The sequence below is a fragment of the Peromyscus eremicus genome, chromosome 12, assembly GCF_949786415.1.
Source record: "Peromyscus eremicus chromosome 12, PerEre_H2_v1, whole genome shotgun sequence".
Lineage (NCBI taxonomy): Eukaryota > Metazoa > Chordata > Mammalia > Rodentia > Cricetidae > Peromyscus > Peromyscus eremicus.
The window spans coordinates 22393559-22465647 of NC_081428.1; the positions used below are offsets into that span (position 1 = coordinate 22393559).

The 72089-nt window shown below is 35.7% G+C and overlaps 1 long non-coding RNA gene across 1 annotated transcript; it reads right to left on the reverse strand.

Moving 5' to 3' along the window:
• Positions 1-19358: 19358 nt before the first annotated feature.
• Positions 19359-28110, reverse strand: LOC131922962 (uncharacterized). The gene is made up of 3 exons (XR_009382446.1): positions 27984-28110; positions 20701-20885; positions 19359-19880 (listed from the first exon to the last, which is right to left on the reverse strand). It is a non-coding gene; the product is annotated as an uncharacterized LOC131922962 (long non-coding RNA).
• Positions 28111-72089: the final 43979 nt, after the last annotated feature.

Below are 72089 nucleotides of genomic sequence, written 5' to 3' on the forward strand. Positions count from 1 at the left end.
AATACTATGTAACTTGACTGAATAACAGTAGTAGAAGGTTTTCCCTTAGGCCCAAAATGTCTTATTACAGGTTCTTGGCTGCACTAATAGTCCCAAGTATGGGTTTCATCTTTGTGGAGAACTTAAATCCAATCAGAACATGGTCAGTTACTCCCATAGTGTCCATGCCATTACTGCACCAGTGGACATGTCTTGTCAGATGAGTCATTATTGTAGCTTCTAGGTCTCACAGATAGGTATGTATGGTGATTACTTTTCTCTTTCAATAGCAAGCATAGTACCTCCTAATACTAGGAAAACTAGTACTAGAAAGTAGGAATGAAGTTTTCGACCTCACATTTGGTACGAATATTCCATATATCAGATAAACTTGAATTCAGCCAGTGTCCTGTCATGATTCAGAATTTTAAGTTCTGGAAATTGCTGGTGTTTTTGGAATTCGCCTGCCCATTCTTCTCGGCTTGTGGGTGGCTTCATCTCATTCATTAAATGCCAGTCTACCATTGAGAGGTTAGACTCTGTCAGCCTAATTACTCCTTCAGGAATAACTGTTTCAACTGCTGTTCTCTTGCGCACCGGAAGCCATCAGTCCACTGCCTGTTCTTCAGGTTCATAAGAGTTTGATATGCCCATGGTTTATGACTCAAATATGGGATATCTTCAGTAATACGTTCTTGTCTTCAAATCCTAGAGGATACTCTAGAGAACTAGCTATAGTTTATAATGTTTGGGGGTCTATGAAATCTCACTGGGAAACAACATCAAGTGAGACAAGCTTTTTATTTGTTAGCCTATGGTGTTTAGTATGGCATTGTTAACCTTGTTACAGGTAACTGCATTTTAACTCAAACACCCTGGCTTCAAGAGCTGAAGCTCTGGTATTCTTTAAATTAATTCCCTTTGGGAATCTTTGAGATTCATGGTGATTTATGATGTATTGATTTGTTATCCTTCTTAAGGAGAAGTAATGAGCATTGTCCAGTTTTCTAGTCCCCAGGTCAATTTTATTTTCAGTGTCAGTTCAACCCCTTACATAAAACATATTCACAGTTTGACTTGTTGAAAACATATTCACTGAAATGTCTTGTTGACTTATTTATTCATTGTTGTTTCAGCCCCTGTACTGTACCTGCCTGTGCTTAGGACGGCCTCTGAGCTAAGCCAAGGAAATGAGGAAGAGTGAGAATTCTCTCTTTCAGGGCTAGAAAGATGACTCACTCCTTAAGATTGCTTATTGCTCTTGCCAAATAGCCAAGTTCTGTTCAGATCACAGAGATGGCAACTGACTACCACCTGTAACTTTAGTTCCAAGGACTCTGATGCTGAAAATCAAATTGGCCTGGTCTCCAGTTTATTACATTTTTTTCTCTAAGTCATTTCATTCCCTTTATCTATCATCAGAAATAAATCCTTCCCTCTATATCTGGAGGAAAGTGCTAGAATTATCATTGAACACAATTCCTTTAATAATTTTATTGCTGCCTTTAAAAGAAATTACAGCATATTTCTTAGCATCGAGTAGAAGATTTTAAATATCTCATTCCACTTTGCTTCATGTCTGACAATGTGATGCCACATAGAAAGTAAGACAAGGCTTAAGAAGGTGTGTTAGTAGCTGCTAACCGGCACCCTCTCCATCTCTCAATGCTTTTTCATTTAGAACAGGGCAGCTCATCTTTCAAGAATTTTTGTTTGTTTGTTTTTTAACTTGTCAATTCAAGCAGAATATGTTGGTAAAGCCATAACATCATAACATCAATGAACTCCAAAACTTCTTTATCTTATGTTGGATTATCCACATTTAATCTCTTCCAACTTTAAAAGAGGAACTCTGCACTCATTTTGAAAGCCAAAGGCAATAATTTGTCTATTTTTTATCTTAATTTTTTCTTTTTAACAGGATTTTTGTAGTATCATGTTTAATTGATAGCTATTTTCCCCTCTAGCCATTTCTATTTTTTTCTATTTTATAATGCCAGTGTGTTCTGTCTTTCGCTGTCTCTGTATATCTAAGTAGCATAAAAGACCTGATATAGTTTGCAGTAGTCTTATTTGTGGAAACATGCTGTTTCTATTATTGTCTTTAACACACTGTCATGAAGGGCACAAACTCTGGAACCAAACTTTTGAGATTCAAGCCTCAGGTTTACCAGTTCCCCACTGTGTCATATAAGGAAAATAATTCAGTTGACTGTGGCCCTGCTTCTTCAGTGGTGGGTGTCACATGACAGCAGCTACTGAATTAGTAAATTTTACAGTTCTGGAGTAGGCTGCATGAAAATTCAGTTGACAATGACTTCTTAAATAGTTAGAATTTTTTTTCCCCACTCTTACATTAACACTGGCAGTTTTCTTTCATTTCTGGTTCATACTATTCACAGAAACCACCTAAAACAACTTGAATTCCTAGAGAAATGGTGGCCTCTGTCACATCTAAGCACTGAGTGGATGACAATATTGAGGCTTAAAACTACAAAGATAAAAAGATCAAAGATAGAATGTTTTTGAATGCATACCATGTCAAACAATAATATTAATGGATCCAATCCATGTGCTATTTCACTTCCGATTTGTCACCCCAGAATTCAATGGCAGAAAAACAGAATTTGATCTTTGGTTTGTTTTAGGGTGCTTAGCTTTGAAAAGTGATTAGGCGATATATTGCTTTCCAAAGTCCATGTGGTTCACTAAAAATAAAATTTAAGGTTTATTCTTATCTACATAGGACAAATACAGGTTCAACATAGGTATAATCATTATAAATATCGTAATAATGCAAGCCCATTGCCAGCTGAGTCATAACCTAAGTTTTAGTTTGAGAATTTTTTCATGTTTCTGCCAAAGTAATATACATTTTCTTTGAAATTATAAAAGTTTTCTTAAGATAAAGCTTATGAGTAATTACTAGCGAAACTGAAATCATTCTCCTAGAGCCTTAAGAATTATGCGTGCTGTCTTCAATATCCCTTTCATTAATGATCCTAACATGGTTAATTTTTTATATTCTAATTGTGTTCTGTTACAGCCTTAATTTTGCTCTAGTGAAATATATCCCTACAAAGTATCTTTCTACCTTCATAAATTGAAATTCATAATGGAAAGTGGTTTCAATTATCTAAGGCTAAGCTGAGCTTTCTTGTTGAGTATGTTTGGTATTTTCTAACTTATCCTATTATATTTCACAAAAATGTGCAGTTTTAGTATAAAACCTTTCTTTCAAATAAATAATTCTACAACTGACATAATAATGATATCTATGCAAATACTTAATCACATGGAATGTATATTAAATCTTTGGATTATGTCAGATTCAAATTATTATGAAACTAACACCTTCTTGTGTTATAAATATGATTTAAGCAATTTACAATTAGATAGAGGACAGTCTTTGTCTTTATTGAACTAGACTTCTTGCACTCAATCAAGTGGCCATGGCTTAATTCCCACATATGATTTTAGGGTAAGGACAGTAAATATTATGAACCATTGATTGTATTAAGAAGTCTAATAGTAAAATGATTCTAAGTTCACAATTCTATATTTACAAGAGTAGCCTATCTGAAAAGCTACAAATGGCATAAATCCGAATAGAATTTTGATAATAAATCTAAATAATTATTGGGTAACCACAATATTAATATTAGAATATTTGATTCAATGTAATTCTACAAATTTAATTAAGTCCAAGAAAAATGTTTGCATGCTCTCTGTCACAAAGTTGAACAAATGATTTAGTAAATTCTCTCCTATTTAATCCATGTGTTTCATCAATTCTATGTGTGATAATCACTGTAAGGGATATAAAATAGTCATTCCTAGTCTTTGACACCAGTAAATACATTGAGCTGTATGGGCAAATGAAACAATGTCTGTGTAGAAGATTTAGTTGCTAGTTAGCTGAAATGTGAAGGAAGCTGTGCTAGTAGGTACACTATAGTCAGAAAGGTGGGTGCTTAGAGCTGAGGGGATAGAAGAAAGATGGGGAGATGGAAATGACAGTCTGGAAGGGGGTCCTTCCATGATTGTTGAAATGAGAGAATCCAGTCATAAAGCAGAGACCACAGGAGACTTCTAAAATCTGAAGAAGATAATGAAATGGATAGTCTCTCTACAGTATCCAGAAGAGTTACAGCACTCTCACACCTTAATTTTAGACAACTTAGAAGGTTTTTTTTTTTGGAATTCTCATCTCCAAAATTATAAACAGGTCCGTTTAAGACTGACGTTGTGGCAACAGGAAATTAATGCATTACCTGGTCATATATCACGACCATCTTAGTGCTTGGCAGTAAAGGATGTCTATCACTTGATTTTAAGTTGCACAAAGTTTCGCACACTGTCTAGTTGTCTCTGCCGTATATTCCAACTATGCCAAAACCAAGCTACTGCTAAGGTTATAACTTCACTTTCAAGTACCAGTCCCTTGGGCCATGTGGTACTTCAATTCACAGTTGTGAAAATTAGCTACCTCATATTTAAGAAATCCAGTTCAGGAACACAGTCTAATTACCTAATTACTCTAGAGAATTATCAGAATGAAATACAGAGAGTATTCAGGTTAATTTTCAAAAATCAGATATTTTCTTCTTAATTTGGTTGTTACAGTTCAACTTAAATGTCTCTATTTCTTCATATTTTATTAATCACCTAACTTATTTTAAATAAAAATGACACTTAATAGGAAATTTTCTAGTTAACAAGGACTAAAATTAATTGTTCTTAAAATTAGATCTTTTTGTAAAGTCAGAAAACAAATTCATTTACTTCTCATTATGGTTAAACTTTCAAATAAATTTCCTTACATCTAAAGCACTATATTTAATTATTTCAAGGTGTTGCTAAGCTAGCTGCTTGAGTTCACTTCCAATAGTCCACGTAGGCCAGGTTAACCTTGAATGCTAGATTTTCCTGCTTCAGTCTCCTAGGTTCTGGGCTGATAGATATGCACCACTATGCCTGACCTAAAACCCTATCTTATTGGACCACCAAAGAAAGCATGATACTTTACTGTAAAACCTATGCATTTCCACTCACCTAATCTGCTGCCTTATGTGCGATGCACAATTTTCTTTTGGAAGTCATGGAATTTTGTGCAGGTGACTAAAGCTAGTGTTCTTCTGAATATGAAAATGAACCTGTACAAAAAGAGAAAGATAACACTGAGTCTATATTGAAATGTCTGAAGTTATCTTCAGATCATGTTTTCAAATGACAAATTACTCCAAACAACTTCTTTTCCTTGATCTGTGCTGCATTAATGAAGGACACTAATCAACAAGGCTGCCCATTATCTGTGATAACTCCTGTTACCCTTATGCTAGCATTGCTGCTATGGATTAAATAATGCATATTAAGAAAATTTGCTAACAGGACTGTATTCTCACCCTAATTTTTTAGCATAGGGTCGTATTACAGAGTTAACATTACTATCTGTACTGCCGAAACAGCAACATTATCCCGAGGGCACTTATTTTTTTCCTATCAAGGTTAATTTAAAGTGATTAGCATATGCAGTACAGATGTTGCTATGGGGATAAGAACCACACATCTTCTGTGATGGACATAATATGATTGCTACTGCAGTCCCACTAAAATTGGATTATTTGTTTTAATGTCATGAGGAACAAGTCACATGATAGAGATCAGTATCTCTTAAATAGCATCCCATATTCCTAAATCAATCATCTCTTCATGTCTTCAGAATGGTGTGCATATGAAAATCACTACTTTATTATCCACCTAGGTAAGTTTATCATGATGTATTTGGATGTTCAGAAGATTTCTTTTAATTTCCATTGATTTTTCCATTTCCCAGGAGGAAAGCAGCAGTAGTTAAATGGTGAGTGCTTATTCAAGTTTAATTCATTCATCAAACATTCATTGAGAGCTTGCTGTATGGGTCTGATATTTACTGTATGCTGACAAGATGAAATAGTATAGGAAATATTTCTTCTTTTTCTTCTTCCCTTCCTCCTTTTTTCCCTCCTCTTTCTCCTCCATCTTTTTGTTTTTCTAGGTGAATCTGGATACTCATGGCTTCCATAGATTCCAGGACTGTGTTGTAAAATGTTAGAGCAAAAACAAACAAACAGAAATTGATAGAATAAGGTGGCAGATTGCATCCCGAATCTAAGAATGAGAAAGAGAAGACTTGAAATAAGAAATGAGAACTCTGAATATCTAGCAGTGCACTGTAGAAGAGAGGCTCTTTCGTAAGTCCTGAAAAAGAACTAAATATTAAAATACTGAGTAATTGATGCAGAAATAAAACATCTCCGATCACTTCTATTGCTGGAAACATAAGGATCTGTAAAATTTGGTTGGGAATTCAAGGGGAAACTGGTGAAGGTGAAGATTAGCATGAGACAGGTACTATTTATTTACTTGTCACAAACAAGATTTTGGTGTTTATTTAGAATGAGAAATCATGTGTGAGGATGTCTAGTAAGGACACTAATAACAAAGGAACATGAAGAAAAAATATAATAAGCAATCAGAAAAAAAACTGTGTGGTCATAGAAGCCATTCTAAACAAGTCCCACCTGCCCTCAAATGCCCACTGTCAATTAATGGTGCAGATCATGGTGATGAATACATAATTCATATTTTGGCAAGACAAGTAACATTTTATGTGCTATACAATTACACAAGGGCACGTAGAGTGACATCCCAATCATTTCCGTCTTAATTGTCTGGTGCTTTTCATCTGTGTACCCGACTGCTGATCACTAACATCTCAAATAGCACTTGAGGAGAAGCTGGAGGAGAAATATCAGAAATAGCAATTCAACAATAAGGCTATTTCCTGGCAATTTATGTATAAAATATTTTGCAAGTTTTCATGCAATATAAATTTGCTCGATCTCTGGCAATTCACATTTGCTAAGCTGTGCCACAGTTTATGGTATGGGTATGCGACCTTTCCTCCACATTCTTTGGCTAGAACACCCATCATTTTTGATAGTCTTGGTTACAGTGAGAGAATTTCAGTGGGTATGGAACATTATAACCAACATTATAACCTGTTTGGATATAATTTTAGAGAGGCACAGCAATGCTATTCCCTGCAACATTTTTCTTGAGTTGCTCCCTTAAAGGAAGAAAATGATTGACTCTTCTCTGGAAATCTCTGCTTGTGGATAGAAATTTGAAATTAACGCACTCAGTGGTTTTTATAATGTGGCTATTTCGGCATGCTAAACAGAACAGAGAACATCTCTGGGTCTCTTAATAGTCCCCCAAGAAACACGTCCCTGGAGTTGATTCTCTGCGCATCAATTTTGCTGTATCACCATAAGAAACTGGCTGAACTGTATTAAAGATAGAGGACTCCTCTAGTGTCAGCCTATTTCATGCTCAAATGGATTCAAAAACTGGAATATTTTTCCTGGGTCTGTTGTCCCCCATCTTCTTCAAACTTCTGTTGCTTTTAGATGTCAGTTGTCTATCTGGCAAGTTTCAAGTTTCATAAGTTTTGCCCATGAAATCCCGTTAAAAACTTCAAGTTTCAGGTACATAAAATTCATTTCCTCTAATCATCTTTTTTGTACCCATCTTTCCCTCCTTATAGTTTAATAATATTCTCTTTAGAACACTAAGTAGTTAAAAATAGGATTTTTCAAATATGTAGTATAAATAAGGTAACAAACTGTTATAAAGTTCTTGAAGCAGCCTAATGGATCATTCCATGGCTCTTACTTACATTCATAAATATATTTCATTTAAATTGGAATATTATTGTATTTTACTTGGAAAACAAATGACTATATTTCTTTTCAAGGTGCCACTGCAGTGTCTCTGAACAGTGTTGCTCTTTCGAGTGTGGCACATTATCTTTCAAAAACTCATCCCCAGCATTAGAAAATAATACTTAAATTGTTAGCAAACACACTTCAGTGATAGCCTTTTAAGTATTTCCACTAGGCATGGAATAAATTAAAATTTGCATAGAGTCATTTATATTCAGGATGTGCTGGTTAGTACATACTCAGTAAGGACATTCACTGTGGCCTTTAAAATGGTTCTTAAAACAGTGCTACTATAGATGTGAACTGATTGACAAAGGGAGACATCTGTATCTATACTACTGAAAGATGCTAAGCTTTAACATATTTTTATATGATTAATCCACAACTAAGTATTCAAACCTCAAAGAGATAAAAAGAACATTAAATCTTTACAGACTTGGTATATTGAGGAATAAACATCTTGGCAACCAACCATTAAAATACAGTTTAGTAACTACTGTATTAATGAACCTTATTGTAAGCCATGTAGACTATGTGTCTCCTCTTTATGTGGACTCCAGACAACAAGGTATCTCAGACCAAAATGAAGTATATGACACTGTGAACATTTCAACCCTCTGAATGTATTTGCCCACTAACATTTGCTTAGTTATTATAATTATGTGAGAGTCAGATTGTGGTAGGCTTCTTCAGTCTCAGTTGCTAACATTGTACTTTGCTTGAAGGGCAACAGAAAATCCATAGAAACTGTTAGTAAGAACATATTTAACAAAGAGTGTTCTGGGCCAGAAGGAATGCAGTAGCTGTTAAGGGCACTTGCTGCTTTTGCAGAGGACCTGAATTCAGTTCCCAGAATCCACATTGTGGCTCGCAGCCGTGACTCCACTTTCACGGGAACCTGACTTCCTTTTCTGGCTTTTGCGGATACCAGATACACATTTAGTACACAGACATACATTAGGTAAATACTCATGTACATACAATGAAAATAAGTACATATTTTTTTTAAGACAGAAAAACAATTTTGGATCCTGTGAGCAGCAGGTCTGGTGGATAGAGTGCAATCAAGTAATGAGACAGAGAGTTAATGAGTTCAGTAGGGAGCCCTGGATATGAAAATGTCCAACACACGTTTACAATTCCAGGTCTGCAGAGAGAACATGGATAACAATACCGATTTGGGGCAACAGCACATCAATTTAATGACAGGGTGGAAACAAGTTTCAGGTTGTCACTAGAGACATGAGTAGAAAAAAGATTGCTGGAAAAAAAGTTAATTTTATGAACAGGCATTGGGAAAAAAGGTAAGGGACAAACAGGAAGATAGAACTTCCTAACACAATTTTATAGATGCTAGGGCTGGTGAGAGGCAAGGAAGGTGTGCACTTCATATGGATTTTACTTAGTAGAAAATTGTGGAGAGATTGGTAAGTTTAATATTTAGAAGGTCATTGTGAACCTGGAGTTTCATTGGAGTGTTAGGGCCAAAAGAAAGATAATTCTTAATAGATAGACCAGTATGTGACCTTCAGTGAATCAGTGTGACTTTCTCCTTATAGGCGCTGTGCGTCAGTATAAATGTTGAAAATATTTATCATCTCTATAATGACAGATTAAGTGAGAGTGGTTGAGTTAAATCTTGCTGATCTTTTTAAAGATCATTACAGACTTGCCGTTTTGGTTCACCTTAGCAATGAACTTTTGTCTAACTGGCATACATTAAAATACTTTATATTGTTAACATGAGTGTAAGAAAGAGGTACTGAAATGGGGACAAATATGTCTTTATTGTTAGTTAAAAAATTAAACACATCAAATAAAGTTTTAAACATGTATAAAAGAAAGACACATGTATTTCAAAATACTATATTTTTTTGATACTCTAATGGAATTACATCACATCACCCTTCCCTTTCTTCCTCCAAACCCTCTCATATACTTTCCCTTGTTCTCTTTGGAATTCATGGCCTCTTTTTCTTTCATTGTTGTTACATGTGTGTGTGTGTGTGTGTGTGTGTGTGTGTGTGTATGTGTGTGTGTGTATATGTGTGTGTGTTTTCCTAACTATATAAATACATACAATATATGTTACATATAATGTTACATATATTTTTTCATGGCTTACCATTTGGCATTGGATAATCAGTTGATGTGATCATCCCTATTTCTCCCACTCTCAGCATGTCTTGATTGCCTGTAGCTCTCTATCTAGAGGTGAGGCCTTATGAGGCATTTTACTGTGCCCAATATAACATATAGGAAAAACATGAACACACACACCTACGAATTTATTTTAGGATGGTTTGTAATTATACACACACATAAATCTACTCTAATGCCATTGCATGCAGAAATGGTTACCAAGGCATTTTTGATAGTCATATGATGAAGGGTTTTACCACTTAAAGCAGAACTTCTTTGAAAGAATTTGTTACATCATTAGGCATAGAGAAATAATTGAGAAAGTAAAATTTTATACAAGCATCTGCTGTTTTTAATACTTTAAAAGAAATTATATACACACAGCACCACAAGTATATGAAGAATATAGTAGCATCCCCAAATGTTGGTATGTGGACATAAAGTGTATAATGAGCCTTAAATGTTTTGTTGATAATTTCAGATACTTTTATGCATATATATATATACATATATATATATATATATATATATGTTGAATATATATATTCAATACCAATAAGAAAGATAGGAAGAGATAAGAAGAAAGGTATATGCTGCAGAGTGTATGCATTTATTTAAACAAAGAAATAGCCCCCCTGCTTACCGTTCCCTTCCCACTTCGCTGCCCTGCATTCCAGTGGGGTGGCTGAAAGCAGAAAGCACTGGGTAAACTTCTATGTTGCCTTGTCATCTTTCTCTGCTTTACCACATGCACCATTTTGCTTGAGCTCCATCATCCTATATTCATCTGAAATGAGGAGGACAACTGTGCAGGGAAATTTCTTCCATATGATGATAGGCTTTGAAGATTTAATTGATTGAATTTTATTTTAAAAGTGAAGAGGGGGGTGCCTTCATCTTATGGGTGTCTTCGCGTCAGAGAAGCACATTATTCCTAAGTGTCTGTTTCCTTTAGGTTAGTGACTTCCTTGAATTACAGTTCTATAATAAAGAACCAGGGTGAAATCTTATTTCTTAAAAAAGGCATGTGTCTGGCACCTTCCCAAGGCATGAGTACTTAAGGCATGATGAACTGTGAATTTGGAGTTGCTGCTTGCACACAACAAGCAGGTGTTTCAAATCTAATACTGTCACTAACAAAAGTGAACTATATTTAAAAGTGTGAAGTGTTTAGTTTATAGAAAAATCTTTACTCAAAATGAACAAATAATAAATCAAGGTCAGAACTGTTAAATTCTCTTAGAAAGAAAATCAACGTAATGAAGTGATAGGGAAAATACCTACTTTACTCTGGTTGCTATTCAATGAACATGCCAAGCAAGTAAGAGCATAAATTTCTGTTTGTTTTCTAATGAGAAAGAGAAAGAAAGAACATAGATTTGTGTGGTTGGTGAGGAAGGGAGGATCTGGGAGGAACTGGCAGAGGGAAGATTGTAATCAGAATGTATTATATGAAAAAAATCTATTTTCAATAAAGAATAAAATAAAACAATTATTTTTAAATTTAAAAAATGCCTATGACATTTCCAAAACACCTCCCAATAATATGTGTCCAAGCTTCATGAAATATCTAAGGTAATATTGTAAAGAATATCATGTAGAGGTTCCCCAATATGTCATGGAAGTTATGCCTCTTGTCTTACATTGCAAATAGTCATAAACAAGTATGACATTTATGTGATATTAATTGGTGAATTACTTCAAGTGCACTGTGGAGGTGAAACTGAGAAGTGGTTTAAACGTAGGGGCTGGAGAGATGGCTCAGCAGTTAAAAGCACATGCTGCTCTCACAGGGAACCAACTTTTGACTCCTAGCACCCAGGTCAGACAACTGGCTCTCAATTACCTTTGGCATCCCTTCCGAGACGTCAAATGCCCTCTTTTGGCTCAAACCCACACTCAGACAAACACACACATACACTTGAAAAGAACATATTGAGCAAATTAACCCAGATGCTAAAAGATAAAATTCACATGTTTTCTTTCATTGGAGGCGTCTAGATCCAAGTGTCTAGACGTGAGTACATATCCTCGAGTAACTGCAGAAAGCAAGAAAGTAAAATGGGGCTATTGTCAGGGTGGGGGGACAATATCAAGGAGAATAGTGTGTACAAGTGATCTGAACAGGAAAATGGAGAAAAGGGAGAAATTTGGTTAGGGAGGGAGAGGTAGATTAAATACAGAAGAAGAGAAGAGAGGGTTAAACAGCAGTAAGGGTGTCTGAAACACATAAGGAATCACATATTAATTATCAACTGAACTAAAAAAAAGACTACAATATATGTAATTTCATGTGTAATATATGTTTTACATGAAATGTTTCATTTGAGCTGACAAACTCCCTCCAAGAGTCAAAGACCTTCTAACAAAAACTATCCCTTTAGGCAAGAAAATCTCTCTTCTCAATTGATGGTCAGGGCTATCCAAGAGATTCCCAAAGCATACAGTCTATTGTTATTGTACGTGATTGCCTCCACAAGATGGAAGGAAAAGCTTTATTGCTGAAAACACCAGGCATTTCAGGGACAGGGCCCAGTGGCCCCTGAGGAAGAAATGACCTGAATGCCTCTTCTCGAAGGATTAGCTTTCATAGTACCAGAAGCTTTCAAGCAAGCTTCCAAAGAAAGAATACATCTAAGAGTCCTACCCAGTAATGACAACTATGAACCAACAACACAAGCATGGCATAACAACCCAAAGGGCTCAGTAGTGTCACTCATACCTAGGTGGTAACCAAAAGCTATCTAATTGGATTTAAAATATGCTCAACAAGAAGGCTATCATAACTGGTCTTGGAAGCCTAGGCAACTATTCATGTCTAGTGAGTCATGGATCTTGGAGAATTTACAATCTTCATTTTTACTAAACCAGTATAATACTCAACTATATTCCAAATATTTGGCCTTGTACACACAGATAAGTGTAGTCCTTACTCCTCATCAAGGAAACTTCTCTTTGGAACAAAGACCATTAGAGAAAATCACACCCAACCACAGCGCAGAATTGTGAAGCCCAGTCACGATGTATACATCTACAAAACACTATCGCACCAACGGCTCAAGTATCATTGTGGAAGAAGAGGTGGAATATGTTAAGGCGGAACTGGAAAACACCAAGAATCTTCAACCCTACCCAAAGAACTACAGGCGACTGAAGAATACTGAGAGTGAGAAATGACAGCGGGCCTCTGTTGTGGTTTCTAAAAAAGTAGTTTATTTGATATCTAAGAAAGAACTCCATGGCTTGTGGTCCTGAGGAGATATTATTGGTTATTATTTGGAATTCTGGTCACTTCTAATAGCAGCACATTTCAAAGTTATGATCCTACAGAAGAAATTCAGTTTATGTGTAATTCCTGTTTTAAGCATGAAGAAATTTTAGGTCAGTGTATGACCAACACTTTACTTTTTAAACAGAAAGAACTACATCCCTCGATCTTTCCTGTTGAGGCTTATATTTCTTGTCTTAAAAGATGAGGAATAAGCATATTTACAGTAGTATCTCATATTTGTAGACCTGCTTTTGTTTCCTATATCCATATTTATTTCTTTCTGATATTCATTTTACAGCTAGAAATGACAAGCCAAAAACCCTACAATTGTATTCTCTCAGCCTTAAGTTGTGTGTCTGAAACTGCTCAACGTGTATTGTACCACAAATATCATGTTCCCACTCTATGAAAAAAAATTGCCTTCTTTTCAAAATATTTGTAATACATTCATATTTTTCTATTGTTAGAGTTGATAGTCTTTTATACTTTAGAACATCTTTAATTAAGAATTTTTCTGCTTTATCTAACACAATGGTTCTCAACTTTCCTAATGCAGCAACCATTAAATACAGTTCTTCATGTTCTGGTGACCCTGAACCATAGAATTATTTTCATTGCTACTTTGCAAGTGTAATTTTGCTGCTCTTATGAATTATATTGTAAATATCTGTATTTCCCAATGGTCTTAGGAGACCCTTGTGAAAGGGTCATTCAACTCCCAAAGGGGTCTTGACCACAAGTTGAGAACCACTGATCTAACAAGATTCTAAAAATTAAAGTTATTAAAAATTTGTAGAAAATTTTAGTAATTTATATAATACCTCTGTTGATAAAGTTAATAATCTAGGGTTTTGTATCATTTTCAATTATTCAATACCATAATTCCAGTACTACTCAAAAAGTTAAGCATACTATTTAACCTCATTATATACCATCACTTGTTTAAACTATACCTCACTTAACTTGATTTCTATCACATGATTTTCCCATGGTATTTTTAATTTTAAAGTTGTCATAGCTACCATTTTTATAAAAATTAAATTTGTTTATTTTATTTTATGCATGTGGGTGTTTTGCCTGAATGGATGTATGACTACTCTGTGAGCCTTGGGCTTGGTGTCTGAGAATGTCCAAGGAGGCCACTGAACACCCTGGAAGGGAAGCCACAAGTGGTTATCAGCTACCACATAGATGCTGGGAGCTAAAACAGGTCCCCTGAAAGAATAGCTGTCCTAACTGTTGAGCTATCTCTCCAGTCCCATTTTTCTCTTATTGTAAGGAAAGCATATCTCCAACTTTGCTTCGGAACTGTGAACTTCCAGTGAGACCTAAGACTCCCTTACTTAAAATGATTAGACAAGGTTATTTGCGTTTGTGATGATATGTAAATACTATGTATTCAATCAAAGCTGTACTTTACATTTTTGCCCATTCTTCTCCTGGAATTATGATCAGTGCACTGTACAGATGCTGTATACAGTAGCAGAATGTCACAGATATCATTCACAGAGTCATACAAATAGAGTAATAAACAGACACTCTTTAAACCAGTGTGTGGCTATGTTATTCTATTTGGCAGGTATGTGTTTTAAATGATTCTTTGAGTTATAATATTTCCACTGTGCAATGATTCTTCAGAACATAACTGCTTCATAAACTGAAAACTCTCTCTGCATAGAATCTCTCCTACTCCTTGGTGTTCACTAGCTTGTTGCTATTTTGGTGAAATCTGTTGCTACTCCTACATGAAATTTATTTTTAAAACATTTCCGGCTTAGTTATATGGTTTATTTTATACCCATTCCTGATTTTCACATAAACTGCTAGAGTCTCTTTTATTGATCTACTAGTTTATTACAAAAGGATTCAATGAGTCACTAACCTCAAAGAGGTTGTTACTTTGATGATTAGGAAGTAAACAACTATTTTGACTAACTTCTGTTGAAGTCGATAAAACTTCCTACTAAAATACAGAAACTGAACCATCTTTCCCTTCTCTGAAGTTTAAGATACATATAGAATATAAAACCAAGAAAGATCAATTCTTTTTTTTATGATGGTTAGTATCCTTTGCTACATAAATTAGTGGTATATATTTGGCTAGCCAAGTTTAAAGATCCATGTGAACTGAAATTGTTGAATTGGTAATAGTTTCCCACATATTTATCCTTTTTTCTAAAACACTTCAATGATTTCATCATAATTTCAGAATGTAAGAATCACAATTTCTTTAAAGAAGCATGAAATCCTCAAGTACTATTTTGAGGGCTTTAAATCTTTTAAGTTATAAGTAATATATTTTGCCTTTACTTTGGGAACACATGTCATAATGAAGTTTTAAGCTCTTTCACTATATGGAAATATCAACTTTGAAGTATTTTAATGCTATAGTATCACACTAATTCATTAGAATAATGATGTATCTTCATTAAAGCCAAACTTGTATAAATTCATAAGCCCCTTTCTTTCTTTTAAATAATTGTAGTACTTTATACAAAATAACAAAGTTAAATTTCTAGTATTGAACTGATAATTTTATTTTTCTCCAAAAATCTGTACTTTTCCTAATATAATAGGGAATGTATTGCACCATTTCCAATTATATTGGGTATGATAAAAATCACATTTCTTCACATCACACATTGACCACCTGCAAGATGACTCTAAGGCATACTAAAGCACTTTTAAAACATTAATAATCACGAATGCTGTACAGTTACATGTATATTTCCTGAGTAAATAAGTCAAAGCCCATTTATATGACTCAAGCTTATTTTCTATCAAGGATGTCAAGAATCTGCTTAGAGATTTACAAAGTAGAGCTTAAGAAAATTGGCTTATTTTATAGTCTTTCAAGCCCAGACTCTGGACAATTTACAAAAGAAAATTGTGCACAAAGCAATGACTTTGCTCTTAAAGATTACATTTCTAGGTGTGCATTCTCAATTCTTCTTTCTAAGCATCAAAAAGGTGACATTTACATGTAGATGTCCTTACACATTCTCAATTCCAAACTCTCTCTCTTCTATCACTCACTAATCCAGGTAGAAGGCCAAAAGGCCACTGGTAATGCTGCTTGACTATGCTGCATTATGCATACACTTTACTATACTTAGGAATGTTAGGCATCTGGAAATAGAGATCACGACAAATCCATACATTGCTTATATTATCTCATGAATTTTTTTTAATTAGTTTCTGTGTAACTCTTCTTGGAAACATGCATAGAAAATTCCATTTGTCCCAGATCAAGAAGTTAATCACAGACCAAAAAAGGAATCCCATCAGACTCCACGTGTGTAAAACGATAATCCTTGCAATTACTCACAGGAGCATGAACGGCTTCACAGAACTCTCTTCCCCAGCATGGGTAATGATTCACAAAAAGCCAGATCACTGTGTTCCCTCTTCAGCTGTCCTCTCTCTGAAGGAGTCTCCTTTCCTCCAGATAGTCTTTGCTTACTGCTTATTTTCTGGGGGTGAGAACCCATGAGTCCTAAGCTTCCTGAGCCTCTCCATCTCCTAAGTTTCTTAGGAGTTCCACGATGCTCCTGAGTCTCTTCGATCGCAACCGTGGACTGGCTCAATCTGAGACAGCAGCTCCACAAGTTAAGTCAATAACCATTGGGCTGCCACCAAATATTTTCTTCAAGTCCTGTTTTCCCCAACTCGTGATTCAAAAAACAACCGGATGACAGTACAAAGAGATGGGTTATATTCAGAGAATTCTCTAAATTCCTATTCTAGGAAGCTGAAACAAGTCACCTGTGCACGTGTGGCTCCTTAAATATTCTTTTGTGAAGCAGTGTAAATAATTCAGACTCCTGGTGCAGTGAGGATAGGCAGCTATTGTCTTTTCCCTATACTGACATAGACTTTTCGTTGTTTTTATGGATAGCTCGAAAATATGTTGTATCTTCATTTTATTTCCTCAATACAAAGTTATGGTCAACAAAGCATTACTGATACTGAACCCACATATCTTCCTTCAGTACTGAAGTCAAATTATTAACATATTGTTTTAAATGTATCAAAATATTCTGGACATTGTACCAAATCAACAGATGTTCTCTCACTGTTTTTCATTGATGGATATCATGGAAGTACTGTGTTTAAATACCTCACTTTATAAACCTTCAAGCCACATGCCTTAGATTATATACCTAAAAGAAAACAAAAATGTATATAAGGCACACCTGTTGAGTTCTACCATGAATTAGATAATATACATTCTTAAGTCTATTATAACACATCTACACTGAAAAAATAATTGGTTGAATCCTGCTATAAATGAATTCAGCTATTAGGGGTTGAAGAACAGTTGAAAGAAGAAAGCAGCCGCTTGCTGATTGCCTTAATGACAGTCAAACAGTAATGTTAATATCATAGATAATATTTTGCTTCCAGCTGTTACTACCTCAAACTCACATAACTTTTAAGAAGCATATCAGCTTCCTTTTTGCCATGACAGAATCAATCTGAAGGGAGAATGCTCTTCCTCTTTATTGTCATCATAAATAATTGATTATTGTTAAGTGCCTGTCAATGCAGAACTAGAAATATTAAAATTATGAGATAATATCTGATTATATTCTGTTGTGCCTCATCTAATGGTAGAATATGAATATGGAAACATTTGTGTGCAGAATAAGAGGCAAACACAGGAAGCATATCAGGCTAAAAGAACAGAGCATTTGTAACTGAGAAAATAACATTTATCAAGTTAATGATCATTCTTAAAGTTAATGCTTTGCTTTGGAAATGTCTTATATTTTACTTTTAAGCTATTATTTCTATTACTCTTTAATAGAATTCCTCTTATTTAAAAATAGAATGTTTGAATAAACCTTGCTATAAGAACCTGTATTTTTCTTCCTTGCTGTTCGTTCACTGGGCAGTATATTTTATTCAACTTTCATTTCCCTCTACTCTGCCTGACCTTTTCTGCAGCTTGGAATAATGCACACTCCTTTCAGGAAAATTGAAATAGAACTCTACGGGCATCTTCCTCTCATATCTCAATGACTAGTCAACATCTGTGATTGTTATTTGCTTCTACCAGTGTGAGCCTTTCGAGAGCTGATCACATCCTTTATCTGTGGAAACCAGCATTTTTTCTGTTTGGAAACTGTAGTCACATCACAGTGGAGTTAGCATTTCTAGTACCAGAGTCTCTGCTTCTTTCTTTTGCTTGGAAAACATTTTTAACTTTTCTGAGAGTTGTTTTATCTCTAAAGTTACCATAATTTCCTCCTCACTGGAGTCTCAGAAAAATTAAAGACAGGTATTAAGCACTTCCTGTCCTACTTGGCTAACTGCAGGTACTGAATAATTAATACTCATCAAGGATATTATTAGAATTTATAAATGAATGTACTTTCTGCTCTTAGTCATAAGTACCTGAGAACTGGTCATTTCCCATACTTCCCCTTGATTGATATGAAAGTTTTTTCTCGGCCAGTCTCCATGTCTCTGCTTCCCCGTTCACTACCTTGCTCTGTCTTTCTCCCTCTCATCATTTCCTTTATTGTATCTTATCAAAATGGGTACAGTATAGACCATCACTTCATTAAGTCTCCTGCATTAGCTCAGCGGTCACTTTTCATTTAACTGCCTTCATTTTCTTAGGCAGTCCTCATTGATACATAAAACTCGCAGTCCCCAAACTAAGTTTTTAGCAGACTCTTCCTTCTTTCCTTCCTTCCTTCTTTCCTTCCTTCCTTCCTTCCTTCCTTCCTTCCTTCCTTCCTCCTTTCTTCCTTCCCTCCTTCTTTTTTCCCTTCCTTCTTTCTTTCCTTCTTTCTTTATTTTATGGACTACAATTTCCATTGTTAATGTTATCTGATGTGTAATAGCCAAACTAACATTGTTATCATTTGATTATAGCCTATACTAAAAGTGAGGTGTTTATCAAAATATGTGATTTTTTTTTTTACTTTGAAAAACTGTGAAGGACCTGATTATCTACAGTCAGCTTCCTCCTATCTTTTCCTAATTTTTTTAAATCCTCTTCATCTTGACTAGTTGTTTACTTTAAAAAACAAAACAAAACAAAACAAAACACCAAACCAGTATACTAAGAGTAAGGAGAAATTTAACATAACTTCAGGTACTTAATCTACCTTTCATTTGTCCAAAGACTATTATTAAACTTCACCAGTGTTGTGGAAGGCTTAGGGAAGATACAGTGGGTTAATTAGTTAATAAAGTGTCTTATTTATGTATCAAGAAACACAGTTCATACCTTGGTTCTGTCATCATATACTCTGCATATCATTTCTTTGTGGGTGAGAATTTCTCCAGTAATCTCTGTTAATAGTGCTGCTGAGTACATTGATAGGCTCCATGAAGGCAGTTAACTATGACTATTTCAAGAGCACTAATCATCTATATCTTTCCCATGTTAAGAAACTCAAAAGATCTGTTTGTTGTTTGGGAAAAGCCCTTAGAAAGTTTTTCTTAATTTGTTTTGAGAAGCAAATTGAGTTTTATCTTTTCTCTTTCTAAAAGTATTTTAAATGCTGGATTATATCATGATGAACTTATGTTGATATGGGGAAATTAAAGGATTGCATACTTATCTGCTTTTTAGTTGTCAGTTGTTGATCAGCTTTTCTGAATGTTGATAGAGAGGTTCCTGAAGACCCTGCATCAGTTACCTGGGGATGTGGGTTTGTTGACCACAGATCAATTTAAACATGTCAAGACAGGTGTTGTCCCTAAGAGACAGGATTATCAAGTTTTCCACATGACACAATATATGTTATCATAATGAGAAAGCAAATGTTCAATGTGTGCATTACTAATAGCTGACTTTTAAACAAAGTAATGGAAGTATGCACTAATAACCATAGTCTGCAAGACTGTGGCATCCAGTCTATAAGCAAGCAATTATCTGTTGTTTAAAATTAAATATGATAGAAAGTTATGCTACCATCTTAATAACATGGTCCTTTCATTTTCAGATAGATAATTTTGTCTTAGAAAAATCAGTTTTCTGGCTTTTGGGAACCTATTCCCCAAGCTGGGTCACCTGGCCCAGCATTGATGCAGGGGATGAGCTTGGTCCTGCCTTAACTTGGTGTGCCATGCTTTGTTGACACCCATGGGAGACCTGCTACTTTCTCAGTGGAGACAGAGAAGTGGATGAGGGAGTAGATAGGAGGTAGGGAGAGGGAACAGGATGAGAAGAAGAAAGTAGTTGGTATGTAAAAATAATTGAAAAAAATAATTAATAAAAAGAAAAAACAGTTTTTATTTGTCTTGAAAAAAATTCTTGCATGCTTTTATGGTTAGTGAAAATACACAGAATTGCAAAGAAAGAGCTACTTATTTGCTATGTACAGTTGGGTTTCCTTGTACATTTTTTATTATAGTAATTCACCACTTCTCTGTTAGCCTGCAATGACCCTGTGATAACATGTTATAATTTTACCAAGAAAGACAATCACAGGTCCAGAATTTTGCCCTCACATTCTTATTCAAATTATTCTTCAGTGTCCTGCATGTCAGTCAAAGAGCGAGAAGTTAATGGCTCACCTTCTCAGCACAGGGTTCATCTTTTCAGGCTTCCTGACACCATGACCTTGAAAAGTGTGACAAAATGGAGCATCCCTGGCCTGAACAACAAACTCAACTCCTAAGAACTCAGAGGTGGAAATGGAACAGATCCAGGTTTCATACTTTACATCTGCATAGAAGAAATGTATCTTCTACTGTGAGCCCTGTGTATTAAATCAACAGATCATAGAACAATGAAAATCCAAAAGGCAGAAACCCCATTTATGTTCACAGCACAAACGAATCCAACAGATCATTTTTCTCTCTTGCTATTTCTAAATAATGCAATATTCACATAAGACACGTGTAAGAACCAGATACAGTCCAGAGTGAATGCATATTTTATTATTTTGTTTATTTTGAGATTTGTAATATAATTAGATCATTTCCCCCATCTCCTTTCTCCCTCCAAACCTTTCTTTATATCTATCCTTTCTCTTTCAAATTCATGACCTTCCTTTTTCATTAATTGTTGTTATGCAAATAAATGCACATGTATATCTCATATATTCCTAAATACATTGATATAACCTGCTCAGTTTGTGTAAGGTTACTTATGTGTATGTTTTCATGGCTAACTATTTGTTATTGGATAACTACTCAGTATACCTAAGGCATCAGACATCATTGTAAATGGGGGCAGTAGGCAGAAAGACTGTAAGAACCAGAGAATCAGGGAACTTTTTGTGATATTGTGCTGTCTAGGAATGTCAGAAACTACAGTCATAAAGTCTCACCAATATGACTGACTAAACATAAGTGGAACAAGAAAAACAGGATAAATATTCTAAAGTGAATAGGGAATACCCATGAGACCTCAATCTTACACAAAGAACTGTAGACAACTAAGGAATGCAGACAGCAGGAGAAACAGTTTTCCCAGGGATGACTGTGTATTTTGGACATTAGCACAGCCATGTCAAGTATTTTAATTCTTCAAGATTAGGGTAATGGAAAGATCTTCCCCTGGTCTGAGTATAGATAAAAACAGCATGTGCAACAAGTACTGACCATTGATTCCTCATCCCTAAATCTGCTGAGATTTCTACCCTGCCTCCTCATTCATGCTATAAACAATAAATGCAACTGTGTGTCTCCCGATTACTGACATGTCTCCATCAGAAAAATTGGCTCATCCAACCTCAGATTTATAATGTTTGTATCGGTCTTTTGTAATCTGTTGATCACAGCCATGTTTTCAGGAACTACCTGATGGTATTTGGAATAAGAGCTATGACTCAGCGCAGTGGTACTTAGATTGGATCTCTGAGACTCAAAGAAAAGTTAATGAAATGGAATTGTGTCCTTTATTCAGACTGCTCATATTTATTTCACTCTTTCTTTCACATTTGCTTTGTTTAAACAAGAAGATGTCATATGCATTGGATGACTAAAAGATTTTTTATCAGTGTGAGAAATTTTGAAGAAGGAGATGAAGAGTAATGGTCTTTAGATAAGAAGCAAAAACTGAGGTGTTAATCATGTTCACTGGCTGGCTGAGATACCTCTTATCCATTTTCTCATACTGGAAACTGAGAAGAGTTTCATATTCTTCAGATGTATAAAGGTTTCTTGTTCCTCTACCACTTCGGTCATTATCTTTATACCAGTGAGATTTCAATCTTTATGCTTTAGAGTAGTGCTGAGGAAATTTTCACATAGGTCTCTGATCTGTTATTACACAAGCTAATCATATAATGTATTGAATAAGTTACTTTTAATACTTGTAGGATCACAGCCTCAATAGGAATATTTTAGTAATATATGAAAATATGTAAAACTATTTATAATAATATATGTATCAATATAGTATTGGACACACAAGCCATAGAATGATGAAGAAATGATACACATTTATGTATAGTGAAGGTAGCAAACAAAATTCCAAAAATCTTTGATTCCAGTAGTTTATTATTCAGTTTAAGGAAAGTTTCTATAGCATTAAGTGTACAGTAAATTAAAGCACAAACTGTAGCCTTGTGTATTCCACTGAAACTCACAAATACAAAGAAACCTTAAATGTTTCCTATATTGGAAGCAAAATATGAAACCTTAACAACTATCTCTCCTGGACCTTTGCCTTTGATAAACTAAGTTTCAAATTCTAATCTACTTCAAGGTTCTCTAATCTGTGAAGCATAACTCACAGGATGAAATGGGAGAATTTTATTTTGTTCTGAAATTTTTATTAGTGATAAATATTAAAATAATCCTTTTAATTATATTCCTACTGCTGATCTACTTTTACCTCTCCTTCAGGGCATCAAGAGTTTGGTTGTCAAAAACTCTGGTAGAATCTTCTCTGCTTTCGAGATATGCTGAGATTAATTCCTGTATTGCTTTTTAGAAGACTCTGGAAAGACCATTTCTGTGTCCTGTTTCTCTGCTGTTATCAGATCAGTAAGAACATGTGATTGACATCTATGCAGGTCACTGAGGTCATTGTCACTTTGCACAGACACATTGGGAGTAAAATTTAAGCTTCTAAGACCATGTTGGCTTTCTCTGTCCACGACGATTCTACTTAAATACAGAAACGAATGCCAGTCCCTCCCACGAGGAAGTTCTTCAAGCCCAAGTTTGCAGTAACAAGTGTAGAATCAGTGGTAAGACCAATGATAACGTTCGCAGGGTTCATATAGTACAAAAACGGATACCAATGGTACTTTCAGAGGAGTGATTCTCAACCTTCCTAACACCATGACCCTTTAAGACAGTTCACATTGTGGTGACCCCCAGCCATAAAATTATTTCATTTCTACTTCATAACTTTAATTTTTGTATCTGATATGTGCCTCCGAAAGGGGTCACAACCCACAGGTTAAGAGCTACTCTTCTAGAGGAAATGGCCAAAACATCTACCTTATTGTAGCTTGCTCAGGAATCCTTCTGATTTTACCCGAAGAAAGTGAGTTCTTCTTAACACTAAGGTTCAATAAACAGAGTTTCTAAAATTAGCAGCACTTGAGCTGTAACAGGGGCAGAGAGAGAAGCAGAATGAAGCACAGTGGGGAGTCCTTATTGTGAGTAGCCCACAGTGCTTCTCAGTTCCAATGCCTGCTGCCTATGCTGGGGGTCTCCTTAGGCTCCAGAGTACCTTCGTCCTGAATCAGTGCTTGTAATCTCTGTCCCAGACATTCCATTGCTCAAAACACTTTATTTTGAGAAACTCACTTTGACAGAAGTAGCATTTAATAAAGAATTTAGAACTGGTTTTAAAATCCATATAAGGTGTTGACACCATAGGCTTTACTTATAACCGGTTATTGTAGGCATTAGTGTGCAAACATCTCAACTGTCATCCAGGTGTGACTCCATGAAAGGGAAGGGAGAAAACAAGGGATGAGAAACAAGGTGTACCCCAGCTCTTGAAGAATCTTTCAAAGTCCTTCACTATGGCTGCAGGGATTCCTCAGTAGGAATTAAGTCAGGAAGGTACTAAAATGCAAATACCTGAAAACAAATTTATTAAACCATTTCTATCTTTATCCATTCTATGGGAAAGAACTAAATTGGCTTCCTTTAGGAGAATATATTAGACTAATTTGTTTTAACACCAACTCAGCGGGGAAACTAAAATAAAGCTGGTACAAGCAAAAAAAAAAAAAAAAACAGCCATGGCTGTGAGACAAGAAGCCAGTGAGGTGAGGATGAAGTCTAATATCATGGAAAAAAAAAGAAGAAAGTCGCAGCGCAATTAGCACACTGCTTCTATTTCCAGAAAGCCCACTGCTTGTGATTTTGTAGGAAATATGTATCCAGCATGTTGCTTTGCTGATAAGAATGCCTCCCGTTGATGACATTTTAACTCACTCAATATTTCCCTTGGCCAGCTGTTCTTTCCAAAGTCATCTCAGGCCTAGCCCATGCTTCATGTACCCAATTTGGGCGATACACCTTGTTTTTTCTTTATGTGTTAAGTATCACTAGTAGTTAGCTTAAGTTATTTTCTTCATATAGGAATTGAAACTGTGAATTCAGGATTGTGTTTGATGTCATCACCAACAAGTTCTCAGAAGGGAAAGATTTGTTATGGTCCAAACATGAAAATTATGCTTGTGTACTTTAGGCTAGAGTTATAGGTTATCAAAACTGTCATAATAAAAATGTTTTAAAGATATTCAGACAACAGGAATATTTTTATATTATTAAACTAGTAAAGTTGTGATTTCTAAAGTCTAAACTGGCCACTTACATGGGCATCTATTCCTCTGTTTTTCTAATTTTATTTTTTTATGGTTTACTCAATTTTATTTTATGTATATAAGAATTTTTGCATTCATGTATGTATATGCACCACACACAGGCCAAAAGAAGGCATCATATTTCCCAGAACTAGAGTTACAGATGGTCATAGGCTGCCTTGTGGATGCTGGGGACCAAACCTGGGTCCCCTGAGAGAAAATCAAGTACTCCTAATCACGGATCTGTCTCTCCCCATCAGCCCTTTTTCCTGCACCCCAGCTTCATGTGTGTGTGTGTATGTGTGTCTGTCTGTCTGTCTGACGGTGTGCAAGTGCCACAGCATGTCTGTAGAGGTCAGGGTTCGACTTCCAGTATCGGTCTACACCTTTACCTTCTTTGTCATTGGTTAAGCCAACCTGCCTGCCTCATGAGTCTCTAAGGATTCTCCAGGGCCTGCCCTTCCATCCTGTCAAAGGAACTCTGGGCTGGTGGATCTACCCTACCATTTGTTTGAGAGCTCTAAGAGATCTGAATTCCAGCCCTTCCCCCACTGCTCCATCTCTCCAGTCCTTTCTTATCTTCTTATGTATCAGTTTTAAGAATTGTAACTCATCCATAAGGATGCTTTTATGGCACTTAGTAGCATTTCTGTCACGTCACCAACCAAATGCAGTATCAGAATGGAGCCAGGAATGTTTCTGAAACCTATTTGGTTTATTGTAAATTATTTTACGATCAGCTATCCAAGTATTACAAATAATTTATTTTTGTTTTGTCATCTTTTACATGGTACATTTTGCAGTGTACCGTGATAGTCAGACCCTTCCTATTCTAAAGTGTATGAAAAGAGGACAACATATACCAGAATTGATGAGGGGAACCTGCAAAGAAGTAAGCTGCCGTCATCATATAAAGAAGTGTGATCATCTCTGTGATTATCAAGAATTCACATTGGTTGTTTCTTTTGATGTATATAAGTTTAGGTATCAATTGCTCAGTCAATTACCAAATGTATAAAATTTCATTTATAATGACCCTTTTGAGGATGTATTATTCTTGCCCAACTTAAAAAAAAAAACCACTTATTTATTTATTTTGCATACTGACAGCAGGTTTCCATCCCTCCTATCCCTGAGCTCAGTCTAATATTTGACTGTGGGTCTCTGCAATCTGTTTCCAATAGTTGCTGCACGAAGACTCTCTGAGGACTATTGGGTTAGACACCAATCTATGAGTATAGCAGAATATCATTAGGCATCATTACATTGACATTTTTTTCTCTAGTCCTGTTTGGTTCTATCCAAGGTCTCGGGGCCATTTAGCCTGAGTCCTGGTACTCCAGGCAGTGTCAGGGATGGGTTCATTCTCATGGTATGGGTCCAGCCAGGCTGAATCAGTCATTGGTTGGCCACTCCCACAATCTCTGCCACCTGTACCCCAGCACATCCCATAGGCAGGATAGACTCAATAGACTATAGGTTGAAGGTTATATGGCTGGGTTGGTGTCCTAATCCCTTCACTGGTGGTCTTGCCTGGTCATAAGAAAGGGCCAAGTCAGGCTACATATTCCCTGTTGCTAGGAGTCTTAGCTGGGGTCATCCTTGTAGATTCCTGTGAGTTTCCCTTGCACCAGGTTTCTACCTGACTCCCTTTCCATTGTTCTGTTTCAGTACTTTTCCCCCATCCCCACCCAATCTCTCATGTTTCCTTCCCCACCTGTCCCCAGTCCACCCATGAAATCTCTTCTATTTCCCCTTCCTAGGGAAATCAGAGTGTTTTCCTTGAGCCCTCCTTGTTACCTAGCCTCTCTGGGTCTGTGGATTGCACATGGTTATCCTTTACTTTAAGGCTAATATCCACTTTTAAGTGAGTATGTATCATGTTTGCTTTTTTGGTCTGGCTTGTCTTACTCTGGATGATTTATTCTAGTTCCATCCATTTGCCCTAGAATTTCATGATGTTATTATAGCTGATTAATAAATACTCCATTGTGTAAATGGTCCACATTTTCTTTATCCGTTCTTCAGTTGAGGGAAATCTAGGTTGTTTCAAGGTTCTGGCTATTATGAATAAAGCTGCTATGAACATAGTTGAGCAAAGGTGTGATTGAGCATCCTTTGTGTATATGCCCAAGAGTGGTATAACTGGACCCTGTGGTAGAACAATTTCTAATTTTCTGAGAAACTGCCATATTGATTTCCAAAGTGGCTGTACAAGTTTGCACTCCTACCAGCAGTGGAGGAGTATTTCCTTGCTCCAAATCCTCTTCAGAATGAGCTGTCACTTGTGGGTTTGATATATCCATTCTGATATGTGTAAGATGGAATCTCAGAGTCGTTTTAATTCGCATTTCCCTGATGGCTAAGGATGTTAAACATTCCTTAAAGTAAGTCTTGGCCATTTGAGATTCCTTTGCTGAGAATTCTCTGTTTAGATCTGTACCTCATTTTTTAATTGGATTATTTGTTTGATTTTTTATGTCTAGTTTTTAAATATATTTTGGAGATCAGACCTCTGTCAGGTGTAGGGTTGGTGAAGATCTTTTTCCATTCTATCAGGCTCAGTGTATCTGGGTTCATGTTGAGGTTTTTGATCCAACCGGACTTGAGTTTGTGCAGGGTGACAGATAGGCTCTATTTGCACTCTTTCACATGTCAACATCCAGTTAGAGCAGCACCATTTGTTGAAGGTGTATTCCCTTTTCCATTGTCTAATTTTGGTCTCTTTGTTAAAAATCAGGTGTCTAATGGTGTCTGGGTTTACGTCGGGTTCTTTGATCTGATTCCATTGATCCACCTGTCTGATTTTGCCCAACTTTTTAAGGGAAGAGAGAAACAAATATCCTTTTGTCCCACATAGGGCAGGGAATGGCAGAACAAATAAAAGATCTATCCCTGCCCAGCTTGATGAACCAATGAGATAGTTTAGGTGATTTATAGTAATAAGTAAGTTTGCTGCAGTACCTGGGTCCAACCTGAATCATGGGAAACTCACAGACAGTGATACCACTGAAGTCTCACTAGATGCTCTATGAGAAGCTGCGCTACTGAAGGGTCCCACCTTTGTCAAGCGCTTACCTCTTATGTAACCTCCAGAAGAGCAAGGGTCCATGAGCACCTCAGGAAGAGCCGTGAAAACCTTATGTGCCTTAAGAGTCTCCTTGATCCCTCCACAAAGGAGTGGTAATATGCCTGAACATCTATTTCATAAGGGTGGGTCCTCACAGCTGCTCTGATGCCAAATGTCAAGGCCTGTGTCCAATCTGGAGGAAATAGCCACACAATATCAGTTGCTCAGATCTGCATGACAGACAGGATTTCTGACTTCATAAACTCAACGTAACTATTACCATGCATAGGAAACGGTTTGGACACATGCCTTAGCATCCTGAACATTATAAACACTTGAGGGGACTGCTCTGGGGGGCAGGGTTCAGAGTTTTCAGGGTCTAGTATAATAACAGGCAGCACACATTAGAATTTAGGTAAGGTCCCCAGGGGTCCTGGATGAGCACTTGGGAGTTAAGAATATTCATGTTTAGTCAAAGATCGCTATTCCCAAAAACAGGAAACATATGCCAATGTGACTTTTTGTCAGTGGAGGGCTGTGAGTTGGGTAAGTTTAACACAAGGGATAATTGTATGGATGAGAATTAACAATGCAGTTTTCAGTGGTTTGGGATTTTGGAAGGAAGGAAAAGTGGATAGTATATATTTACTAATTTTAATGTAATTGTCTGTAAAATGTGAACGTTCTATAAATACTTACATTTCAGGAACAGTTCAATGTGGGTTGGTTTTGTTTTTTGCTGCTTTATGATCCTTGAATCGGACCTGAGATGTAGGAACCATTATATCTTAGTAAAATATGTAGCTCGAAAGTGGAAGCATTCTTTAAATCCCAGGTTTATTTTTAAGTAACTTTCACTTGTCCTTACAGTTCTCTGCTCTAGGGAACCCATCATGTAGCTATATTCATTTATATTAATTATGAACCAAAGAGAGAGTTAAGACTCTACTCCACAAACCCTCCATCAGTGTCAGCTCCCTGAAGGTTAGGGTCAGCTACTGGAAGCTCCTGGGTTCTGTAATTCACAGCTGCTTTCCCCCATCCCCCAGTACAATTCTGAGTGTGCCTTCAGGGCAAATAAACCACATATTTGAGAAATACAGTTTGAGTCTAGGCTTTCACAAATTCTTAATACATCTCAAGCATATATGAAAAAGAGAATAAGCCTTTTGAAATAACCTATTTGGGATATATTTGAGTAACTGCATGCATAAATGAAATGGAACATTTGACAGTCAAAGATGACTTTTGTCTGTCTAGAGCCCTTTAATCTCATGAATGTATTAAAAGTGAACAAAGGGCCAGATAAAGCCTTTAACAAAGCCCATTGTTTTAAAAAATTAATTCATTGATTTGTAAGTAATATTTTTGAGTAAATTTTACTTCCAATCTTGTACATAAACATCAACTTTTCATGTTCCTAGGCTTTGGTAGGGCTCCCTCTACTGTTCAAATGAGAACATGTTTCTCAAAACGATCCAGGGAATCTGGTTGAAAAACAGCCGATCAGATGGCTAAAGATTCGTATAGTTAATCTGTGCAAACACATATGTATGTACATATTTACATTAGTATTTTCAGCCAGAAATTTGAATTACCTACTGTTTCTACTTAAATCTCTTTGTGTAGATTTGTAGCATAATTTTAATAAAGCTCTCCGTTGTACATTATGTGGGTAAATAAAGATTTGTTTCAAACCTTCACTTCTCTTTAGATTTTACCAATAATTATCTGTTAATTCCCTTACTAGTCTGGGTATGACAAAAATACACCATGCACAATATGAGAAAAATCACTCTGAAACTTTATAGGATGGAAATTAAAGAAGGCTCTAAATATCATGTGTTCCATGTTTGCTTAAATGATGGGAAATTACATAAATTCTTTTCATCTTTAGAATGCCTAAAGACTCACACATCCTGTGTGAGTAAAACAAATGTTAAATATTATCCAGTATTATGGAAAAGAGACCAAGAAATACTCACACTACTTCAAATTCAAGAAGTGTAACACTCTAAAGGCAGATTTGTATTTTGTAGGTCACCGCTGGCCGTTATGAGAAAAATATTCCTTAACAGAAATAATATAGGGGACAGGTCACTTGCTGTTTCCAGAGGACCTGATCAGGTACACACACAGGTACACACACACACACACACACACACACACACACACACACACACAAATAAAAAAGAAAAAAATCTTTAAATTAATTAGGAAAATGTGAGTTTCATTTATTGTGTATAAATTTTCTATTTTGGTTTGCTTAAAATAATGTTTATAACTTTCCTTAGTGTGTTCAAACCACCAATACTAAACTGTGGAAAGTGAAAATATATTGACAATGAAATTTATTACAATGGAAATACCGTGAGACTTTGGAATTTGGGTGTCAAGCTATTGAGTAAAAGTGAAGTAATTAATCCAATGAGATAGAATCACTGAAGTATAACTCCCTAATTGAGATCATTATTAATTCTGTAATTAAAAACACAAAATTCAATAAGTTAATGCTTAGTTGTTGAGTATACATAGCTAATTTTTTTCTAGTTATTCCCAAATCAATATTAAGAAATATCATTAGTTAAGAAAGAAAGTATAGGTTTTTTTTCAAGACCTTCCCACAAACATACTTACAGATATTAAAATTCCTGGTTGTTCAAGGCTTATAAAAATGGCATCGTGGCCTATATAGCTTACACATACTACCGATATGCTTACAGTTTAATATGATTAAGAAATATGTGGTACCTTTTAAGTATATTTTTATTTTTCCAGAAATATTTTGTGATGCATGATTAATGGAATCCATACAGACAACATTTTTAGCTTATTTTTCAGTTTAAAAACAGAAAAATGACCGGAAGGTTGATGTTTTTAAAACATTAGTGAACTTATTTTATGTAGTCTAAAGACTTTTCTGACCCAGATATGAAGGTAGATATATTCAACAACACATTTATAGAAATACACTAAGAAGTGCTATAACTCCCTGAATATGATGGTTAATTGTAACTACCTTGTTATGGTGGTTAACTACCACCACGTAGTTGTGACTTTTAAGGATAACTCCCTGATTATTATGGTTAACTATAACTACCTGATTATGGTAGCTAACTATAACTACCTGGTTGTGATTCTTAACTTACTGGTCAACGTGATATAAGTAGAATCACTCGGGAAGAGAGTATCTGAGGAACTGACAACATTGGGTTGTTCTGCTTTCATGTCTGTGATAGTGTCTTAACTGAGTTAATAGATATGGAGTGGCTCTGCCTACTGTTGGTAGCACCATTCCCTAGGCAGAGTTTCCTGGGAAAATCCAGCTGAGCATAAACAAGTTTATACACATTCATTTTTCTGTGCTATTCACTGTGGATGTGATATGACTACTTGCTTCAAGTTCCTGCTACCATGATTTAACCTAGAATTACTAGCTAAAATAAATCCTTTTTCACCTAGTTGTTTTGTGCCAGGGCATTTTATCAGAATAGCAGAAATTAAACTAGAACACTGGACATATGACAGTGATGTTTGTTATATGTTTTTAATATGAGAAATGGAAAGAGTAATGTGTACTTTTCCCCACTTATGAATGTAAGTACAGCACTTACTACTGTTAGTTAACCTGTTGTTAATACTTTATCAATATAAACTTATTGTAAATAAAAGTGGAAAGTATTATCATTATTCCCAACTTATAGATAAGAATGTAAAACACAGTTTCTCTAAATTCATATACAGCTTTGCTGTGGGATGGTCTGTATGTCAAATGTGTTGCTCTGATTGGTCAATAAATAAAACACTGATTGGCCAGTAGCCAGGCAGGAAGTATAGGTGGGACTAACAGAGAGGAGAACTGAGAGAACAGGAAGCTGGGTGAGGGAGACACTGACAGCTGCCACCATGACAAGCAGCATGTGAAGATGCCGGTAAGCCACGAGCCAAGTGGCAAGGTATAGATTTATAGAAATGGATTAATTTAAGATGTAAGAACTAGATAGCTAGAAGCCTGAGCCATTAGGCCAAACAGTTTAAAATAATATAAGCGTCTATATGTTTATTTTATAAGTGGGCCGTCAGACTGTCGGAGCTTGACGGGACCCGGAGAGAAAACTCTCCAGCTACACAGTTAGGACTTAGGAAAACTCTCATGTAACTTTGGACACCATAGCTTCAGAGTATGTCTATTCCCTTTTAAAGTGTTTTTATGATCATTTGTCTCTGCTTATGCTCAGTAAAAAGTAAGTTATTTCATTTTGTTCCTCTCTTTCTCTCTCTCTCTCTCTCTCTCTCTCTCTCTCTCTCTCTCTCTCTCTCTCTCTCCCTTCCTCCTTTCCCTTTCTTTCTCCTAAACAAAAATGAATTTAGGTTTGAATATCTGCACTAAAAGCTTTTGGTTCTGTAATAAATGGACAAAATTAAAATTTATATTATTCTCTGTCCTGTATAATTTAGTCAAAATTGGCTGTCTTATACTATGTGTTTAAACCATACATGGACAATTAATCTGGCATCTACACTGGGATTCTTCTGCCTAAGTACTGCCTTCAAGCAAGTATCAACCTCTGCCAATTCTTGCAAAATTATGTTCCTATCTGTTCTATATTGCTAGTAACAAAGTACCACAAACTGGAAAATTTACAATTAAAAGAGTTTTTATTTCATCTTATTGTTCAAAGGTTTGGGCTTAGAATGTCCAGTATTGAAGATCTACAGCTAGAGATTGGGTTGAAGGTCCACAGCTAGAGATGGGGTTGAAGGGCCACAGCTAGAGATGGGGTTGAAGGGCCACAGCTAGAGATGGGGTTGAAGGGCCACAGCTGGTGATGTTTTGTTTTGTTTTGCTAGCTCTGCCAGATATTGTCATTCAGGGCACCAAGGACAAGAAACCAGAAGTACTGAAGAGACCTTGTATAATTGTTTTTATTGTTGTTGTTGTTTAAGAGTCATTTTACGTATTGCTGACAGGCCTGGATCCCTTCAGGTACCGGGTTGGCCTTGAGCTACGCCTTGTGCCAAACCACCCTTTCTTGGCAAGAGCATTATTCTCATGAATGGGTTAATCCGCTCATGACCAGATACATCTGGTCACTTCCTAAAGATCTGAGTTACTCCTATCTCTTTGTACCTCATATACAAAATTAAATTTCAACTGAAAGGAAAAACTATACTGAAACTATAGCAGATTTCATAGATGTGGTGATATTTTATTTGTGCTCTAATAAATAAAGATTGCCTGGAGATCAGAGGAAAAAGCCAGCCACTATAGTAAACATAGTCAGGCAATGGTAGCACATACCTTTAATCCTATCATTCAAGAGGCAGGGATCTGTCTTGATCTCCACGAGTTCAAAGCCACACTGGGAACAGAGCCAAGAGTGGTGACACACACCTTTAATCCCAGCACTAATTACAGAGGTCTGGAGGTCTGTACAGACAGACAGGAAGTGATAGAGCTGGGCAGGAAGAGGAAGTGATGTAGCTGGACAGAGAGCAAATGAGATAGCAGAACAGAAAGGCATATAGGCATGGGTATATAGGAAGTAGGTCTCTGGAGATTGAGGTGTCAGTAAGGTCAAGTTAGCTTGTGGCTTTTCTTATTCCTCTGATCTCTCAGATTTTCACCCCTATATCTGGCTCCAAATTTTTTATTTAATAAGACCTTTTAAGATTGGTCTATGTGTAGACTTTAGACAAGAAGAATCACAGATTAGTGCATAATCTCAAAATCATTACATATCGATAGCAAATCCATTCTAGTCCCTTAAAAGTATTAAAATCAGAGCTTTCATCCATACTTCCCCTGTTCATGACCTCTGTCCTGTCTATCCACAGAAGACACTAGTGTTGTCTTTTTATAATCCTAGAACTCTGTACTCAGCTATTATTCTGGGATGTTTATCATCTGCTGTCTGCTCTTCTTTTCTGTGCTTGCTAGCTTTAATTCTCAACTCAACATACTGTAGAATCATTTGAGAAGGGTGTATCAATAGAGAGATTTTGCAGATTGGATTGACCTATGTGTATTGCTTGCTAATTGATGCTGTAGGTTCTAGCCCACTGTGGGCAGCAGCATTTACTGGGTGTTCTTGGACAGTGTCAGAGAGCTAGATAAGCATGAGCTACAGGGAGCAATCAAGGAGCATTCCTCCATAGTTTCTATATCCAGTTCCTGCTTGAGTTCTGGTCCAGATTTCTCAGAGTGATGGGCTGTAAGCTGATATGAATCATTTTCTCACCTAAGCTTTCCGTCCTGGTGTTTATCACAGCAACAGAATGAAACAAACACACTTCCCCACACACACATCTTTTGATATCACTGTCTTTGTGTAGAAAAATCCAGCAACTCATGGTTTTTGTTAATAGTCAATTTATCTGGAACAGAATAAGTATGAATTAGCTGTTGTTTGGTTTTGTGTATGATATTAAATCAATAACTTTGAAACCACAAAATTGTAGCTTTGAATCTCAGTTCTTTTATGTGATTTGGCCAGAGACTAGAAATCTCAGTTTCTACTACAAATTAGAAGTAACAGTAGCTACTAAACAGAGTAGATCTACCAAATGAATTTAAAGTTACCAGGCAGTGCCCTTCCAAAGTTATACAGGAAGACCATCAAATGATCACCCTTAGGATCAACTCCTAGGGTTAGCTTGGGGAATTTTAACTTTAATGTACCATTTATCAATTGGAACTACAATGCAAAGTTGGATGTTCGGTGTTAGAAGATTGGCAAGTAATAAATGTGTTCTGCCCATTAGTAAAATAAATGTCAAGTCTTATCCTGTGGTGTTTAGGACATTTTATGACTATTTTTCGCAACATTGGTCCAGAGGATTTCTGCCATGATTTGAAATTCAGCAGCTTATTTTATCCTACTCTGAACCAGAAATCTAACTAATGACTTATTAATTTATGTACCTTTAAAGCTTAGAAAATTGCCATATATGTTTACAAGATACCTCTTTGTGATTTTGTCTTTATATGTTTCAAGAAGTAGCTGAGTAAATGTTCAAATCCCTCTTTCTTGGGCACTGTTTTTGCAATGACCTACCTCACTGGAAATATCCCTTTTATATCCTTTGATCACATCCTTTGATCCTCTTGTTACCATTCCAGCTACTCTACTTGCCCTAGTTTAAATGTTTTTCCCTTCAGGAAGTCTTAGCTAATTTGACAAATCAGCAGTGACTGAAAGTGACTGTGCTCCCAGAGCGTTTTCTTTGTCACAGAAATTAATCATGGTTATTTGTGTATATATCTTAACTCCCCTGATGAAACTGAATGTATTTGAGTGTAGAGACCTGTTCATCATTTAATACACACTATTCCCTGTTCTGGGCTTTACCCAAGCTGATATAAAGCAATGCATATTAGAATCAGGCATGAAAAGCTATGAAATAAACCTATTCAAACATTTATTTGGAGTAAATTACTGAAGTTGGGAGGATAGACATAACAAAATTAAGTAAACACAAGTAAAACGTAAAAAAAAAATAGAAAAATAAAGACTCCTTAATACTTTGTGTTCACATAAGCTTATAAAACTCTAGTGAATCATATTCAAAATGATGAGATGATTAGTACAAAAGGCAAAATGATTCTGGACATCAGTTTTGCGAAGCACACAGCTAATAATTTCACAAAACTCAATAATGAGAGCAAATATCAGCTTTTATCACCTAAAATAGTATATCCTTTCTAGATCCAAGCTTTGGTACAATATAAAGAAATACTCTTAATATCAACTGCACATAGCAAATTTATACCTAAATGTAATATATGATAAACCACAATCCTTCTATGTGTGATTTTTCTTCTGTTGGTAAAAGGAGAGCATGACTTCATCCCATGAGAGAGGCACAGTGCATGTGCTAAATCTCCTTGAGCTCTAGATAAGAATGTGTGATATACACCTGTGTGATAGAGAATGTGACTTATCTGATATTAATATGAATCAAGATCCATGGGGAATCTGATTGCCAATGCAGATTCTAATTTATTATGTCTAGATTACACCCATGATTTGGCATTCCTTATGAGCTCACAGGTGCTGGTCTACAGACCATAATTTTAAGGAACAATAAAACTATTTTACAGCGTTCCTAAGGAAGCCAAGGTAGAACCTGCCTGCAGTTCCAACTGCTCTAAGGACTAGAGCAGAAAGATTTTTGGAACTCAGAAGTAAGAAGGCTAGCCGGGCGTTGGTGGCACACGCCTTTAATCCCAGTACTCGGGAGGCAGAGCCAGGAGGATCTCTGTGAGTTCGAGGCCAGCCTGGGCTACCAAGCGAGTTCCAGGAAAGGCACAAAGCTACACAGAGAAACCCTCAAAAGCAAACAAACCAAAACCTAACACAGTAATACTTAATTTACATTTTAATGTTTTCTTCTACCTAATCTTTAGAAATGATCCATACCTTCAATTTCAGCACTTAGTGGCAGCGACAGGCAGATCCCTCTGAGTTTTGAGGTTAGACTAGTATACAAGATAATTCTGAGACAACTGGGACTACACAGAGTAAAACTGTCTCAATATAAAACAGAATGAAACACATGCAGAGATCCCCAACCATGCACCCAGCAGATCTCCGGGAATCCAGTCCAAGAGAAGGAAGAGGGATTACATGAGCAAAGAAGGTCAAGATCATGATGGTGAAATCTACAGAGAAAACTGAACCAAGCTCATGGGAACTCACGAACTTTAGAAGGACGGCCGTGGAACCTGCACAGGACCGGACTAGACCCTCTGCATAAGGGACTGTTTGAGGGGACCCTGGCATGAGCTGGCATTCTTGATCCCATTACCTACGGTTGGACACCTTGCTCACCCCTGATAAAGCAGGGAGGGGCTTGGCCCTGCCCACATCTGAATGTATCAGGCTTAGCTGTCCACCTCCCCCCCCCACACACACACACACGTTGGAGACGTTTTCTTGTTGGAGGAGTGGATGAGAGGGGAGGTGGGGGCAGCGAGAGGAGGGATGAGAGGGGGATCTGTGGTTGGCAAAATGAATAAAAAATATAATAAAAAAAACCAGAATGAAATAACAAAAAATAGCCCTTATTATTCTACCATCTTCACAGGCTATTAAAAAAATACCTTCTCAACAGTATTAGTTACTTTTTCTGTTACTGTATGAAATCCTACACCAGAAGCAACGTAAGGGGAACAATTTATTTCGGCTTAATGTTCCATAATGGTGGGGTAGACGTAGCTGCAGTCAGCTCCAGGAGGAAGTTGAGAGATCACATCTAAGCCATTCACCAGAAGCAAGGAAATAAGTTAGAAGTAGGACAAGTCCACAGAGTCTCAGAGCCTACCCCCACTGACGTATTTCCTCCAGCAAAACTCTACCTCCTGAAGGGTCCATGTCCTCCTCAAACAATACCTTGAGCGGAAACCACGCTGTCAAACCCAGGAGCCTGTGGGCACCTTTCTCATTCAAAACACTACCCTATTTCTTGCTCAGTGGAAAATAGAGGGAAAAAAGTTTTTGTTGTTGTTGATTTATTTGCTTTGCAGAGATTAATATCTGAAAAAAAAATCTTGAAAAATTCATCCATTTTTGTTTGGTCGGCTTCTAATGACTATTACTGTTTTTTTCTCTCCTCTCTGTTCAACTTTAATGTACAGTACAATTTAAAAGGTCATAGTTCAGTAGAAACTATTAGGCCAACTCATATACATTTAAGTTAGTAAGTTTTATTAGTAATTATTTTTATTAGTAATGTTTTATTAGCAGTTCTCAAAATTTTCTATCTGTATATATTTATAATATTAAAAAAAAAACCTTATGAACTAATTCCTTTCTGATTCTGTGAGTTCTGAAAATGCATACTGTAGGGAATTAAAACCTGAAATTTACTTGTTTTAGGCAAATAACTTCATCTCTCTAGAGGTGAAAGGCAATAAACAAAACGTGTGAAAGAGAATTTTCTCTCCATTCTTTGGACCAACAAACATCAGTTGCCGTCAGTGGATACAGGCAATTCTCAGGTTCTTTATCTTTCTTTTGAAAGGTTAAGGAAATATTACTTTGCTAATCATATCTGTAACTTATTTGTCGAACTCAAATGTTAGTATGCTGGAAGCAATTCTTTAAAATTTCATATTTTGTCCTGGAAAATGTCAATCACATAATACTTTTCATAATATGCCTCCCAGTAAAATATATGAAAAAACTTATTTAACCGTTTGCAGTGAGGGAGGGGAGGAGGTTAATATCTACCTCTTATTTAACGTATGCTATGGCTAATTTTTAGAGTTAAATGTTCTCAAGGTTTTAGTCCAAGAACTAATAACATTTATAATATGTAAAATAATTTGATAAATTAGAAAAAATTTGTATAACCTGAAATTGGTAGAAACATATATTTAGGTGAATATTATTGCTATTCTAGCCTTTTAAGAATATCACATAAGTGTGTTAATCATGCAGTCGTTCTTAATACATGTATAAAATATGTTTGAGGAGAAAAAAATTATTCTATTTTTAAAGAACCTGTCTTGATAAGCAAAATTAATCTTTAATCCCTTCTGAATTATTTAATGAACACAAATATAGTATGCCAATAATAAGTAGCGGCATACATTAACCTCATCAAGTGTTGATGAGTTCTTCTGCAGAGGTATGAACTGCACAAGTGTCAGCCTGGCTGCCATCACCCATGTACCTCTTCCCATGGGAGACTGGTGTGTGGATGATGTAATGCCATCGCTGCACTCAGTCACTGAATGCAACTGTGACTATAAAACACTGAAATGGGGTCAAGTTTATTAGGTTTTACACTAGTTCTCTAGATCAGCGAAGCATTCCAATTTGCTAGTGGACCATATATCACTAGAGTGATGTTAGTATACTCAGAAATCACACAGCATATGTTTTACTGTGGTGTGGAAAGCTTCCAAAAGCAAATTGAGAATCTGTGTCATTAACAAAATGGATTCAAAACTCTGTATCTTTCATGTGTTTTTTCATATTAACATTTTAAATCATGTTAAATTTCATATATTCATATATTATTGTATAGGTGCTACATATGATAAACTATGATAGAAATTATTCATACAGCATGAGGGAGATAGACATCACAGGATACTTTCAGATTGCTTACAGTCTAGTAGCCACTACTGTGGTTGATATATTGTGCACCCTAAAAAACTTATCTGGGGGTCAGAGAACAGAACAGCCACTATATTAAACATAGGTTTAGGCAGTGGTAGCACATGCCTTTAATCCCAGGAAGTGATGGCAGGAAGCAGAAAGGTATATAAGGCCTGAGCACCAGGAACTAGAACCTTTTTAAACTTTTAGCAGCAGTTCAGCTGAGATCCATTCAGATGAGGATTCAAAGGCTTTTAGTCTGAAGAAACAAGATCAGCTGAGATATTGACAGGGTGAGGTTGCATGTGGCTTGTTCTGTTTCTATGATATTTAAGCGTTCACTCCAATACCTGGCTCCAGGTTTGTTTTTATTAATAAGATCTTTTAAGATCCGTGTTACACACTAGAGGTGAATAAGGAAGAAAAACAATGGGTGCTTCTGACCTACCTCTGGTGCTCAGGAACAGGTAACAGAGAGACATCCCACAGAGGAAACCCTTGGTGTCAGTTAGAGAATGAAGCAGTGTTAACACAGGGCATTGGAAGAAGAGGAAGACCAAGAAGTCACAGAAGCCAGGGAGTAAACAAGCAGACTTGGCAAGTAGGAGGGGAAGCAAAGAAATTCAAAGCACATAAGTTGGTAGATTTATTCTCAAAGCAACGGGGACCTATTAAAGAAGACATCAAACAAGGAATATCCATGATTGGGTTTGAGTTTCAGAAGACTCTGTCAACAGAATTGAGAAAGACTTGAAAGGACGAAGATTGTTATAGCAACAGATCCTGGTAGTTAGCCACAGAGATAACACAAAGTGAAAAAAACCCATGGCAACCCCAGGACAAAATACTCCCCACATCTCTGTCTGTTCCTTTACTTCCCTCTCAAGAGCTTATATTCTCCTCCATGAAAACTGATCCAACCAGACTCTGTTCCCAGAGATTTGTCCTGGGCTGAAATAAACTCTTCTTTCATTGATTTTCATCTTGGTCCATGGCGATACGTAGATTATTTAGTTATAATGACATTAGCCATATTTGATGTGGGTACAACTACTAATAGGTAAAATGTCAGATAGGCTTATAGTTAAAATGTTTATAACAGTAATCTTTGATTTAAATTTTAAAGTCATTTGTGTGGTAGCAGGCAAGATACCCAACCTCTTCGTTAAAGATGTTACTTAACACTTTCATGGATTAAAGAAAGAACCTCTGCCCTGGAGGATGTGGGAATAGGGCGTAGGATCAGGGTAAGAGGAGGGTGGCCGGAGCGGGGAGAACAAAGGAATCCGTGGCTGATATATAGAACTGAATTGTATTGTAAAATAAAATTAAATTAAATTTAAAAAAAAAAAGAAAAGAAAAGAAACAACCTCTGGCTGGCGAGTATCCTATTACGGTGGGACTTTTGGAAGCAAAGCTTTTTATTGATATTCTGATGCTGTTGGCTGCTACTGATGTACTATGAATTTTCAAGTGAGAAATTTGGGGTATTTCAAAATAGGAAGACTGTTTAGTTTCTGGGCCAAGTTGGAAAAAGCATACTGCTGTTTTGGTCAAATTATCTTCAGTGTTCTTCCTGGAAAAGGGGCTTCCTCAGCAGGAAGGTTCTCACAGAAAAAATAATTAAGCCGTTTGTTCTTAGTTTCTGTAAGATATACTTTTTTACTTTAGCCTTATCAAATTATTCAGTATTTCTAGTTTGTTGTTTAACTCTGAATAGAAAATATTTTCTTCCTTCTATTTAATTTCCTATGGTATTATTATCATTTTTATGAAAAGATTCTCTTCATATTTTCACTTATTTCAGAGTATAACTGTATTACCTTTGTGTCAGTTATTATTAATTAAAGGGTAATTCCAGAGTGTCTGTATAATAAGAACTAAAAATATCAATAATTTCAATAACATCTTTGATTTAGGCAATAGAAAATTATGCAGGGCGTATACCCATCCATTTTGATGCCTAGCATCAATTTTGATAAGTTGATTTTGTACAAAATTTCATATTGGAATTTTTTCTGTCAGATTACAAGGAAAATTTGAGTACTCCTTTTCTTTTTTAAAATCTCATATATTATTTATTTGATAGTTATTCATTACGAGTTATTACATATAGTTAGAATCAGTCATATATCTTATTCTGGGACCATGTAATTATGTAGTAATTGCCCTTAGAAGAAAACAGGAAGCTCAAAAGTTAACATGCCAGAAATCTTAAAACATTGAAGAAAACTAACTTTTTCCACTATATATTATAATTCTAAAATGTATCATTGTTACCAAATAAGCATACACTTTAAAAGAAAGCTTACAAAAAAATGAAAGAAAAGAGGTAAGGAGCAGGAAAACAAAGGCATTTAAGAGGAAAGGTGAAAACCATTCTACTAGGATTTTTCAGTTGCTTTACTCTCTCCAGGACACCTTCTAGGAATTCCATGTTGAAGCATGGCACATCTGGAAAAGAAATCGCTCACAAATAATATACCTCCGAATATTAGTACAATTTCCATTTATTTTATATAGCCTAAAGAAAAAAAATATTCCTCACTTTTAGCAAATAGAGTAGTGACATTGAAAATGAATGTTCAAAAATTCCACCTATTAAGAAATACAGAGCAAGACCCTCTTCTTAATTATTTTAATTTCTTTCACCTTCTTTCTATGCTCAAGCTTATGTTCGGAGATGAGGGATTTTGTGGGTCTGTAAACCACGGGTTTCCGTATAGCTTCGCCATGAAAACAGTAAACCTTGCTTTCTGAGATAAATTCTGAAAATTCAGGTGTTTGGGCACATTCCATTGTTTACACTATCCTAGCAGGAGTCTTTAATTAACACCATTGAGTTGTTAGCGTATCCAAAAGCACTTTACACTCTCTGCAGCCACACCTGAAATGCAGCCAACACCACCACATAATCACTTTTGCACTAAATCAAAAGGGATGTAATTTAACACTTATGAGGGGGACTGGAGAAGACATCTGTACTGAGGGCTGTAAATCCCAGTACATTTCTTATACTTAGAAGTGAAAAAAATTCAAATTTATTTAAGATATGTTAAACCATATCATAATCTTCACATATTTCTCTTGAAGAGAATGCATTACTGCCCTTACCATTATCTCAAGCATTTCCAGGCATAATGAGATCCAAAAAAGCAGGTCTGCATCATTAAAACATTTCTAAATCCAACACACATGGCCCTGTACACAATAACATTTAAAATATTCATTTAATTTTGAACCTCCTTTCCCTCACCTTCAACGTAATTCATAAGCTGTTTCCATTCTCTTCTTAGCTTTCCATTTCCTGTCTGTGTTTGAAGCATTAGTGTATTTTAGAGCAATAAGAAAACCCAACTGAGGCTGCTTTGTAAATCCTGTTTTCTCCTATATTGGAAATTTGGAAAAGTCCTCTTCTATGTCCCAATTTCCTTGTCTGCAGAAACAGGAGTAACTGTCTCAAAGTGCTACAGTGACTATTCAGCAATTTTTCATAGAAATAAATCAACAAAATGATGTCTGGCACATAGGTATCCCCTCAATGTTTATGGTTATAATACATCTCTTTCCTGCCCTGTGTCTACACAATTTCTTGGTCAAGCTTCCCAAAGCAGTTGTTCATTTGTAAACTTCTGTTACCATGGTTAATGGACCTTTTCCAATTACTGCTGTTGACCTGTGTGTCAGCAGTGTTTGAGAGTGAATGTCTCACCTTTCTTAACACGCATAGAATATTATTTTCATCCTATCTGCCTCTCTTGTCTCTACTTAGACCCCTCTTTGCTCTACTCTTACTTCAATAATCTTATGAGTCCTATCACTGTAGAGATCAGCCATAAATGCATGGTCCTCACATTTTTTTCCTCTTTCAACTTACAAATCAGTACAGGCAAGGACCTACACAGAACCTGAAGGTAGACAACTGGGACATTTTATACCTAACATTTAATCCCAAACTATAAATCCCTTCCACCAATCCTGTTATCTACCCATCTTTACTTATTGAATACCCTTTCCATTTATAAAATGGCTGAAGTGAATATTACCTCGTTAGGATTTCAACTCCTATAAAATCCATCACTGCAATCTGTCAATTTTTCTCATCAAGTATTTCCAGAAGGTCATATAAATTCTTTAGCATCATTGTGCTCACTTTATTTCAGAGCCCTTGGATAGCTTCCTGGACCCCAGCAGTTGCTTCCTGTCTTTCCTCACTGATTTGGCTAGCTACCTCTTCTGATACTTTCTTCTTGAGAAGATCCTGCTGGCTTCCCTTGCACACTCTTTTCACTAACTGCTATAGCAATGGGAATAAAATAAAACAACTTAGCGTGGAATTTTGTATACACAGGATAAATAGCATTTCTGTGCTACACTATTTAGATTTATATTATTTGATGTTCTTATTAATTTGCAAAGTAAGTTTTTAAAATTTTCAAATATGCTTATTTATTCTTTTATTTTGATTACTCTTTTTAAACACTCCTAATAAAATAAAGTCAGAGACATTTTTATCACTATATCTATATTACTTTTACTTCAACAGATAGTTTTGATGTTGAGTAAATTTTTAAGGGAAACTTTCAAATAATTCCTAAGAAAGAATGAAAATGTAGCTCATGTGTTGGAAAATAGATACTTACCCTCTTGGAGAATGTTTTTGAAAGAAAATTTTATTTCTAATTTCTTTACCTGTTAATACCAGATGGAGGTCAGCTGGAGCCATATGTATGAACTTTGGAAGCTGACAGAATAAGGCATACAATTTTGTTGCTCTTTCCAAAAACAGTGTGACTTTGGTAAAGTTACAGAAGAAACTTGGAGTCTGGTTTTATAATCAAGAAAATTTGAATATTATTACCTAACTCTAGTAATATAAAATGATATTATATGACATTCACACCTCTGTAAAAACTCAATACCCAACTTTATTATCTTGCTCTCAGGCTTAAGACACTGTGTGTTAGTTCACATCAGTGAGTGCTTTCCCAGGACCACTTGAATGGGCTCCATCTCAAGAAGGAAGAGGTTGAGCATGCCTGGCTGAATATCTTCCATAGTTTTGCCAATGCTCTGTACCTGAATTCAGATGCTCACAAGAGACTTCTCTCTGGTTACTGGCATGAGAGGAGGGTGTTACTCTCTGTGGTGTATTTAAAATTTCATTTTAAGGTTTTTAACCATTATTATATCGTTATCATTGTAAGAATTGGTTTATTTTAATCAATTTCTACCACTGAACCTTTTCTTTGTGTGTGTGTTCCACGTGTTCATGTCGCCAGTACTGTTGCTAGTGAACTTGGTGACACACTCTCCAGTTACACTGTTAACTATTCTGCTAAGATTTATTAGCCAGGGTGATTTACTTTAGTAACTTATGCTCAGGACTCTGCACCTGCAAATTTCCCATTCTTGAATCCAACCAACTAAAACTCTAAAATATTTGAAAAATGTATCTGTAGTGAACATCTATAAACATTTTTGACATTATACTATGCAAACATGATAACATAAAAATAGGCAAAATTAAATACTACTTGCTGAACATTCCCATGGTATTAGCCAGTATAAATAATCTGGATTGATTTAAAGCATGTGGTCATATGTGTTTGAATTACATATAAATACTACACTATTTTGTCCAATGTCCTTGAACATTCCCTAGGAATTCGCTTGAATTAAGTGCCTGTGGATACCGAGGAACCACTTTACTCTGGTTTGCGGATTTGCTTTTAACCTTTATATTTTCAGATGTATAAAACATCATGATTCCTGTCCCCCCATGCCAGTATAATATCAAAAGCACAGTAGTAACTCAAAGGATCTAAATTTTGCAAAGCTGATTTGGCATTTGATGAGGGTATTGCTTATATAAAATGTTCAATAATAGTTTTACATAGTTCCTAAGACAAACAGCAAAAGAGTTACTTCATAGTGACAGTGTTTGTTGTTACTGACTTGGAGGAATCAGACTCAGTGCTAAAGATACAATGTAAATATGCAAAAGACCACAGAAGTCATCCAAAAGGAAATAAAGACTTGAGTCTAATTTGTATGGCATGTATTGACATTTGACTGAAAATAACATATGCAACAGGCAGAGATTAGCACAATATTGTTTTCCAGAATACTTTTATTTTTATAAAGCACAATATGGTTTTATGAGAAGAGTGAGGGTGAATTTTGGTTGTACAAAATATGTATCCAGATAGTGAGAATGGAAGGTCTGGAACACAACAGGAAAGGCCGGGATGAATCAAATATATATCAGCCATAAGGTAATAGAGAAAAAAACGAACATTGAGCAATATAAATGAAGTCAAAAACTCTTTAAGTATTGGACCAAAGTAGATTGTCTTATCTTAGGCACAGAAGAACCCACTGCATATTCTTCAGCAGTTCATCTCAAAGACGAGAAAATAGTGAAAGAACAAAATAATATGTAAGAAAATGAAGGCATTTATAAAATTTCATAATATCTACAGTGATTGGTTAACATACAAATTTTCACTATTTTTTGATGTAAAGAATAGACATAGTCTGTACCGTCATGGTTGAACAGAAGTGAGTCACAGGAAAAGACACCCTGGTCACAGGCAGTGAATAGTGACTTCTGCGTTTCTGGCTAATGTGACTGTGGTATTGGTAGTGTCATTGGCCCTTGCTGAGGACTAAATTACTCTGAAATTTATAATCAAATTAATTAATAAGTGAGAGTTCTTAAAGAAATGATGATTGGTAGCAGAGTTACTCTTCTTTATATAGAATTCCTCACCAGTTCCTCTGTAGCACCGACCCTTAAAGTCAGACATTACATTTTGTGGTTTATTTATAGTAATGACATTTAAATGCCAGCTTTTTAGCCTGCTGGTAATATTTATGAAAGGCTATATATTCAAGGATAAAGAGCTCTTCTGGGTTATATAGGAAAAGTCTTTTCTTAAAAGAATAAATTCGGTTTCCTTTTGTTCAGCAGAAAATTGTCACGCAGCGTATCATGTTGTAAAATAAAAGTTTGCACTCACAATAGAGTTCATGGGCTATGATAGCACTTGTTATGTTTTTTCAAAACTATTATCCTCCAAAATTATACAGAAAAATCTAAATCAAAAGGGAACTTAAAAAATCCAGCATTGGACCAGAACAGTTTACTTAGATTCCCTTTTTTTACTTCAGTTGTTAGAGGCAATGTTTTCTAGCTCAAAGTCTGAGATGTTTGAATTCTAGGTCTCTGATTTTCCACTTGTTAACAGTAATGATACTGTTCACTGGTGCAGTTGGTGTCTCTCTTCACTCAGCAGTGGCAATGGTGGATGTATTTATTTGCAGATACTGTCCTAAGAATAGGACTTTCAAATTAAAAAAAGAAAGAAAGAAATGGGGTGGAAATTTTTCCTAACACATGATCCTATTCAGAGGCCAGATAGTGTTTTGACAACTCTATTTTTGAAAACTCCTTTGTTACAGAGAAAGAAAAAAATGGTTCCTGAAATGTCTGGAAGAGTCACAACAAATTATAATAAAATCCTACCTTGGGAGGTATATTTAAAACCACCTGGCTTGTTTGTGAAAATGTAGAATATTACAAGTGAAAAGTAAGTTTTGATTCCCAGGGATCCGGGAGACACAGCTTAGCACAGAACAGGCTGTTGTATCATTTTTTAAAGATATCCCAGAGGATAGATGCTGTAATTTCTTTACTGTATGTTTACAGATATTGTCTCATTATCTGTCCACTGTAGATGCTTACTAAGTATTTGGTTGAGCAAATTAAGAAGTCAGGTTTATAATCCTGAACATCGGTATAAAAGGAACTAAAGAAGGATGAGATGCAAGCTTTCCTCATTTATTCTATGTACTGATTTTATTCATAAATATACACATTTAGACACACACACATAAACCAGTAATTTCTAGAATATCCTACCTTCATATCCTTAGAATTAAAATACCCTGTGCAGTAGTCCCTTCTCTGGTGTGGACCTACCTGGCCATCATAGACTTCCATAGCTCCGGCCTCCTTTCTGTTCTTTCCTCACAGTGTCTATACATCCCTATCTCTTCTATAACTGCTTCTTAGAGAGCATTTTCTTCAGTGCTTTCTTTTCCATCTGTCTCCCACTGTCTCTAACAGTCTGTGGAGTACGCTTGGTAATTGCCATCATCCCTCTTCACAGTACACACTCATTGGGTGTTTTCAACAAAATCCACTATAGCCTTGTGGTGAACCCCAATATATTCTGTACCCTAATAGTGTACTCCAATAAACTTGTTTGGGGATCAGAGAACAGAACAGGCACTAGATTAGACCTAGAAGTCAGGCAGTGGTGGCACACACACCTGTAATCCTATCACTCAGGAGGCAGAGATCTGTCTGGATCTCTGTGAGTTCAAGGCCACACTGGGATCAGAGCCAGGCATGTGGCACACACCTTTAATCCCAGCACTTGAGATCATATGTCTTTGCTTGGGAAGGACACACACCTTTAATCCCAGGAAGTGATGGCAGGAAGCAGAAGGGTATATAAGGCCTGAGGACCAGGAACTAGAGGGTTTAAGCTTTTAGTTATTTTAGCAGCAATTCAGTTGAGATCCCTTCAGGGTGAGGACTCAGAGGTTTTCAATCTGAGGATTCATGGAAACAGAATCAGCTGAGGAGTTGGCAATGTGAGGCTTGTTGTGGCTGTTCTGTCTCTCTGATCTTCTACTTTTTACTCCAATACCTGATTCCGGGTTTTTTTTTTTTTTATTAATAAGACCTTTTAAGATTCGTGTTACATAGTCTCTAGCCTGTATTTCTAAGTGTATGTTGAATCTTAATTCTATTGCATACCTAATATAATATACTCTGTTTACATATGCTTTTTCTCTATCATACTCACCATGCGGTAGTGATTCAGCCAATCATTTGTGCAATTTCAAATAAACCCCTCTTCTTTGTCTTATTTGAACAACCTTTTGATTCAATTCAGTTTATTCCTGCCTTCCTCTATCTTGTTTTCTTCCAATTTTGATTCTTAATGTCTATGAATTCCCAGAGATGTTTAATATAAATCCCTTCTTTATTTTCTGAGGATCCATTATCTTGAACAGAAAAGATAAAAATGTGACATTGTTGTAGGATGTTTGGTATGTCACCAAATTTTTGTCATCCCCCCAATCTTCAGTTGAGTATCTTCATGTTGTGTCTTCTTTCAAAATTGGAGATTCTGAAGTCCTACCTAGTGTAGAAACAGTGACAGTTGAGCTTGAATATGAAATGTTTCACAAAAGGGTCATGTATTGAGGAATTGGTCCTCAGTTGGTAGGTTCACTTGCTGGGAAACGGTTTGGATTATAAAGGTTCTGAATTCATCAATGGATTCATTCATTCATGGTTTCTTTATTCAATGAAATTATGGATAAATGGTAGGAGGTATGCCTCAGTTAGAAGTAGGTCACTGAGGCTGACATTTGAAGGACATTTTGTCCCTGGGACATGTCTGTCTCTGTACTTGCTGTCCACCATGGAGTGAGCATCTCTGTCCTACCTTGTCCTTCTGACATGGTGCTTAGCCCCATGACATACCCATAAACTGCAGAAACATATGAATATTGACTGAATCCATGAGCCAAGATAAACTATTCATCCTCTAAGTGTACTTATCGAATATTTGCTTGCAAGGTTAGAAAACTTACTCGAGTAGTACTCCAAAGACCAGAACAAACTTAGTTTTTGCACTGACAGGCAAACATGTCCAATCTCTGAATCACCTAGCTTGCTAATCATAGGCCATCTGTGGGGGAACCTCCGTCTTCCTCTGTCCTTCAAAGGCACCTTAAAAGATATTTCAGCTATCTTCTTGTAGAATTTGAATCCTCGGTATTCTCTGGACTTTATGCTGAATCCACCCATTAAAATGTTTCCTATTGTATCATAGAGACGAAAACATTCCAGCATCAGACCTTTCTTTTTTTTTTCTTCTCATTCAGCAACATTTATCACCGTGTGAATGCCCTTTATGAATCTGCTATCCAGCAAAGAAAACAATAACAGGAAAAACAACAATGAAAATAACAATAACAGCTAACAATTATACAGTGCTAATTATGTGTTGGGCCCAATTCCAAACACAGAATCCCCAGCCTTGCTGTCTTTCTATTCATAAGATTAAGCAATTTCTTCTTCCAGCAATGATGGCAATCATAAAAGTGGGAATTGAGGGAGGGCTTTCTTCTTGTGCCGTATATTTTCTATTGCCAGGATAATACAATGATGTCCTTCAGGCACGTTTCAAATTTTGATTATGCGTTTCAGTTCCATATTTAACCTGAAAAAAATCCTGATTTTGTTTTAGCGAACTAAAGTATTTCTTGGACAATTTAACATACTAGGAATTTTCGTCATTTCCAATGCTTCTTAACATTAGAATGAAACAGAATCACCTGGAAAGTTTGTTAAGGGTTACATTGGGGTGTCACTCATCAGTTTTCACTTAGTAAAAGAAGAGAGTACACCTGGGTTTTCATTTAAAAATTTTCAGATAAAAGTGTTACTGGGGATCACATCCATGGATTATATTTGGACAACACGTTTAATGCATAATCGTTGGCTAATGCTGTCTTACAAATATTCCGACAAGATGCTATTATTACTCAGTGAAGAAAGTACAATATACCACTGTTGATAGCTGTTCAAATGATAGGGACATATCCAAAAGTCACTTAGGTCAGCTTGGTGGGGAGGCCAGGAACATAAAGTTTTTCATATTTCAAGTCTAGCTAGCAAACTTAATCTTTAGTTGTAAAATTCTACATGTGTTCATCATTATATACACATCAAAATAATGCACAAATTTAAGACTCTGATGGATTGTTCTGATTTTTCTTAATTAAAAAAAAAAACTTTCCTCAATTCTTGGTTGGTTTGCAGGAAAACAGCATGATTATGTTAACTTTTTCTCATGTTAACAGAGATTTTCTGAAAACTAATAATCCATGAAGCTTGCCCCTAGTGTACTTAACTTGGTATAAAATATAATCCACAGGTCTCTCCTAATGGATGCATTCAATAATGAATTAGAGATATCTGAGAATGAGCAAAGTACTTCTTATGAAATAGAAATATTTTAAAGTAGAAAGGATAGAATCAAAATGAAATTTGTATTAATTACAATCCCTATTCCTATTTCAAAAGCATATTTACAGCTAGAAATTTAACCAAGTTTATGACAATATATGCATTGCAATGATAACTGAGGAATGTTCATAGAGTGAAAATTATTTGTTGTGATAGTTTGCATTTTTAGCTTGATACAACCTAGAATCACCTGGAAAGAGAATCTTGGTGAGAGATTTCTACATTTTATTGGCCTCTGGGCATGTCTGTGGTAGATTTCATTAGTTAAGTTAATTGGAATGGTCAATTTGGTATCCATGATGCCTCTGTGGGTAACACCATTCCCTAGGTATAAGTAGTTCTGACTGGTGTGAGAGTAATAAATTGATCTGAGCACAAGCAAGGAAGCGGGATGTTGTCTGTGTATTTCTTTCTGCTCTTGACAATGGATGTGATGTGAGTAGCTGTTTGAAATTCTGCCTTGACTTCCCCACAGGATGGACTGTAACCTGTCCTTGTGAAGCAAAGTCTCCCCCTCCCCCTCCCCCAAGTTGACTTGTGTCAGGATATTTCATCTAAACAATAGAAATGAACTAGAACAGCCATTAGCAGGCTTTTAATTTATAAGATTAACTTCAAGAGCTTCAATTTTGAAGTGGCTATGATAACTTTTATGAGAATCAGTATCCATACCCTCCATGTTAGTAGTCTTCTATCTTCGGATCAAGTCTTCGAGAATAGTGGAGTATAGAACAAATATAATTAGTTGAAATAGAAATGTCCAATATCTAGCCCTGGCTAGCACGTATTACCTCATACAAGATAATGTTAGATCACCTGGGTGGTTGTTTCACTTAGTGTTAAAATGAAAGAACAGTGCAGGCATTTGTAGATGAACAGTCTTATTAAATAAGAAACAGAGCCAATTGCAGAGTTAAGAGCCCAAGAGGTCAGGGCAGTAGCTGAGAGCTGAGCTTACCCTTCGCTGCCACTGCTGTCCTTCCTCTCAGAAAGAGACCTACTTCCTGTGTGTTTGTCCTTTTTATTGACTTTCTGTTCTGCCTTCTCATTGGTTATAAACCCAACCACATGACCTCCTCATCACTGCCTGTCTGTACAGACCTCCAGGTCTTCTATGGTTGGTATTGAGATTAAAGGCGTGTGTCTCCATGCTGGCAGTATCCTTGAACACAGAGATCCGCGTAGCTCTGCCTCCCAAGTGCTGGGATTAAAGGTGTGCACCACCACTGCCCAGCTTCTGCTATGGCTTGCTGTTAGCTCTGACCCCCAGGCAACTTTATTTATTAACATACAAATAAAATCACATTTCAGTACAAATAAAATATCACCATAGACATTTATTATAGACTATGAGAAGAGCACCATTATTAAACAAGTGTAGCATTCACACATACAAAGAACTGTTCCTAATTTGTAGTGTCTTTGCCAGATTCATAGTGGCCAAGACCACTGAGGGAAAACAACCTTGATGTCTCAGGCTCAGATAGTGGTTGATAAATGGCTACAACTCTCCACTATGACCTCAACTGTGTAAGTAAACATTTTAACTTTTGAGCTGAAAGTCTCCTTACATTTATGTAGTAAATGCCAAATATGACAAAGTCGTTCCTTCTTCTCCCTGCACATAATGGCTGGAGAGCTATTGATACTCTTCTGATGGTAGCAATACATGACAAAATCACACCATGTTGAAGCTTGTATAAGGTTTCCAAATGAGTGATACAGATGATATTGCAAACAGAATGATCAAAATGAATCTGAAAATCTGGTTGATCTTGTAGATGGGAAAGTTTGTCCTAGGAGTAAATGGTTTATCTTTCTACCTTACCTCTGTTTTATAACAACTGTATGAAACCATAGTCTTCAATTTTGTGCTTTTTTTGTTGTTGTTGATCTCTTCACTTAACACGACCTCCAAAATTGTATATATTTTCTTTCACGTTCCAATTTTCTTCACTTTATTTAATGTAAGTGCTGCCATATAGTATATGCCCAATAAATGAAATGATTTTTGAAGAAAAATTCATTAGTACCTTCACAATATGTAATACTATTCTGCAAATCATGCCTTTAAAATGTGGACTTCCAGTTTTCTTCATGCAGTGGACAGATAATGCAGTGTGTAGTAGTCATCCCACCCCTTCCCACTCATCCTGAACAATTTTACCTAATGTGTGTTATACCCATTAATTACTGAGTGGAGATAACTAACTTGAATTCCATCACACAGCTGTTGGAATGATTACTTATGTTGTATTCTTTGTGTAAGATACATGTGTGTGTCTATAAAATCATGGCTAAATATTAGATAGAAAACAACATTCTTCTGATATTCCCCAAACTTTGCCTATCTACAAGATCAAATACATTTACAGACTACTTTTTGTCATTCTCTTCTTTAGACCTTTTACAAATTTCTACCTATATCACTCATTTGGAAACTTTAGATAAACTTACAATAGGATGTGACTTTGCCATGCATTGCTACATTAGCTAACTTGCAGCAAATCTCTACTGAGCATAATTTCTGGGATAGCCTAATAAATTCACATTTAATGGATTTTTTTCTGGATTTCAAATAGTTCTCTAACTTCCTTAGTGTAATTCAGAATTTTAATTTCTCATCAACATAGCTATTATTGTCTTAAATAAGATAGGTTAGCAATAATCTATGTCTATGCCTGGTTATACAATTATTTTAATTTGTAAAATATGTAAAAAAAGTACTTTGTTGAAAGCATGTAAAACATAAGGTAAAAATGTAGTCTACCAAGAAAAGATAATCTCTATTTTTTATTTTTTAAATGCACATGGAAAATGTTGCAGATATTATTTGAGTGGGACTTAGGATATACCTAAATGATAGCATATATATATATATATATATATATATATATATATATATATATTAGTCTTGTCAAAATCTGCACCTATACTAAATGTCAGCATTTCATATCAACAAAGAATTCTCAGGCTTCAGGATTATGAATCAATATGGTTGGAAGACCTATTTCAAGTTCAATTACTTGTAAAAATAATATTAGCGTACATTTGTCAGACAACTTTTGGTTTTGACTTTTCCCTGAAGTTTGAGCAAGTGTCATTAAATAAGATTTCAGTGATTTATATTAAACTTAGTTTAATAGAGAGGCTAACTAATATTGATATTTGTAGCATGTGGTACCTTACTATATATCTTAATATTATACATATTAGTTTCAATATTCATGATAGTTTTTTAATGTTGTGTTTAAAATATTAATTATAAACCTCTATTTATATATATAATATATTATATATATTATATATATATATATATATATTGCTATTCTCGTGGTAGGGAGTTTTACACATAGATTGAAACTGGCAGTCATTGGATTTCCAAATTGTCTGAGACCAATTTCAAACATTTGGTAAAATATTTTTGATACATCAACATATTATATCATGACTCTTGATGTGAATGACATACTTTCTAAATACTCTTGATGGATGACACATGTAATATTTGATAAAAGAGAAGGATTTACCAGGAAAGAAAGGTAATTAGCTGAGGTAATGGGTTAATTATTTTGATGCACATAATCATTTTGCAATGTATGAATATATCGAAATATTGCTATATACAATGGAATTATAGATAAACTCTGTCAATTGTTCCTTAAAAAGCTAAGAGGACAAAAATTGTATTATGACAAATAAGTTTATGGACATATAATAACAATAATAACATTTGTCCACAGTACTTTGGAGCCCACTTGAGCTTAAGTAAAAACACACAAGAACTCCTAAAAACTGATGCCCTGTAGGTACCCTTCAAGAATCTGCATAAAAATGAAATAATTTAGCACTTGTTTAGAAAACCAGGACTAAAATATGCCTATTTAAATTTCCTGAGACATATTTTTCCCTCAACTGTTTGGTTCCAATAATCACTGAGAATATTACAACAATATATCATATCTTCAGAGTGGTCCCCCATTATTTTTAAATCTCAGTGTTAACCATCCTAGCCAACCTCTCAAATCTCTATTCCAAAACTTAAACAAGTGCTTCACTGCCAATCACAATAAGAACCATAGGCATAAATCTTTTTAAACAGAGTTGTGATGTACTCAGGCAAAAATGTAGTCTGGCTAAGAAATACTTTGATCTCTACCTTTAAGTTGACAGTACGACCTTAACAGAGTATTAAGACAAGGTTTGTTCTTCATTGTGGGGAAAAATAAAGGTTTATAATTAATATTTTAAACACAACATTAAAAAACTATCATGAATATTGAAACTAATATGTATAATATTAAGATATATAGTAAGGTACCACATGCTACAAATATCAATATTAGTTAGCCTCTCTATTAAACTAAGTTTAATATAAATCACTGAAATCTTATTTAATGACACTTGCTCAAACTTCAGGGAAAAGTCAAAACCAAAAGTTGTCTGACAAATGTACGCTAATATTATTTTTACAAGTAATTGAACTTGAAATAGGTCTTCCAACCATATTGATTCATAATCCTGAAGCCTGAGAATTCTTTGTTGATATGAAATGCTGACATTTAGTATAGGTGCAGATTTTGACAAGACTAATAATACTATTTATACATGTAATTATTTAAATTACCCATAGTGCCTCAGTTTAATTGTGTTCCCTAAATTGGCATGCATAATTTATAACATCAGTGCTGTCAACCATCAATCTACACTTTAGACAGCAGCACATCAATGAAATGACAGGGAGAAGTGTTTGAGTTACTTTAGACAAGTATTTCAACTTTTGAAGTATGTATCAAATCTATGAACTCACACCATACACATTTTTGATGATACCTCCCTTCATCTATTTCAAAATTTTGTGTTCATGATAATCAAGGAATATTACCATAGAACAAACACACATATCATTTTTATTTATGGGGATAATCCGCCACTTCAGGAATTGTGTAGAATGGCTTCTCAAAATACCATTTTCAATGAATTAAAACTAAAATTTCAGGCACAAATTATATTTAAGTATAGTTTATCAAATTATTATATAACTATACTCAGGGAATTTGCTATCAACTGTATTGTTAGACCAATTAACTAACAGAGTTTCAAAATGATGATAAAAATTATATATTTCAATATCTTTAACATTTTCAGTATGGTAGAATATTATCATTGATGTCTGAAGTGTAGTTATTACTAAAAGCTCTCTTTTTCATTGCCTACTTATATAGGAGATATTGAAAAGAATGATTCTTTCCTTTCCATAGTAAAAAGTGCCTGAGTCCCACCTGTATACATTCATATTCTGCAGGTCCAGGCTGAATATACCCACCATGGAGTAAGCATTGCAGGTCAATCACGTTAATTGCTTAAACCTGAGAGTCAGTCTGTTATAGCAGACATGTTATGATCATTGTTCATTATTTTAAGCATATGCTGGTCAACCTAACTGAGGACTTGTTCCTAAACAAAATGTTATGCTGAAGAATGCTTAAGAACTGTATTTAGATGTGATTTTAGTCTTAATTATTTTTTTCATTTTCATAATAATTATCCATGTATGACTTAATATATTCTGGACATTAAAAATATTCTTGATGTTATTCAAATGAACAGAGTACCAGCATCAGCTTTAGTATTGAAGTCTCATGACCCAGAGCAGGAGTATACTGCAGGTTTAGTGTTTTAATTGTGTTTATACATGGTAAATAGAGAAATCTGTAATAGCTTCTGATACTGTGAATATTTTTAAGAAAGCATGTCGCCGGGCGGTGGCGGCGCACGCCTTTAATCCCAGCACTTGGGAGGCAGAGCCAGGCGGATCTCTGTGAGTTCGAGGCCAGCCTGGACTACCAAGTGAGTTCCAGGAAAGGCACAAAGCTACACAGAGAAACCCTGTCTCGAAAAACCAAAAGAAAAAAGAAAAAAAAAAAGAAAAAGAAAGCATGTCACTTTATTAAATAGAATCAATGAAAATGAGAACTTTTTTTTTAGAAAACAGAAACAAGATAAATTGCGAAAGTGCCTATGTATGCTAAATAATTCTTTCATTACTTTCCTTATATTAAAATAAATGTTTTACAAGATGAAACAAAAACATACCAATCCAATACTTAATATGTTGGAATTCACCACTTTGGAGCTATTTTATCAACACAGATAATTTTTACTCTTAAAATTGTTTTCCATGAGGCTTAAGATATTATATTTCTGAGGAAATTGACCTTGACCTAACCAAGACCTGCCCTCACTAACAATTGAAGTCAGATTTTGCAACAATATTGTAAGGGTGGTAGAATCACTGAAGAAAGACCCCAGACTCATAGCATGCAGACACAAAGAGCATTTATTCTGTAGAAATAGCCAGCATGCAAAGATTGATATCTACCCAAAATGGTTAGGTCGACATGCAGGTCCTTTCAAAGTTGTCTTGGAGAATTCAAAGTATGGTGAACTAATCTCTGTTTTTGCTTGTTTGTTTAGCAAACTCTTATTTATCTTTTTTAAAATGAATTTATTTAATTTTGTTTTATGTGCATTGATGCTTTGTCTGCTTGTATGTCGGATCCTCTGGAGCTGGAGTTACAGACAGTTGTGAGCTCTCATGTGGGAGCTAGGAATTGAACCTGGGTTCTCTGGAAGAGCAGCCAGTGCTGTTAACTGCTGAGCCATCTCCAGACTCTGCTAATCTGTTTTAATTGGGCAGTCAAGGAGCAGTTATGTTGGGGTGCATGTTGATTGGACAGAGCAGTAACCATTTTACCCCTTGTGGGCTTTTTAGTTATATATGGTCAGTAACAACCATATCTTGTAACTTTGGGTCTCCCAGTCTTTATAAGGCCAAGCTTGAAACTGTTCAGCTGATAGGCTAAACTTGGCTGGGGGACTTCCTGGACTCAGGCATAGGTCATTATGTACAATGTAGTTGCTCCATGTCTAAAATGGAATTACATTCTAGCCCCTTCAATATCAGAACAGATTAAAAGGCTTATCTATGTGTATGACTTATCTTATTGACATTGAACATTTGAAAGTCTTAATATGATTTTTAGCAATCAACTATTATTCTCATATAACTGGCTTTAAAATATAAACCTTTTATAAAATATCAAATATCAAAGTTCTGTCTCTGGTCATTCAGATTTTCTATATCAGTTTCCTATCAGAGCACAATAAATATTCATAAAGTGAGTATTTTACAAGTGCATACTTACAAGTTCTGTGGGTCAGATATTGAAGTACAAGTTCATAAGGCTCCCTACTCAGCAGCCCCCCTCAGGATGTTCTTGCTTTAGAGGTGCACTGTAGGGTCTTCTGGAAAGGAATCCACATCTGCAGCCTTGCACAGGATTGAAAGAATTTGTTTCTTAGAAACAGGGAGGCGAGGTGTTTTTATTGTGGTTATCAACCCCAAATAAAAGAGAATAATGTGAAATTATTTTATATACACTCACCAATTCCCTCAACAAATACATTGTGAATAATAGATCTTTCCATCATTGTGGCTAACTTTGAGATGCAACAGTGAACATAGGATGGACACTGATTGGAAAAAGTCTATTTTATAAATTATCCTAATTAAGGATCAGAATCAGCAAGAAACTCAAGTAATAAAACTACTTACCATATTTCAGCTGATATTTATCGTTTAAGAATTGGGTATTTTTCTCACTGCTGGCTGTGAAGATGCATATAATAATGCAATTTTATAAAACAAAACTAAGACTTCTCTATAAGTTCTTTATCAAAATTAATTATGTCTTGTGTTTGTATGAGTGTGACATTAAGGATGCTTAAATCCCAGCTCTTTCTAAAGCTGTTGGCTTTAATCATTGATAGATCATTGAGAGAAGCTAATGACCTGGAAAGGATGTTGGGATATTTCGAGCATGCCTTCAAAATGAGACCATCAGCTCAGAGCCAAAGGCAGTTCAAAAATAGCAGCAGTTATATTTCTAGGATCCTGATGGAATCTCCAAGAAATTGGAAGATGATTCTAACATGCCTATACCCTGATCAAAACTTAATGACTTGTTAACCACTTTGATATAGACAATCAGAACATGCAAATTATATAAGGCCAGGGCTAATCATCATTTGATCTGATAATGATTTTCAAAAATTGACTAATTCCATTGATTTTTCTAAATTAAAATAGTTAGTTGGTTATTGTGATGAATCCTCTCTCTCATCAACGATACTGAAAAAAATCCCTGCCTAAATAAGTCAACATGACTCAGAAAATTTTAAAGGGGCCTTGAACTTGTCTACTTGAGATTATTCTTATATTTGTGGAAGCAAAATGTTTGCTTTTTTATTTCCAGATGACTTATTAGATATTTTAATAAGTTTTTTTTTTTTTGTTTTTGTTTTTGTTTTTGTTTTTTTTTTTTTTTGTTTGTTTGTTTTTTGTTTTTTTTTGTTTTTCGAGACAGGGTTTCTCTGTGTAGCTTTGCGCCTTTCCTGGAACTCACTCTGTAGACCAGGCTGGCCTCGAACTCACAGAGATCCGCCTGGCTCTGCCTCCCAAGTGCTGGGATTAAAGGCGTGCGCCACCACCGCCCGGCTATTTTAATAAGTTTTGTAAGCAAGTATATAATAGCAGTTATTATCATTGGTTCAAATGTACAAAAATAAGAGAATTAGAAACTGAGATTCAACCAACTTACTTTTTTAATAAAAAGAAAGATCATTACTTAGAAAGTGAAGGAGAGAAAAAGAAAGCTAGAAATAGTTACAAAGCAGTATGGTACTGCAGATGAACGGGCTGTAAGCATCTTACCAGCAATCATACAATGAGCTAATTGCTTATTTTGTCTTAATGCATCAGTTCACTTACAGGAGGGAACATGAAAAACGTCCAAAGCAAATATATTTAGCAGCTAATGCTCTAATTTCTCAAAAGTATAGGCTCATAGTCTGAGAAACATTCATCTAATGTTGCAGAACTAGTTGAGAGTAGAGATGGATTATATTTTTACTTTTCCCTGTTCCTGTCTTAGTTATTTTCTCTTACTTTCTTAACAAAAAAGGAAGAAATCTATTGTGAACTTAATCACTGGTGACAGCTTGGGCTGATGGTCAAATTATAAGACATTCTTTACATTGAGGAAATGATCACAAAAGGGGGGGACAAAAAAAGAGGGATAACCTAAATGGAGTAAAAAAACATTCCCTTGCTACATTTCTAATAGTTTTATAAACTGCATTTATGAGAATTATAAAGTATTAGCCTGAAAATGCAAAACAAGCCTAAAACTGTATGATAGCTTCTAAGAAGCAGTAAGTGGAAACTTACACATCAGGAAATATTTTATTAAAAAATTGTTGAAGTATTGTACAAATGACCTTCAGAAGGTTATTAGGTTATTATGCATGAAGTCTGTGAAATGGAGTAGTGTTTCACCCTGGAATACATCCCAAACTATTTTCTTATGTACAAACAATGTTCTAAAATCTAAAAAAAAAAAAAAATTCAAAGTACAAAGCACATTTGGACTCCAGCTTTTTGAAAGAAGGAGTCTCAACATGGACTAATACATTTAACACAGTCCCTCAAGGGCCCTATCTAAAATAGTATCTACTACGCTCCTGAGTATTTCTACTTATTTGTTTTTATTCATAAGTATTATCGTTTTTAGTTGAATGACTCTTTTTAACTATCCCTCCTCTCTCATTAGCATGTAAATATGGCAACAAGTGCTTAGCAAAGAATTTGGAGATAGACAGATAGATGAATAATATGTGTTTTTCTAAAGAATTACAGCATTATATAACTCTCTTTTGGTCTATGAATTACTAATTTACTAAAAAAAAATAAGCAGCCTAGATTCCAAATGTAACAGGGTACTTTTCTATGGAAACAGAAAATATCTTTCTATTATAATCGCTATAGATTAAATATTTGTGTTTGCACCAAATTCATATTTTGAAACCTATATCCTTCATGTAATATTTGAAGTTTGGACTTTGGGAGAAAAATGAAGTAATGAAGACGGGGATCTCATGAAGGTGATACTTGCCCTCATAAAACAAGACATGAGATAGATTGAAACTGAGTCTACAAGTGAGGACACAATAAAGAAGCAGCTACCTGTAGACCCAAGTGTCTTAACTAGACTCCTATCCCTAGGAACCAGGATCTTAGACTACCCAGTATCTAAAGTGAGAAGCTTTTGCTGTTTAGATATCATCCCAAATACAGGATCCGTTTTACCAGTCTGAACTAAGAAAGACTACAGAGTATAGAGAAAACTATATTAACATATTTTATATAGCATAGAAAATAGTTTGAGGAGTTAAACACACTGGAAGAGATTTTGAATTCATAATGAACATAATTGAAAATTTAAAACAATTTCTAATATATCTCCCTTTGTCTAAATATAATGTTTACATTCAGTGTATATTTGAGTTGTATAATTTATATAATGATGATATCTATTTAATGATTTATATTACTACTGAGATAACAGCAAGAATAGCTATTGCCAATAGGACTGCTACACAGTCCTTCAAAAGAAACATAGAAGGAGACGTGATACAATGTTTTTCTGTATCCTTCCATGTTTCCTGTGAGGTCTCTTTGAGGTCAATAGAATTCCCCAAATATCTATATCATTTTTCTTTTTCTTTTTTTTTTAATGTACAATAAGACATAGGCCCAAAATGATGGAGGATAGGAACCATGAAATGAAATTTATGAGGACAATAGCCTGTACTGACTTTTCCCACTTGGCTTTGTATCTTAAATATTTCGTTACAGCAATGGAAAGATGACTAGCACACAATAGGAGACTACAATATTTGTTTTTGATTGAAACAATATTTAAATACATCACATAGTTACAAGGTGCACTATGCTATTTCAGTTCCCTAAGCAGTGTGTAAAGACTAAATTGAAACAGTAGTATACTGCCTTAATAATTTATTATTACTTTTTGAGATACTCTACTCTAGCATTTTGAAACATATAATTCATTACTCTTACCTATAGTCAATGTCAGTAGTCATTAAATCAGTACCAAATTAACAAAACTCCTTCATTGCTTTTTTGTTTTTGTTTTTGTTTTTTTCGAGGCAGGGTTTCTCTGTGTAGCTTTGCGTCTTTCCTGGGACTCACTTGGTAGCCCACGCTGGCCTCGAACTCACAGAGATCCGCCTGCCTCTGCCTCCCGAGTGCTGGGATTAAAGGCGTGCGCCACCACCGCCCGGCAAAGTTTTTGTCTTTGATTTTTTTTTCCTTCATTGCTTCTGATATGTAGATACTTAGAGAAATTCTTTTGGGTTGCTCTTTCAGTAAAGCTGCAAGCTGAGATTTGGTATTGTACAGTGTTTGACATTATAATGATAGCTGTTAAATCTACCACCTCCTATGAAGTCTTACTAAAGGACCATCTCAGGAAATGGGCAAAATGACTGTGTATTTTTTCTTTTGAATACTGAGCACTTTAATCCAGGAGAGCTAAGGAATCCCAGATTTAAAAACAAACAAACAAACAAACAAAAACCATATTCTGACTGCATTCTTTGTTCTCATTCATGCACCAAGATGAGAAAGGGAAATGCTTGTTTTGAGGATCATCTGTATTTTCTCAGCTTGCAATGTTTACCTGCGTTTAACCAACAATGAGGACAGTGGGGTCAGAGGAGTTTGTCTACTCTCCTCTAGTCAGCAAACATCACAGTTTTCTTACCTTTTCCCAAGGCCTCCCACCTTCAATGCTCAGGGGAGATCTGGGTTGGGGTCTTGATCTCTTTCCAAGTTGGTAGCGAAGGTGCCCTTCGTAATTTAGTTTAGTTGTTTCCACAACACACCATATTTATGTGCAGTTTCTGGTGTTGTAGGATCATTATAATTACTCATGCCAGTCTAACCATTCACCATTTAAAACTGTTTTATTAAGATTACAGATTATGTGATACCTTCACCAAGATGTTAAAACCTCATCACTGAAAAATCAATTAAACATAATGTTGTTTTCCATGATTCTCAGGTTTCTAAATCTCTCTCTCTCTCTCTCTCTCTCTCTCTTTCTCTCTCTCTCTCTCTCTCTCTCTCTCTCTCTCTCTCTCTCTCTCTCTCTCTCTCTCTCTCTCTGTGTGTGTGTGTGTGTGTGTGTGTGTGTATTTCTCAAACTCTTTAAGAAATAAACACATCTTCATTGTTTATGCTTTGGATCTATAGGCAAGCTTTGTGTTTATTAAGGCAGACATCATGCTGATGTTCATTATCAACATGAGCTGCCTCAGAATTGCAGAACACAGTATCTGTGCTGTGCACTGTATTAAACATTCAGAGATTAATGGGCTACAGAGCTCAGAGACATGTTGACGATGGAATGCTGAAATGTTGAATTCAATTGTACAAACTTGGAGTTCAAGATTCAGAAAGAAATCTAAGTACTGGATCATTTGTGTTAGTTAAGCTAGTGATTCCAAAAATGCAAGAAAGCCTATTTTAATTTATATTAGAAATTCTTAACTTTATAAAAAGGCTGAATTAATTTATAAGCACTGGACTTGCAATACGATACCTGCTTTTTTAAAGCCAAAATTGTAAACATACCTATGTGATTTGTGAATATTGCTGATTTTAAAATAATTTCCTCCCTAATCTATTCTTAAACATTGTATAGAGTATATGCTTTTTTTCTTTTTAAAACCAGATCATTTATTGTGTTATTGAGTTGGGTGAATTTCTAAAATATTTTGGCCATGAATTCTTTATCACATACATGGTATACAGATAATTTTTCTAGTCCGTAGATTGTCCCTTCTGATTCTTTTTTATGCTTCTCTTCTTTTTTTAATTTTTATTTTATAATTTAATTTAATTTTACATATCAGCCACGGATTCCCTTGTTCTCCTCCCTCCCGCCCCCCCTCCACCCAGCCCACCCCTCATTCCCATCTCCTCCATGGCAAAGACTCCCCTGGGGATTGAGTTCAACCTGGTAGATTCAGTTCAGGCAGGTCCAGTCCCCTCCTCCCAGGCTGAGCATAAGTCCCAGGTTCCAAACAGCCAACTCATGCACTAAGGACAGGTCCCGGTCCCACTGCCTGGATGCCTCCCAAACAGTTCAAGCTAATCAACTGTCTCACTTATCCTGAGGGCCTGATCCAGTTGGGGGCTCCTCAGCTATTGGTTCATAGTTCATATCTTTCCATTCGTTTGGCTATTTGTCCCTGTGCTTTTTCCAATCTTGGTCTCAACAATTCTCGTTCATACAAACCCTCCTCTTTCTCGCCAATTGGACTCCTGGAGCTCCACCTGGGGCCTGGCCGTGGATCTCTGCATCTGGTTCCCTCAGTCATTGGATGAGATTTCTAACATGACAATTAGGGTGTTTGGCCATTCCATCACCAGAGTAGGTCAGTTCGGGCTGTCTCTCGACCATTGCCAGTAGTCTATTGTGGAGGTGTCTTTGTGGATTTCTAATCGTCCTGAATATATGCTTTAAAAATGTGATGATACCTTTTCCCCTATGTTTAACTGGCACTCCTTAGGAGAAAATACTAACTAAAAGATGACATTTTTTTTCACTGTAAAAACTTAGTCTTACTTGGTTTGGTCTAAAAAAAAGAATAGAGGCTTGCTGTAAATGGATTGATTACCTTTCAAAGATATAATGGGCAGTGTCCCATTACTTGGAAAGAGACCCCACTAATTATCTTATAATTTTCTTTCCAACTTAATCATTTAGTTATTGGAAAGTATTGTGTAAGCACTCTATGAATTTTATTTTTGTGATAGAAAGAAAAGATATTTGGAATGAAGAACCTATTCTCCTGGATAAATAAAATGGTTTTCTGGAATTTTCTGCTTTAAGCGGGTAACCTTTTCTTCCTCTCAATATAAACTGGGTTATCACAGACTATTTAATTACATGTATAACCTAAATTTCTCTATGTCTATAGAAACCTCACATCCCTCACATACTATGGGTTCTTTTTTAGAAACTGGAATCCAAACAACTTCTAATATCATTTCAAGGACTCTAATAAACCAGAAGAGAACATTACACTGTGTGTTTCTCCACATGTTTTCTATAAAACATCCAAGAATCGATGGAGGTTTTCTAAGCTATATGGAATCCAAATAGATTGATAGCAGCTTTGGACACTTGATTTAAAAAAGCAACCTGGCCAGGCAGCAGTAGCACACACCTTTCATCCCAGCACTCAGGATGCAGAGCCAGGCAGATCTCGGTGAGTTCGAGGCCAGCCTGGTCTACAGAGCAAGATCCAGGACAGAAACCAAAACTACACTGAGAAACTCTGTCTTGAAAAACCAACAACAACAAAAAAGGCAATCTAAAAGTAATTATTTCAGAAGTCTCTAAAGAATGGAGATATATGACCCACCCTTATCTTAAAGAAAGCTGAAAATATCCCAGGGAAATCCAGAGCAGCTCCTTTGATTGTCCTGTTATAGTGATGTTAGCTTTGTTCTTGTGTTTGTCTGTGACTCAACTTCTTGCTGTCTCTCTTTTAACTGTTTGTATTTTTTAAACTAATAGATAGATAGCTAGACGGACAGACAGTTGTCAAATGATAGCAATCAAGAAATAAGTACTTGGTCTAACATTTCACACTATACTGTCCTCTACTTTGCAGCTGGGAGGTTCCATTATATTATTATGGAGTGACTTCTCCTTACTCTAAAGAAAATACACAAATATTATTTTTTCAGCTAGAATTGTTATTATGTTTCTTCTACAAACTTATGTACACTCAATAAAAACACATTTTCTGTGATTTAACTTAAGAAAATAAAGAAGGGATGCATATTACCCCAAAACAAAATAAAGTAGTGACAATTTAGAAAATGTTCATTATTAGGTGATACCTAAAATTAAAAATAATGCTTTTTGAACATATTTCTCAGTATTTTTATTAGTGAGTGTGCTTAGGCAAATATTTACTTTCCTTAAAAATTAAACGTAGTATTTAATACTAAAATTACCATTTGTTCATAATTGTATTCTATAGTGAAACCAAAGAAGTCATTTTTGAAGTTGAAATATACTTTCACAAATGTACACTATTTCTTCACAGTAGGCACAACCCCTCCAGGATAGTGATTTTTTTTATGATTCATTCTTGATCACTTACAAGACATAATGCTATGCTTTGTGACCTCAAATTTTATGCCCTACATTGAGGAACATTATTGAATTATAATATTCAGAGAAGTTATTTTCGGGATTGTGAATATGTCATAATTTACCCCACAGGTGATCAAGGTCATCTTGATGTCTCCCACTGTTTCACCAATACAAAGTATTTGCGATGAGAAAATAGTCACAGTGTCTAATAAAAATCTCTCTCTCTCTCTCTCTCTCTCTCTCTCTCTCTCTCTCTCTCTCTCTCTCTCTCTTGACACACCAACAAGCTCAATGGTTAAACCTCAACCCTTCTCAGTAAGATTGTTAACCTATTCTGTTATCTGGTTCTCATATTTCCAGCTATTCTTTGCTCTTAGGAATCCACTGAATTGTCAGAACCATTTTCTCTATAAAGAACTTTTCTGCTTACAAACACTCTATAATGATATACAATCTTCTGGCTACATGTAAGCATATTTATGTGTTATCAAACACAGTTCATAATCAACTGTCTGTATATAGCTCATCTTTCTGTCTTCTCATTGTGCAACAAGGACACTCTATGCTAAGCACACAAAGGTGATAGATGTTACCCTCTTCTACCCCAATGACTGGCAATGACGCTTCCCCCACTTGAAGAATCATCACAACATCTTACCTTTAATATATCTTCAGGGGAAATAGAAAGACAGTATGAAGGAGAGTTGGACTGTGAGAAAATGCTGCAGATTTAGTATGAGAGGACTTAAAACAAGATGGTAGACAAGTATTAAGTGTACCCATATTTACAGGTTAATCTTCTGTCATATATTCTCTTGCATTTTGTTCTACTAGTCCAAAGCCATTTAGCTCCAGACAATCATCTGGGGGTTGTATATATAGCAGACTTTAACAATGCGTCTGGATATTTTTGTATGTTAGTGGCACTAATGGAATCTAGTGAGAGAAAGGTTGCCAGTAAACATTGTACAATTCTAGGATGACCCTTGTTGATATCAAACAATTATATAGCCCAACATATCAATGAAGACAAAGTAGATAGAACCATGTACTAACACTAAAAATAATAAGAATCCTTTAAGGATTGTGGTATAGCTAAGCTGTAAAACATTAATCTAGCATACACAAGATACTTGATTAAACCCAGCATTTGAAGAAATAGAAGAAGGAAGCATAGGATGAGGAGGAGAAGAAGGAGGAGGAGGAAGAGAAAGCAGTATAAGGAGAAAGAAGAGAAATAATTTTAATTTCTAAATCATGACATACTCTTTGTTTAAATTATTTTGAAAATTATTTGAAATGTTTTATGAACATGCAAATATATATATCCTCTGTGTCTATCTATATATCTATCTATCGACCTATAAATCTATATATCTACCTATATATCCTCCATCATCTCTGAAGGTTCTGCTGGGTTAAAAACTGAAAGACTGGCTGTGTGCTCATCTTTATCTTCTGAAAGTGAACCCACAGCACTCTTCCTCCTATACACATGCACATTATCAGATTCTTTCAATTGAAAGGATCTGCTAAAGTGTTGCTTTCATAGCCAGATAATCTAAATCTCCAAGTTTTACTGCTTTCTTCATTTGCCCAGAGCATCATGCACCTCCAATAGAAGGCCATATGCATCCATGAGAAGCCACCGAGACAGTGTTAGAAATAGTGACTCATTTACAGAATGCACTGATAAAGGATCATCTCTTAAATGTTTTGTAACAACACACTCAGCTTAAGATGTAGGTGTGTTTTATAAGGTTTGAAAGATGGAAATTATTAGTTTTTATGATTAGTGAGATTATATAAAGTTTCACATCTGTACCAAAAATACATGCAATTAATTGGAATTCCTAAAAAAAAATATGGGAGTAATATGGGTTTGATGGTTTCTTTCCATCACTTTTAAGCATCCTTTCATGCTGTGTGTATGAACATGTGTGTGCAAGATTGTGTGAATAAATAATTACTAAATGTTTAGATTAGTTCGTGAATATTTGGGTTCTCTGTCTAATGCTGTGTTCGATTCATACTGTTAGATTCACTTTCTACTAAAACTTGGGTATATTATCAGAGACGTTATTAAAAACACATTAGCACATCCTTGTTTCTCAAAGACAGAGGAAAGTCAAATTGAGCAGCCTTGAAATTTGCATATGAACATGAATTTAAGGAGCATATTTAACATGTACACCTCATTTACCATGTAGTAAAATTATAGGACTTTTTCCCTTTGTGTCATTCTGTATCTAAATCCCATTGTCTCAGGCTATTGCCTTGTCTTGCAATGTATGACCTATAGAAATAGCAGCAAGTTCTACACTGGGAAGGAATTTCACATCAACAAAGAAGCTAATGAAAGTGTTTGTAGATACAGAAAAAAAATGAGAAAGTGTGTTTCTCATAACACTTGTTACTGCTATCAGTGCCTTGTGCCAGATCCTGCCCTATGCTAAACACATGACAAAACCCTTGTTCTTTGTAAGGGATTTTTTTCAAGTTTATGAAGTACAGGCATACAGATCAAATTATCCTGTTTGCCCACTCTGCTATGAAAGTCAGGCATATTTATTAGCTACCACACAGCTTTTCAAGCTAGCATTTGGATCCTTTCAATAACTAATGTTTGTTTTATCAACAATGGTTTAATTTGACATGCTGCATAATGCATGTGCAATAACAGTGCCATGTTTGATGGATAAATGCCTAGGAAAAAATTCAAATTGACTAATAAATAAAATTGAATTTTGAGATCCCATTTATTTTAAGGAAACTTGTCATGGGTTATTAACTGTACTAAATAATGTCTTGTTTATGCCTGTGCATAAATAATTTGTAACAAATCGAGGTGACATATTTAGAGACTATCATACATCCCTTTCTGGTGAATGTAAGTGAAAACAAGCTTTCTCAGCATATATATGCCAGACATGGTATTTTTCTGGAAAAAAAAAATCTTGTTGAGAAGCTTAAGACCAAAATTCAATTAAGCTTTCATACATAGAAGGTATAAATTTAATAATGCATATTACAACTTAAACATTTGGGATATCCACCAAACTAAAATTCTCGCTATACATCAATAGTTGTTTGATCTCTTTGTGTATTACATTTACCTGAGAGAATATTTGTTATTATAGTGCAATGCTTTGTTTCTCACTATAGATTTTAAATCAATTTTAGTGGTTCCATTCTTTTCATTGTTTATATTTTTCTTTGTTTCCTTGTTTGTTTTTGCATCAGTCACATTTGCTTGAATTTTTAAGTTCCTAAGTGTGTGTGTTTAGATGGAAAGTGAGGACTGGGATATCCTGCTCTATCAGGGTTCCTACTCTTAATACACATTAACGTAATGTGCATTGCTTGGGCAGTTAATAACAAATGATTTCACACTAAGAATTGTTCACTACACAGATTTCTGAGTTTGTCTTCTCTGTACCATGCAGTTCTGCTGAGCAGGTATCACCAAGACAACCTTTATTCTCTTGGAACTCATGTACAGGAACATCACAAGTAATGGTACTGAAAGGAGGAATATGATGATCATCCCAAGGGAATACAAACCAGTGCCTTTCAAAGTTTATCCAGATTTGAGGAATAACTGAAAATGGGTGTGTAGAGTAGATGGAATTGGATGAGCCTTCCAACTAAGTAGGGCACTTGTTTTAACCTAGTTATTGTCTTGATCCCATATTATCTTCCAATAATCCAAAGAGGTAAATAAAACAAAAAGTGTTACTTTACCAATAGCAAAACAATAGATAGATTTTTATTCTGCTTTGCAGTGTCTGAGCAGATTTGAATATCCCATCTCTTTGAGTTTCATGTCTCGGTGTGTGAGGAGTCAGAGGCTCTGAATGCAACCACATTCTTTTACAAAGCTAGAAAATAGTAGGGCTGGGTCTGAGATGAATTCTCCTGGGTCCTGAGTAATTCAAATCTTTTTTTAGCAACTCAATTTGTTGAGTGTGGGCTACATTCCAGGCCTCTTAAAACTGAATAGCTCTCCTAGGATGCACTGTGCCACACAAATGCTTAATACATGATATTTTCAGTAACTGTAAGTCAATGTCTCTTTTGAAAAATGATTTTTTTTCAGAAGGAAATTGGAAATTGATACTCTATTGTGTTAAAGAAACATACACAAAGCCAGTAAATTCGCCTTAGTGCTTTTTCCCGTTCTTACCTTTCCTCTTTCTCAGGATAAGCTCTGTGATCATACTTAACACCTGGATCTTGGGAAGAATTTTAAAGTTCAGCTAGTGTGGAAGCTACAAAAAACTCAGGAGAGTTGGGGGAATGAGTACTAGATCTTGATATTTGCTCTCTGATAGCTCAGTGCTTTGTACCCAACTCTGCCCAGTTTCTCTGAAGCTGTGTTTCCCGTGACATCCATGGTACACTATTCGCGTTCTTTCGTCTGCCCTTGTCAGGAACAGCTCCAGTGCACTTATTCACTGGAAATAACTCAGTGAACTCTGAAAAGCTGTGAGACTCACAACTCGGGTTCCTTACAGTTAATAGCATGAACGTTTGAAGCCAAGGGAGAAGTGTTTATAGTGGAATCTAGAGCTCTGGTTATTGAGTCAGAACGGATGGACAGTAACAATACTTCATTCTGTAAGCACAGGTAAGTGATGGCGTGGATGAAAGGTTGTCAATCATCTTTCATAAGCCTGCAGCTAGATTTACTGGAGATTGTTCACAGAGGCATACATCACTGATTGCTGATCCTAGCTTCTATGTCTTTATTATACCACTTCCACCCTCAGGATTGATAATTCAGTGTGGCTTAGAGCATCCAGAGGAAGAAAAGCCATAAGTGTCCAGTACAGTTCATGCTGTTTCCATCAGAAGGAACTGCTTGGCATGGCCCATAGCCTAAATAACAAGACATCTAATTGGCAGGGTATTCAAAGATGTAGATATCTTACCCCCAGAATCTTGTCAAGGATGCATCCCTTCTGAAATATTCAAGGTTAGAATACTTCATGTCTGCTGAATTCTTCATTTATTACGTATTGTTTATTACTTCTGCTTATCACCATAAGGAAAACCCTGCATTGAAGTTTACTTTTCATTTGATATTTGTTTTATTATATTTGACTTACATTACCATCTAAATAACAGTAACAACAACAAAGCTGTTCATGAAACGTTGTATGGTAGACATGTATTTACCTCCTGTATTTTGTATTGATTATTTTCATTATCTTCGTGGCTCTAACACTATAGAAAGATACCCCAGTGTCTCAGAATACCAGTTGGAATTGTAATAGCAGGACAAGTAGCCCAGACTCACTGACATCCTAAGAAGCATCGATCCTTAAGGATCTACACTCAGGTAAAACAAGATCCTTGGTTTTGTCCCAGCAAAGAATTTCTGGGTTAGTCGGTCTGAAGCAGACATAGTTTAATACAAATGGAAAGAAAGGAGCCGGTAAGAAGGCTTACTGGGTGTAGGTACTTAACACCAGATGATGAAAATTATGATATGAGTTAAATCCCTGGAACCCACATAAAGACAGGAGGAAACAGCTAACTCCCTCAGTTTTTCCTCTGACCTCCATACACTCTCCTTAGCATGTGTTTCACCCATAATAAAGAAAATAAAATAAAATTTGAAAATACTTTTAAATAAACAGAACAGAAAAAAAATGTATCCAGAGGAATAACCTGGTATAACTAAAGACGTAAGTGAGAACTTTTCAGAAAATTACTCTAAATGCCTTGGTGGTTACTGTATGCAGTATTTTGGAGGCTTGCGTTTCTTATATTGATTGATGGGTTTCTAATCCTTCCCACCTCTCCCCCTCTATTCTCCTTTTCATTAACTTATACCATAGGGTGGCTCCCAACCTGTCTTATGTAGGAACAAAATCTGAAGACACCAGTATTTGCTGGAGTAGCACAAGAGAGTTTGGACATTTCCTTTAGCTATAAGAGAGATTTGGGATAAGATCCTTAGACAATTACTTCTTTACAAGCACACACACACACACACACACACACACACACACACACACATGCACACACACGCACACACACACACACATGGAAACATGCCATATACAGTTAAACCTTAAGCATGCTTCCTTATTCTTTTAACATTGGCATTTGAAAATATTTCTATATAAAAGAAATGTTATGTTGGCAAGATTGAGAGCCAATACTGAATGCTGAAATTATTGATCCTCTCAAGAGACTTCCAGGACAAGACTCCAAAGTGAGAGGCTGTTTTTCCTTCTTATGCCTTCCTAATTCCCCCCTTCTCTTTATCCTGCTTGTCATTCTACTCTGAGTAGAAAGTGGCATTGGAAAAGGATAGCTTAATGCTAGCTACTGCACATTGTAGACTGAGTACTGGGGAGTTTTCTTTTGTGGGAACAGCCTTTGTAGTCAATAGCCTTGACTGTGAATTTGATAGAAGACTATAGGTAGACAGTTATTTCTTGTCTTCCCTGAAGCATGGCAAAATGAGCCTGAGCCACTTAGAAGACTTCCTGGGAGGCTGAATTTTCCTCAACACCTGTTATATTAAGGACTCTGTCCAAAAGCAAGCAGGAAGAACTGCTTTCAGTTCAGTTCACCTTATGATCATTTTGACCTAGCATCTGACACTGACCTTTAAATAAATATTTGAAGGTTTAGAGAAATCTTAAATCAGGAATATTTCTCCATACAGGACGTATTATAACTGTTTAAAATTATTATTTATTTTAATATTATTGTTAAAATAGTCAAGCCCATTGTTTATAGAATTTTCACAAGTACTACTTT